Raw genomic sequence first — 72,089 nt, 5'->3', positions numbered from 1 at the left:
CCTTTATCAGTAAAGGGGACTCTGGTTAAGGTATGATTGCTACCCAAATTTTCCCAGCAATTTGATTTCTTGCTTCAGAATCTGCAGTATGTTGTATCTCTGTTGTTTGCGCATGTGCTGTTATCTATGTATGTGCATTGTGCTCTCTCTCTCTCGCATTGCAATGTGAACCATACCGATGATACAAAGTATTTGTACTTTTGTATTTTCTACCCTTGTATGAGAAGGGCGTATTAAATTATCCAGAGAAACTCTTCTTTTCTGGTAACATATGTGTAGATTGTTTAATCTGATTTTCCAAATCTGGACTTTGTATTTGGACTTTGAACTGAACTGTTCTAATCTATAACAGAAATTGAAACAAAGAGTAGAAGCTGCAAAGGAAGTTAATAGGAAAATTGGGAATAGGCAATTTTTGTACTTTCTTGGAGCATATTATTCCATTTACCTATGGACTGCAGCAGTAACTCTATGAATAAAGCAATAGTTAATTCCAAATTTAATAGACTTCGAAACATAAACAAGCAGCATACTGCTGTATTCAACCAAGCATTTTACTTCAAAATGTTAATGTATGCAGTATTTATGCAGGGAAATAAATAAGCTCCTGCATGACGAGAAATTCTGGAGAGCAAGCCAAATAGAAATTAGTCAAGGAATATACCAGTTAGAAAATACCAGGATCCTAATAAACAACCCAAAAATATTTCATGGTGGGAGGCAGAAGCACTGTGAATAGATGTTTATATTTTGACATAGAAACAGACATACTTTTTTGCATTCATAAATATTTCATTGTCTTCCACAATACACTACATTAAAAGAACTAAGTTAATGAGGTTTGACAGGGGAGTACACTTATCAACTGAGACATGAATAAGTGAAAAGCTATTTCCTTTTGAAAATAACCATCAAAATATTTTTTTCACAAGTGCAGAGTATAAAGATATTTTTAATCAAGAGTTATTCACATGCAGTTTGTTCCCAAGGTGACATTTAATTTTGCATTTGGATTTGTTTTAGTCTCTTTCATTGTGTGGTTACCAGATGACATTTAACAAAGGAGCATTTCCAGAGACTGCAATGTAACAAAAAGGTATTTGCTGTATCTGTTTGTGCACCACATCATTTAATTGTTTATTTTCTAAGTCTTGTAATACAGCAAGATGCCTTGAAGTAAATAATTCAATGAAGTCTGGAGATGGTTTGAAAAGGTGTGAAAATATGATATACTCTGAGGCAGGGGTTCCCAGCCTGGGGACTATGACCCCTCTTTTAATGGTAGGGCTCCTTGGCACAAAAAAGGTTGGGAACCTCTGCTCCAAGGCATTTCTGATTTGCTATCCCCATGCTTTTAATAGATTTTGCTATATATAAGATGATTTATTAGTTGGATGTTGATTTGCACTGAGATATACTTATGTTCAGCAGTTCCATTATTTGGTACAGAAATTACCTAATAAAGTAGCAACTGGGTGTACTGTATTTCTGTATGTTCCTGGTCTTCTACTGCTGTAGCACATGCACTGTTGTACATTTAAAGATGTATTTCTACACACAACTATTGTAATGCATAGTGTTAATGTCACCTTCCAGCCTGGCCGTTCTCTGGCCTCTCTCATCGGCAAGGCCATTTCACCCACAGAACTGCTGCTCGCTCGCTGGATGTTTTTTTTGCGTTACACACCATTCTCTGTAAACTCTAGAGACTGCTATGTGTGAAAATCCCAGGATATCAGCAGTTTCTGAGATACTCAAACCACCCTGTCTGGCACCAACAATTATTTCATGGCCAAAGTCTTGTAGATCACATTGCTTCCCCATTCTGATGTCTGGTCTGAACAACAACTAAACCACTTCACCATGTCTGCATGTTTTTGTGCATTGAGTTGCTGCCACATGATTGACTAGATATTTGCAATGATGTGCACCTAATAGAGTGGCCACTAGGTGAATTTTCCACATATAATCCTGGGCCGAAGGGCCTTGTACTGTGCTGTAGTGTTCTATGTTTATTATAATTTACACTTTGTTACTTTGGTGAAGGTCATAAAGGGAATTGTGAAGGGAAAATACATTGCCAATTTTACTTATTTTTGGACCTTGCCTACAGAAAGCATTGGAGGGGTCAGCTGAAAGATATTCCCAAAAGCTAATAGTTCAGTTCAGAATTTATTCTTTCATCAGAATCTGCTATTTTCCATGTTATATCCCTTTTCAATGAAGAGCCATTTCTTGAACACTGATTTTTTGAGGACTCATAAGTGTAAAATCAATTAATCAATTGCCATTTATTCATCATTCATTTTAAAGTGATAGCAAATGTGATGATGCTGTATGTATGTACTGAGACTGCATCCATTCCTGCAGGAGCAGGACACACAAGAAGTCACTGCTGCCAACTGATTATCATGATTTCGGTGACTGCCTTGTATAAGCAATGCTGCTTATTACCTTTGTGCAGTTTTGGGAATGACTAGCACTAGTTTAGATTATAAAACAGCTACTCTGTATCTCTTAAAGACCCAGTGCTTCATGACTGCAATTAGTGGCTGCAGCAATTTGTGCAAAGAAGTAGTAGAAAGGGGAAAAAAAAGTCCTTTATAAATTCCCAAAGCAGTGTTGATGAGATGAACTGAGGAGGAGGGAGAGACATGCTGGAGGTACTGCAGGCATATACTGAAGTGGCCACAGTACCATTTGGTGAATATAAAGGATGGCAGATCTAAGGAGCTGAATATAGTGATGGAAAATGATTGTTGGACACACACATAAGCCACAATTAGCAAATTCTTCCACAGATGGCATATGTCATCAGTACAGCAAATATAATCCCACAGCTGATACACACTAATGTCCATTCAACCACATCAGCCAGATAAATTGCTTGACTCTCATTACATTTTGCTCTCCTTTTGCAGTGTTAGCGGAAACAAACCAATGTGGAATATAAATGACTTCCAGGTCATATTCTCCCAAGAGATAAAGAGTGCTGGCTATAAATGGAGATGCAAACGGGACAGAGACCACTGGGGATAATGGCATGTTTGTAACTAATCCTCCTCATTACCAGCTCGTTCAGGTTCCACATGCTCTTATGATTTGCTATCTGTCCCACTTATTTCTCCTTCACTTGAGCATCATTTAAAGGACTTTTCTTCTGACATCTAAACATTTCCCAATGGAGCTGCATAGTTGACTTCACCAGACCTAGCTTATATGAGCTTTTTCCCTCAAAGTCGAGCTCATTGCCATATGCACAAGTGCAATGAAAATCTTACCTGCAGCAGCTTCACAGGAGCATAGCATCAAATAAAGCAACAATCACAACAAAGCTCATACCCGAGAAAATCTGCTGTTGCTGGAAATCCAAAGCAACACACACAAAATGCTGGAGGAGCTCAGCAGGCCAGACAGCATCTATGGAAAAGAGTAAACAGTTGAATTTTCTGGTTCAAGACCCATCATGAAGGCTTTACTCTTTTCCATAGGTGCTCCCTGACCTGCTGAGTTCCTCCTGCAAGTTGTGTGTGTTGCTTCACAAGAAAGCTACCTGTCTGTAAAGTGTCAACTCTCTTCGGTCATTTCAGATAATGTGTATACGTTCAGATAATGAGGAACCCCCAATCTTTACAATGGATTTGAGCAACTAAACTCCAAGATGAAGCCACAGCATCCCTCCATCTGAAACATGCAGCATCAGCTCAGATGTGGACACATTACAGATTGTAGAATGCACTTAGAAGCTGAATCTATGAATGGTTAACCCATTTAACACAAGTGGCCTGCAGCCACATACGGTCTGGACAATATGCCCACACTGTGCTAGTTAAGATCGAGTCAGAGTTCTGCTGCAGAGGATTCAGAGGAGCCAATTGACTGAGCAATTTATTTGCTTTCTTTTTAAGCACACTATAATCCAAAAACACAAGACAATTTAACCTGCAGCAAATTCTTCTGCAATCATTTCTAGTGGAAAAATATTGATAATTGCAAAATTGAACCAGACAGTTTTGTCTGTTTTTCAGCCTAACATACCAAACAAGATATTTACTGTATCTGAGTGATTTATAATATACCTGCATTTGGCCCATATCGCTCTAGGTCTTTCCTGTCCATGTACTTGTCTGAATGTCTTAAATGATATATCTAATTCTACCACTTTCTTTGGCAACTCGCTCCAGCCTCGCTATGAAAAATATGCCCCTCAAGTTTCATTAACTCTTTCCTAGTTCATCTTAAGCACAGGTTTCCCTACCCTGGGAGAAAAAAAAAAGACAGCCACAAAATGCTGGAGGAACTCAGGCCATGCAGCATCTGTGAAAAAGAGTACAGTTGACTTTTCGGGCTAAGACAGGGTCTCGGGCTGAAACTGCAATTGTACCTTTTTTCCTCGATGCTGCTTGGCCTGCTGAGTTCCTCCAGCATTTTGTGTGTGTTACTGTGAGTATTCACCTTAGTTATGTCCTTCAAGGTTTTATATACCTGTGTAAGGTTATCCTTCATCCTCCTATGTCCTGGAAAAAGAAGTTCCTAACTATCCAATAGCCTTCCAGTCCTGGTAACACCTTTGTCAATCTTATTTGCACAATTTCCAGTTTAAGGGCATTCTTTGAACAGGTAGCTAATCAGAATTTCACACAATACTCAAGTTCAGGCTCACAAATACATTGTTCAGCTGTGAGATGACATTTCAACTCTTGTAGTTAATACTCTGACCAATGAAGGCAAGCATGTCAAACCGTTTCTTTGCCACCCAATCTACCTGTGTTTCCCTTTAGGGAAATATGTACTGTTTCTTGAACATGATGGCACTGGCAACACATGGCAAAGTTTTGCAGGCAGTTCACAAAACTACTAGATAGTCTACTAGCGATACTTCATCTGAACTATGCATTTTCGCCGCAATCTGCAGCCTGTAATTTTCCATTAAGCAACACTCTTTTGATTTTACGACCTCCTGAAGGATTCAGAAAATTAGACTGTCAGGAACGCTGGTACAGTGCTGATGCACCATCAATAACTCTCGGAGATGGGAGGCAAAAGATAGGTTTTTATTAGCTGCAAATGTGACCACGACATCTTGGAGACTGAGGGAGGAGCAGTGCCTCCAATCGCCTTTATACAGGGGTCTGTGGGAGGAGCCACAGGAGCAGTCAGCGGGGGACGTGGCCAGACAGGTATACACATAGTTTACCACAAGTGCCTTAAACTGGATGAAGATCGGCCATCACCTAACGTGAGGGCGCCAGGGTGGACTACAAGCCAAATTAAAGCATTGAGGCCTGAGAACAGTGCTCAGGTCCACTCTTTATGACAGCCAACATCCCTCACCTGAGTCTGTCCTGCTTACCTGTGTTTGACCTGTGTACCTCTCTTCTTTCTACTAACATTGGGTGGGATATGCATTTTTGTGTTCCATATCACAAGGTTTTGGAATAAATGTTGGCCTACAATGATTGGATCCTGCACCAGTTGGGATGGCTTCTCTAGCCTTGCCTCAGCACTGAACTGTCTCTGCAGCCCGTGGACTCACTTTCCGGGACTCTGAAACACATGTTCTCAGTATTGTTCGTTTTCTTTATAGTAATTGCATGATTTGTCCTCATTAGTATTCTTGGTGTTGGTTGGTCTTTGTTATGTGTGTTTTTTCTTGGATTCTATTGTATTTCTTCATTTTCCCATAGGTGCTTGCAAAAAAAAATTGAAGTTGTATATAGTATATTGTATATACTTTGGTAATAAATTTTCTTTGTGCCTTTGTTCTATGTTTCCTCAGCATGAATTAATCAGTCTGATGGCCTGTTGGAAGAAGCTATCCTGTAGCCTGTTGGCCCTGGCTGACTGGGGTCCCCAATGATCCTTTGGACCCTTTTACACCCCTGTCTTTGTAAATGCCCTGAATAGTGGGAAGTTCACATCTACAGATGCGCTGGGCTGTCCACACCACTCTCTGCAGAGTCCTGCAATTGAGGGAAGTATATTTCCTATACCAGGCAGTGATGCAGCCAGTCAGGATACTCTGAATTGTGCCCTTAAAGAAAGTTCTTAGGATTTGGGGACCCATACCAAACTTCTTCAACTGTCTGAGGTGAAAGAGGTGCTGTTGTGTCTTTTTCACCACACAGCCGGTATGTACAAACCACATGAGATTCTCGGTGATGTGTATGCCAAGGTACTTAAAGCTGCTTTAGCCATTAGCCATCTGCAGTCTTCTGGTACCTCACCAATGTCTAATGATGACACATATATAACCATATAACAATTACAGCACAGAAACAGGCCATCTCGGCCCTTCTAGTCCGTGCTGAACGCTTACTCTCACCTAGTCCCACCGACCTGCACTCAGCCCATAACCCTCCATTCCTTTCCTGTCCATATACCTATTCAATTTTACTTTAAATGACAATACCGAACCTGCCTGTACCACTTCTACTGGAAGCTCATTCCACACAGCTACCACTCTCTGAGTAAAGAAGTTCCCCTTCATGTTACCCCTAAACTTTTGCCCCTTAACTCTCAACTCACGTCCTCTTGTTTGAATCTCCCCTACTCTTAATGGAAAAAGCCTATCCACGTCAACTCTATCTATCCCCTTCATAAATTTAAATACCTCCATCAAGTCCCCCTTCAACCTTCTACGCGCCAAAGAATGAAGACCTAACTTGTTCAATCTTTCTCTGTAACTTAGGTGCTGAGACCCAGGTAACATTCTAGTAAATCTCCTCTGTACTCTCTCTATTTTGTTGACATCTTTCCTGTAATTTGATGACCAGAACTGTACACAATACTCCAAATTTGTCCTCACCAATGCCTTGTACAATTTTAACATTACATCCCAACTCCTATACTCAATGCTCTGATTTATAAAGGCCAGCATACCAAAAGCTTTCTTCACCACTCTATCCACATGAGATTCCATCTTCAGGGAACTATGTACCATTACTCCTAGATCACTCTGTTCTACTGCATTCCTCAGTGCCCTACCATTTACCATGTATGTCCTATTTTGATTAGTCCCACCAAAATGTGGCACCTCACACTTATCAGCATTAAACTCCATCTGCCATCTTTCAGCCCACTCTTCAAACTGGCCTAAATCTCTTAGCAAGCTTTGAAACCCTACTTCATTATCCATAACGCCACCTATCTTAGTATCATCTGCATACTTGCTATTCCAATTTACCACCCCATCATCCAGATCATTAATGTATATGACAAATAACATTGGACCCAGTACAGATCTCTAAGGGACACCACTAGTCACCGGCCTCCAACCTGACAAACAGTTATCCACCACTACTCTCTGGCATCTCCCATCCAGCCAATGTTGAATCCATTTTACAAATTCATTATTAATACCTAATGATTGAATATTGTTATAGATATATCTATACCAGGGTCCCAGCAATTTCTTTGCCAGCTTCCCACAATGTCTAAAGATATGCTTAGAAAGGCTCAGGGATTATCCACCTTTATGTACTTTAAGGACATCAGCACCTCCTCTGTTGTAATATACCGGTAGGTTCTTACATTTTGCCATGAAACTATTCTAGTTCTGGTTCTTATGTCTGTCATCTGGGGTAACATAGAAACATAAAAACCTACAGCACAATACAGACCCTTAAGCCCACAATGTTTTGCCGAACATGTGCTTACTTTAGAAGTTACTTTAGGTTACCCATAGCCCTCTATTTTTCTAAGCTCCATGTACTTATACAGGAGTCTCTTAAAAGTCTCTATCGTATCGTATCAATAGGATTGGGCCAAGCCAGCATGGATTTACCAAGGGTAAATCATGCTTGATGAATCTGTTGGAGTTTTTCGAGGATGTAACCAGGAAGTTAGACGGGGGAGATCCATTGGATGTAGTGTACTTCGATCTTCAGAAGGCATTTGATAAGGTCCCACATAGAAGACTGGTGGGTAAAATCAAAGCTCAGGGCATGGGGGGAAGGCATTGACATGGATTGAAAACTGGTTGGCAGATAGAAAGCAAAGGGTAGCGGTGAATGGGTGTTTCTCGGAATGGCAGGTGGTGACTAGTGGGGTGCCACAGGGCTCGGTATTGGGACCACAGCTGCTTACCATTTACGTTAGCGATTTGGATGAAGGCATAGAAAATAACATCAGCAAATTTGCTGATGATACTAAGCTGGGTGGCAGTGTGACATGTGATGAGGATGTTAGGAGAATTCAGGGTGACTTGGATAGGCTGGGTGAGTGGGCAGATACTTGGCAGATGGCGTTTAATGTGAATAAGTGTGAGGTTATCCACTTTGGGAGTAAGAACAGGAAGGCAGATTATTATCTGAACGGTGTAGAGTTGGGTAAGGGAGAAATACAAAGAGATCTAGGAGTCCTTGTTCATCAGTCACTGAAGGTGAATGAGCAAGTGCAGCAGGCAGTGAAGAAGTCTAATGGAATGTTGGCCTTTATTACAAAGGGAATTGAGTACAAGAGCAAGGAAATCCTCTTGCATTTGTACAGAGCCCTGGTGAGACCACACCTGGAGTATTGTGTACAGTTTTGGTCTCCAGGGTTAAGGAAGGACATCCTGGCTGTAGAGGAAGTGCAGCGTAGATTCACAAGGTTAATTCCTGGGATGTCTGGACTGTCTTACGCAGAGAGGTTAGAGAGACTGAGCTTGTACATGCTGGAATTAAGGAGATTGAGAGGGGATCTGATTGAAACATATAAGATTATTAAGGGATTGGACAAGATAGAGGCAGGAAATATGTTCCAGATGCTGGGAGAGTCCAGTACCAGAGGGCATGGTTTGAGAATAAGGGGTAGGTCATTTAGGACAGAGTTAAGGAAAAACTTCTTCTCCCAGAGAGTTGTGGGGGTCTGGAATGCACTGCCTCGGAAGGTAGTGGAGGCCAATTCTCTGGATGCTTTCAAGAAGGAGCTAGATAGGTATGTTATGGATAGGGGAATCAAGGGATATGGGGACAAGGCAGGAACCGGGTATTGACAGTAATTGATCAGCCATGATCTCAAAATGGCGATGCAGGCTCGAAGGGCTGAATGGTCTACTTCTGCACCTATTGTCTATTGTCTATTGTATCCACCTCCACCACTGCTGCTGTCAGCCCATTCCATGCACTCATCACTCTCTGTGTAAAAAACTTACCCCTGACATCTCCTCTGTACCTACTTCTAAGCACCTTAAAACTGTGCACTCTCGTGTTAGCCATTTCAGCCCTGGGGAAAGGTCTCTACTATCCACACGATCAATACCTCTCATCATCTTATACACCGTTATCAGTTCACCTCTCATCCTCTGTCGTTCCAAGGAGAAATGTCCATGGTAACTCAATCCATTTTCATAAGGCATGCTCGCCAATTCAGACAACATCCTTGTTAATCTCCTCTGCATCCTTTCTATAGTTTCCACATCCTTCCTGGAGTGAGGTGACTAGAAATGGGCACAGTACAAGTTGGTCTAACCAGGGTCCTATATAGCTGTAACATTACCTCTCGGCTCTTGAACTCAATCTCATGGTTGATGAAGGCCAATACATCGTATGCCTTCTTAACTGTACAGTCAACCTGCGCAGCAGCTTTGCGTGTCATATGGACTCGGACCCCAAGATCCTTCTGATCCTCCACACTGCCAGGAGCCTTACCAATAATACTATATTCATTAATACTATATTTGACCTAACAAAATTAATCACCTCACACTTACCTGGGTTGAGCTCCATCTGTCACTTCTCAGCCCAATTTTGCATCCTGTCGATGTCCTGCTGTAACCTCTGACAGCTCTCCACACTATCCACAACTCCCCCAAGTTCTCTGTCATCAGCAAATTTACTAACCCATCCCTCCACTTCCTTCTCCAAGTCATTTATAAAAACCACTAAGAGTAGGGGTTCCAGAACAGACCCCTGAGGCATACAACACACACAAAATGCTGGTAGAACACAGCAGGCTAGGCAGCATCACTGACAAAGGGTCTCGGCCCGAAACGTCGACAGCGCTTCTTCCTATAGATGCTGCCTAGCCTGCTGTGTTCTACCAGCATTTTGTGTGTGTTGTTGTTTGAATTTCCAGCATCTGCAGATCTCCTCGTGTTTCCCCTGAGGCATACACTGGTCACCAACTTCCATACAGAATATGACCCATCTACAACCACTCTGCCTTCTGTGTGAAAGCCAGTTTTTGATCCACAAAGCAATGTCCCCTCTTGCTCTTCACATACTTGTAGAATATTGTTGTTTAAACTTTCCCTTTGACAAGCCCTGTAAACAAATGCCTAATGTTTGCTGCTATTCTGTAACTAGCCTGTTCCCAGTGAAACTCCCTAAACATATTTCACTCATATAATTTGCTCTTTCTCTGTGCTGCCTAAATCCAAGGTCATACTTTGATACCCTCCATTTCATCATGCTTGCACTCCTCTTCTCTCTGCACGATTTCACTCAGGCTTCTCCTACCCTTCTACTCTTCCTGCATGCCATCTAGATCTTTAGGTGATGGAAAATTGGGAGTCTGTCCTCAAAGCAAAGGCAAAACAGAAAACAAGTGCATGTATCATCTGCAAGCTGAACGGCTTGTGATGAAGTAGGATATCACTTGAGAATCAATGACTGAAAATGAATGTGTTAATGGACATGTGTTGCAGATTTCATTTAGCTTCTGCCTAAAAAATGGTTCCAACAATGTTCTATTGGACAATGATTCTAATTTTGGATAAGGCAAAAATGCACCCCCCACCACCATTTGCTTCTTCACACAATGGACCCAGCCTCTCTGATGCACAAATCCTCTCTCGCAACATACTGTACATGTTAGTAATGAAAATTTCATGGGACCTTCAATAAATGTTGAAGCTCTCTACCTCCAGCCTGCTGCACCTTTCCTCCATGGACAGTGTCTTCTGTCCAGTTATCATGGAGTGTATGTAATAATGGATGATGCCTTGCTTTGATTGTTGCACAGCAAAACGTTGGCAATTGCTCTGAATTTAGAGAGATTCTGTTGGGAGCAAAGATGGGATGGGATGGAATTTGGTTTCTGGCACAGGGCTATTGAATAAACACTTTCTGTTCCTGTCAATTCCAAAATAATGTTAGTTAAAGGAAGCAGCCTTAAGGAAATCTTATTCGGCTGTCAGATGTGTAATCAGGTAAATACTGTATAGCTTTAAACAATCATTAGGCCCCACATGTTTGCATGCATGAATCCTGCATCCAGTGGAAAAGCTTTTATCAGTGTTGTAGCTGCATGCACCTGGAGCAAAATGAGTTGCTATCTGCCACCTATCCAACTGAACCCTTGGTGTATAAAATAGGCACAGGACTATCGATTGTCTCGACCAATTACAACACATAATCATCTTATTCAATAGATCACCATCTCGATGGTAAGAAAGTGCTGGAGCTATGATGGAAATCCGTACACAACTTTTTGGATAGCTGTTTCTAGCCATGTTTTTAACAGCAATGACAAGAAAGGCTTCTAATCAATTTGGAATTTGATTCAAAAAGAAAACAGGAACTTTTTAAGCTCGGTTATGGGGAATAATATGGTACTTAAGTGTACTTCATTCTTAATCGCTCTAACAGGTGATTATTCTCAGCCAAACAGGTGGTTTATTTCACACAACATTTAAATCTTTTTTGCCTCTATTTCCTTCCAAACTCTTTGAATTCTCTTCAATTCCTTTACAGCTTAACTGCAACTTATTAACCACTTTGCGGATGATCAATACATTTATAGTGTACCTCATTTTGTACTTTTGCATTGCCTCTGGAAAAGAAAATGATTAATTCAGTTTAAAATGTTTTTTAACCTGTGACAATTTCTGCTGATTTTCACTGTTCAAAATATAGCTTTTCTGCATGTTTTCATTGGTCAGAAACTTTCAAACAGTAAGTTATGGTAAACTCTGTGAGTTATGTTAGAATTCAACGAAGTTAAATGTACATACAAGTTGACAAACATAGCAAATCACCTCTGCTAAAGATAATAGCTTCGGTATCATTAATGAACTCTGAATTCCTTTTTCTAATATTGACATAGGTTCCATGTAGAAAGCTGTATTGCCACCTTATCAAAATATTAAGTTACATAAATGTAGTAAAGATTTTTTATTTCTTTATTGTGATATTGTCCTTAATTTCATTGGCCACTGGAAAGTTCAAGAATTTTTGGCAAAAAAATCATAATTTTTATCGATAGCTATTGATAACTATTTATTTTTGATTCATTGTTGTAATAACTTCCTAGTGAAACTAAGGAAGGGCCAAGGTGGAAACTGTGGATCCACCGGAAAAGATAGCTTGGGCAGGAATGATTGAACCATGCAAACATATTTGCACAGCAACAGTAAAATGGAACTTGACAAACTACGTTCAGAAGAATCTGGATAATGGAAAGTGTCACTCTTTGGAGCTATCTCTCAAGAGCAAATAAAATACAGACTGTAAACCAAGGGAATAAAGAAGGACAACCAGTTATGTGGTGTACCAATGATATGCAGTTGGACATGGGGGAAGTAAGCATGTGGTGCTGTGAAAGGGCTATTTGAAAGCTGTACAGTGCTCAGGGAATATCCGGTGAGGAGTGGGCGTACACGAGAGGGGAATCTCAAGTTTATATTTGTTATGCCAAGTCACAGAACCACAAACCATTCATTCTTAAGCGCCACAGTTAAACTTGAATGGTAACGCGGCAAGGTTGCTCCATTCAGGAATCGATTACTGCGGGTCTCCATGTTATCACAAGAGCGCTAACAGTGCGGTGAGGGGTTGATGGATACTGGGGATACAAGGTTAGTATTGGAAGCTACAGGTGACAGGGCTACTCCAGTACCAGGCTACAGACAGGTGCAGGTAGCCTTTAACCTGACTGCTTTATGTCTTCCCAGTTTTTGCAGGTCAGTATGAATCACCTTTTCCAGCATTTACTCTATAGGCAAGTTAGTTAGAGTGAGTTTAGGACAGAAAGGCAGAGAAGGAAAAGGGGTTTAATAGAGTTGTTAGAAGCAGGATATTCAGACGGAGTCTCCACACTCAATATTTTAGATATATCAGAAATAAATACCATAAGACATAAGGTATTGGAGCAGAATTAGGCCATTTTGGCCATCAAGTCTGCTCTGCCATTTCATCATGTCTGATCCATTTCTCAGTCCCATTCTCCTACCTTCTCCCTGTATCTCTTCATGTCTTGACCAATCAAGAATCTATCAAGCTCTGTATTAAGCATACATTAAGACTTGTCCTCCTCAGCTGCCTGCAACAAATTCCACTGGTTCACCACTCTCTGTCTAAAGAAATTCTTCCTCATCTCCATTCTAAAAGGAGGCTCTTCTGTTCTGAGGCTGTGTCCACTGATCTTAGACTCACCCACCATTGGAAACATCCTCTCCACATCCACTCTATCAAGACCTTTCATCATTTGATACATTTCAATGAGGTTACCCCTCATTTTCTGAATTCCAGTGAATACAGGGTCAGAGCCATCAAACATTCTACATATGACAAACTCAGTTCTAGAATCATCTTTGTGCTCCAAGTGAGGCCTCACCAGTACTTTATAAAGTATCAACATTACATCCTTGCTTTTATATTGTAGTACTCTTGAAACAAATGCCTAAATTGAAGGGGATTATAAAACAAAGTTATGGGGACGTGGGACAACTTAGTAGAACAGGGAATCATGGGGCAGGTGGAGTTGGAAATAATCCAGTTATTGCAGCCATTAAAGGATATAAATGTCAAGATTATTGACAGAGTGAACAATGACACTCAACATCATAATAAAAATACTGTTGCTACAACATATGCTGTCTTGCTTTCGTCTGGAGTCGGAACAAGCATTCTGCAGTTAGCAGGCCACAGTGTCTCAGAATAGAGATCAGACAACCAGCTGAAAGAATGGGTGGGCAAAAGTGCCCCTGAGTGTCACAATTGAGATCTCACTCAGACTAATCATCTCACTGCGAAAATGAGAGGAGGGCAGCCTACCACATTTCCTTACATGGTGACAATCAAGGCCTATTCTCTTAAGACAGTGCATCATGTCAAAAAATATCATGCGGGAACATGAATATCACAAAGCAACCTCCCAGCCTACACATTCGAGCTCCACAAGTCCAAGACGGGAGTGGATTTGATGTAACATCACCAGAAGAGTTTGTACAAAGAAACTGACAGAATGTGGTTTTGCTCGACTGTCTCCTGTCCATATTGCCAGTTAATAACAAAACCTCCCTGTAGTTTACTTTGGTGAACTACATCTACAACAGCAAGGGCATATTACAAATATTACAAGGAGCAATTGCAAAGCAACCTGACTGGCTATAATGTGGCAGGTTGCTATCGATGCAATGCTCCTCAGACAGGATGAAGAGATCATTACTCCCCAATGCAATTCGGCTTTACAATTCAACCGCCAGGGGTAAGATATGTTAAAGTGCCGGGGTTAGGACTGAGCTTAAGTTACCATTCAATGTATTTTAGTAAACTATTTAAGAACTTTTTAAAAGCTATTTATTAATGCTTTTTTTGAGAGGGTGATTTTAGATGCATATCATATTTATACTGCGTTAAGTATTGTATGTAATTAGTTTTGACACAATAAGTGTATGGAACATTGGAAAAATGTTGAATTTCCCCATGGGGATAAATAAAGTATCTATCTATCTATCTATCTATCTATCTATCTATCTAATAGTGACAACTCAACTGAATCAATGATTGTGGGGCAGAACATGCCTGAGCCAGCTGCCGAAAGGACGTGTTAGACCATTTTTTGGTTTTAGCACATTTAGCAGATAACTTTGGCCGCCAGTGTTCAGATCTGAATATGAATTGTGGATTTGATTTTAATGCAGCTCTGAACAACAGGTTCACAGACCAGGCAGACCAGGAAATGGGCACCTAGCTGACTGTCTGCATATGCTTGAGTCCAATCCACATCTGTTGTGTGGATACGACAGTGATTAATACTTGTTTTGGGTGTGATGGTGGGAAGATTGTAAATATGGATTTGTTTGCATCATGCTGAATTTCTTTGATCTTTAGCATATAAAACATGTGTAGTGCTGGGCAACAGCAGACCTTTCCACCGAACACATCTCCATATGATGCCTGCTGTACCTTGTTTTGCCCAATAAAGATGCTGCTTCATGTCTACCAGTACTTTTCTGTGGTGTCTTCGTTCACGTAAAAACAGGATGCTGGAGCTTGAGCTTACCATTTATAGTAGTGTCACAGACAAATAAATGTAGCCACAGAACTACCACAATTTCTTCCTGATTCAGAAAAGATCACCTGAGAGGATAAGGAAGTCATTAAGAAATGGAATGCACTATCAAAAAGGAAAACAGATCATGAGAATGGAGCAATGGTTGCGGTATAGAACCTTTCCTTTTGGGACAGTATTTGGAATTGTGCTTTGTATGTACAAATCCACCCCTGTTTTCAAATTATCTTGTGTATTATCGTTGTTCTGTAACTGATTGTTTTAGTGATTGTTATTATTTTATTGTGTGTACTATAATAGCTAGCTGGTGGTGTAGTGGCATCCACACTGGACTTTGAGGTGAGTGGTCCTGGGTTCGAATCCGGCCAGCTCCTTGCATGTGTTCTATTCGTGATCAGCTGAACATCGAGCTGGCAACTGGACCTCGTAGAAGAAAAGTGAAAAATGCTAATGAAACAGCAAGGTTTCCGCCAAATGCATCACAAGGTGCAGAAAGGGACAACAAGTACAATGACAGATAAAGTGCTGGTGTTAGGGAGATTGTCATTTAGTAGGCTAAACAAGGGTACTAATCTTTAGGCCTTATTGGCCATTTTAGAGGGAAGGGCCGAGAAGGAGGACTATTGTGGGGGAAAGAATAGCAAGGGCTAGTAGATAGCAAATAGGGATGAGGTTGTGCTAACGTGGTAACAAGGAACTGTAGAGAAAGCCTAGAATAGAGATATGGATTGCATTACTGATAATGTCTAAGGTTCAGGAACTTCATTATTTATGTTATAGCATGTACCATTTCATTAATTATGTTATAGAATGCACCCAGTGTCGTTATAGAAAATTGGATTTACTGCAGGATCTGTGGGCAATCATTTTACTCTGCAAACAGGACCATCTCTGTTACTTATTAAGTCTTCCTGTAGCCACCATTCTGTTATCAAAATGTAGTTCTATTGGTAATTTCATCAACTGAAAATGTAAAAGCTCTACCAAATTCATATTCAGGTAGATCAGCTTTGACTGGTCTCATGGTGTATAATTGTAGACTACTTGCATCACGCAGGAATTTGGAGAAACAAGAAATTAACTTTTATTAAATATAAGTGTTTAATTGTGTAACAGTCCTGATGCTTTTCAACAGTCCAACTATGTTAAAAATGTTTTGTTTGTGATTTTCATTCGTACTCAGTGTCTTAGGCTTCTCGAATAAGTGTCCAGGAAAAATCAGCCAACATTGATGGAATTCAGTTGTCCTGATACCGTTTCTCCATGACCGAAGTGTGTCGGTGAAATCTTTCACCATGCTCCTTACTGACAACACCAAAAGTTGCCGGGAAGAATTCTAAATGGGAATGCAGAAAATGAATCTTTAGTAACATATTGCACTTCATGGTTTCGTATGCTTGAAGCATGTTGTTGTCAACCAGTCGCATGTAATTTTGTGCTCAGTAGTTGCCTAGAAGATTTTCAACAATGTGATTTTCTCCAGTCCCATTAGAAGTTCTTCAAATTGCCTGTCCAGAATAAATGCCTTCCTTAATCTTGGCATCAGCTATTTCAACTTGAATTATGAATTGAAATAACAAATATAATCAATTAAAGAAAATGGTGTGTGATAGGGAAATTTCATGGTGATTTTCATGATCAATAGCCCAAAATCCATAAGATACACCCAAAGGTATAAAGGAAGCAAAATCTTTGTTGTTCACTCTAATTAGTGATAGAATAAAGGAACATTAGCAGGATCTATATCATGGGATGCCAAATCAGATTCCCAAGGAATGGGACTAAATTGTTTGAAAATGTATGATGGGATTCATAACATTCTTGTTGAACCATTCTTATTTCCTGTGGAAGGAAGGTTGATGTTATCCTTTATATGTTTGAATGTGTAGTTCTGTTTTGACAGCTTCAAGACTGTACTGTGGTGTAAATTCCTCTTGCATATAGAACTGGGATGTGAATTCTGAGGTTTATTGATCATACTTGCTCACTCCTGGAAAATCTGTGATATTGCAAAATGTAAATTTAGTTAAATCATTTCTGCTGGTTGAAGAATGCTATTTAAAAAAGTGGAGCAAGATCTATTGAGGGGAAAGTTGTGAGAAAGGAAATATATGGAGGGTGATAGAAATTCTAAAGTCCCTCTTCAAATTGAGGCAAGATAAATTATTAATATTAAGATTCAAAGATGCATGTCGACTAAAGTATTAAGTGGTATGGGGATAAGCTGATGGATCAAAGTCAAAGCCAGAGGGAATTTATTATCAAAGTACATATATGTCACCATGACATTTCACCTTGAAATCATTTTCTTGCAGGTATTTGCCAGAAAATAAAGAAATACAATAGGGTTTATGAAAAATGATGCATAACTAAAACTGGCCAATATCTGATGTGCAAATTTGTGCCAATAATACACATAAATAATTAAATAATACAAATAACACAAGTTTTGGAGCCCTTGAAAGTGAATTTATAGGTTGTGGAGTCAGCTCAGTGTTGGGATGAGTGAATATATGCACACTGGTTCAGGAGACTGACTGTTGAACTGTTCCTGGATCTGGTGGTGTGGGATTTAAACTTTCTGTACCTCCTGACGACTGTAGCAGTGAGAAGATGGAAGTGTACGGCTAAGTAGACATAATTGCATTGTATGCCAGAAAAGGCAGGAGGGGTTAAGTAGAATGCTCCTCTTCATGTGTTTACTGGTGTGGACAATTATAGTGTAGTTTATATGGATGACCATTCTGATTCTGCCGTGTAAGCATGGACCACTGCAGCCATAGATTTTAAAATATGAATGGCACACACTCAGAGCACAGTTAACAAATTAGCAGGCTGGCTTTAACATGCAAAGTCAATTAGATCTGGCATGTATAAAGTTCTTAATTGAAATGATTCAATGTCAGGGCTTCACTATTCCAGTGCTGCTAATTAATTTGAAATTGGAGCACATTGGTGAATTGCCACTTAAGCTATGTCTTCATTGCCAACTATAACATAATATCCATTAAATCTGATCTTGAAATCTGCTATTATCATGTCCATGCTACTATAAAAATCATAATTAAAGGTCAATTGTTTTATACCTATTCTAAAATTTCATTGCATATTGAAAGAAAAATAAAACATGTTTCATATAAATAACAACATTCTCAACCTTGATATCCCAAAACACTTAACCCAATATTCCAAACTACTTCTGCAGGAAAGTTGCTGGAAGAGAAGATACACAAGTTCTTCAATTTATGAGTATTTGCTATACTGTTGACCCTTTGGGATGATATCAATTTATGAATGCAATTTTCCTATAACAAATGCACTACAGCCTGCCCACAGGAATACACTATGATGAAATATAATAATGCATATTTTCCTATCTTTCTGAATTATTGAATTTAACTTATTTTCAAAAGAGTACAATGTTCAAAGAACATTTTTATCTAAGTACGTATGTGGTTTATGACTCTAAGATCCGTCTTCCTGCAGGCAGCCACAAAACAAGGAAGCACCATAAAACCCATTCAAAGAAATATCAAACATCCAAATTGCATAAACAACAAAAACTTTGTGATTAACACACAGAGTATTAAACATCAAACCGCAGAGTCCTTGAAACAGTCTAGGTATGTTCATTGTATTTCAGTTTGGTTCACTTCAGCACGGTGACATTTGTTAACTGCAAGCCACGAATAGAGTCTGTCCCAATCAAAATTGCACAAAATAGCAGTAAAAAAATATGTACCCAGAAACCAGAAGCACATATAACATGAACTGCAGAGTCCTTTAAATATGAGTCCAATCCACATACAGTTGATCAAGCCTTGTCCAAGATCCAGGACTCCTGCACTGAACTCTGGCAGCAGTGAGCAAGAGGCAGAGAGGGAAACTAGTCAAACACGGAAGATGGCGCTGAACACTGCTTGCTTCCCACTCTCATCCTCATTGGTTTCAAACTTGTTCAAAGCTTTAATTGGTGAGATGGGTGAATAATGGAGAGGTTTGCACTCTACCATTAGGCCACTATTCTCAACTTTGCCCTCAACTACACCAAATTCCCTTGGAGTCAGCAAGTATGCCAGGTCGCTTAGTTAGCTCAAAAACATACTATCAAAATGTAAATTACAGGCTCCAACTGTGCACAGATTGGTACAATGAGAAAAACAAGTATTTTCATGAACTGTCTACAGGATGTCATTGTTAGTTGCATTGGTCACTGGTGCTGCCTTGCAAGAATGAACCATATGTATGAACCCTAAGAATGTAACCCTGTCTTAAATTAAGCAATATTGCAATCTGAAACACAATAAACAATTGTGCACAATAAGATAATAAAATAACTAGATAACCTATCATTGAAAAGGGATAATTACTATCCATAATTCTGGGAGCAAGTTTTCTGCTCTTCTTTGAAGTGGTGACATAACACTCCGGGCTCCACTTCTCCCAATGTCACCATCCAAACCCAGGTCTCTCAAGCTCCACCATCACCTCTTGTGTCCTCGAAGTCTCCATCTTTCTCACACCCTACCTTCCCAGTAACCTCCAACCAATTCCTCTCCTCTGGTACCTACTCTCTCTCCCCCCTCCCCATTTGATCCCTGTTCTAATGTTTGCTGTGTTTTCACCATTCACTCTGATGTTCCCCTCTCTGAGGTGGAAATTTCTGTGTTCAACAAGGGCTTTATCTTTGTTCCCCCTTCCCCACATCCCAGTGATTTCTGCACCTGCCATAATGCCAAGTTCTTCCGTCATTGTCCCTGTCTCCAAGCCCACTTCTTTAGCAAGAATTCGGCATGTCGTATTGATGCCCCCTTTTTCCCGTCTCCAACCACCCTCCTCCTCATAGACACCCTGTTCTAGTTCTCTGACTGCTCTAAAACTTTTTATCTCAAATTGCCAATGAGACATCAACAGTCTTGACTTTAGCACTCTTCTGTTCTCCTTGAACCTTACCCCTGAATGCACTGTCCTCCACTCTCTCTTAAACTTACCATCAAACCCATAGTCAAAGGAGCTGCTGCTGTCATGTGGCGGACTGAGGTCTACCTTAGTGACGCCAGCCAGCAACTCTCAAACACATCGTTATACCTACCTCTTGAAGAGGACCTCACTCTGGGCCATGAAAACGGTCTCCGACAGCTTTACTGACTTTAACAACTCCGGAAATCACTTATTCACTGACTCCAAACTCATACCGGTAGTTCCTTTACTCAGCACAGTTTGATTCTATCTCTTACTCAAGGTCCACAAACCTAAATGTCCTTGTACACCCATTGTTTCTCTCTACTACAGCCCCAACGAACATGTACCCTCATACCTCGACTCCATTCTATCCCCGGTGGTTCAGCACCATCCAACCTACATCGGTGACAAACCTCATGCTCTCAATCTCTTCACTAACATTCAATTCCCTGGCATTGACCACCTCATTTTCACGGTGGATATTCAGAACCAATACACTTCTATCCCCCTTCAGGAAGGCTTTAAAGATCTCCACTTCATTCTCAATAAAAGATCCACTCAGTCTCCTCAAACACCACCTTCATACATCTGGTAGAATTGGTCCTTACCATCTTTTTTCCTTTGGCTCCTCCCACTTTCTCCAGAATCAAGGGGTAGCCATAGGCACCTGCTTGGGCCCCAGCTAAGCCTGTCTTTCTGTTGGCTACATAGAACAGTTCATGTTCCAAGCCTTCCCTGGTAATGCGCCCCAACTTCCTCCACTACATTGACAACTGCACTAGTGCTGCTTTATCAACCCCATCCTTACATTTATCAATGTAGTCAAGGATAAAGGATTTATCTTGCTTTATCAACTTTGCCTCTAACTTCCACCCCATCCTTACATTCACTTGGTCCATTTCCAATACCTCCTTCCCCTTTCTTGATCTCTCATCTCCATCTCTGGAGACAATCAGTGAACTGTTATCTTTCATAAACCTACTAATTCCCAGGATTGATGAAGGGTCTTGGCCCATAATGTTGACTGTACTCTTTTCCATGGATGTTGCCTGGCCTGCTGAGCTCCCCCAGAATTTTGTATGTGCACCTTGCATTTCTAGCATCTGCAGATATTCTCTTGTCTGTGATTGGCCCAGTATACCCAAGTTACCTTGCCTATAACTATTCTCACCCTGTCTCCTGTAAAAATGCTATTCCCTTTGTTCAGTTCCTTCATCTCTACTGCATTTGTCCCCAGTATGCAGTTTTCCTTTTCAGAACATCAGAGATGCCTTTCTTTTTGAAGAATCGGGTTTCCCTTCCTCCATTGACACTGCCATATCTCCTCCATTTCCCAAACATCTGTGCTCACCCCATCTTGCTGCCACGTTAACAGCAATAGAGTTCCTCTTGTCCTTACCCACCACCCCATGAGCCTCAGCATCCAACACAGCACTCTCTGCAAATTCTGCCAATCTCCAAAGAGACCTTACAACCAAATCTTTCTTTACCTCACCACACACTCCATTTCCCACCAGGATTATTCCATCCATGACTTCCTTGACCATTCATCGCTCCTCACTGATCTCCCTTCTAGCACTTAGCAGGCAGGCAAAGTGACCTAACCATTAACCTCCTCCCTCTCCTCCACTCAGGGCCCCAAACACTCTTTCCAGGTGAGGCAACACTTCACCTGCAAGTTTTCTGAGGTAATTCACTGTACACCCAATGCATCTCTCATCATATTGGCAATAACTGTCATAAGTACTGTGGCCACTTCATTGAGCATCTCCACTCCATTTGCCAAAAATGGAACTTCCCAGAGTCCAAACATTTTAATTTTGATTCCCAGACAGAACATAGATGCAAAGGCTCATGAAAATTCACTAACACAATCTGGCAACAAACAGGTGAAAACACAGGACTGAAATACACTGAGCAATAAACAGAGAGGCAGATGATAGGTGGAGCACAATGAGATACAGGTGGCAGCAATACAGGTAATAATGAGAAACAGATGAGAGACGGAGTACTCAGTAATACAGGGGCCGGAGTACAGCAGGAGCACATGGCAATACAAAAACCACAAACTGACAGCTAGGAGGAAACATACAAAAAGACAGAGTTCAACTGGAGGTACTAACAATCTGGAACCTCTCAGAAATGGCATATTCTTCACTCCATTATGATAATACACCAGTTCCCTAAGGGCCATGTGAACTAATCTGCATGATATTATACTAATCCTCCCTAGTATCAATTACTTGCTAACATAACACTGAGATATCTTTTAGCAAGTTAAGAGTATTTTAATCCCATATCTTTTTCTTTATTTCTCCCATAAAATATTGTACACACCCATCAAACATTCATGTTAACATGCTTTAGTTTTTTTTGTGGGAAGAAACTCTCGAGTTCCCACCAAGGATAGGTGCAGCTTCACCTTTAGGAAATTTCGAGAATGATTAACCCTAACATCATTCTGCCCCACACTGCTTGAACCTTCCACTCCATTTCTTTGTATCCTCAGTTTCACGAAAATAACGCTGTAGAGAACTTAAGTCCTGTGCTGCTTTCATTGGATCCACAAAAGAAATGTGTGCCGTGAGAGGAATAAGATGCTACTGGAGGAGTGGTCTAGGTAGGTTTTGTTTCTATGTCACCTCGAAAAAGGATGATCAACCCTGCCCATTTCATACTTCTCCTCCCTGGAACAGCTCAGTAATGGGACAAGTGAAGCTGAATGAAGTAGTCCCCAATGGTTCAAGAGACTGATGTTGGAGTGATAATTACTGTTCTTGAAGCTGGTAGTGTGAGTCCTGAGGCTCCTGTACCTTCTCCCTGATGGCAGCAGTGGGAAGAGAATGGGTGAGGATTCAAGATTCTGCAGAGCTTGGAATCTGGAGTGACAACCAATTTGCTGGAGGAACTTCGTGGGCTGAGTGGCATTTGTAGAAGGAAAGGAATTGTCATTTTCAGTTTAAAACACTCCATCAGTCCTTAGTAACAATCAGAATGCCAATGTCATTGCAAGGTGCTGTTTCCTTGTTTAAAAACTGATCATGGATTTCAGAGGCCTCTGCCTCTGCAGAAGACCAACCTGATGATCTGGACATAATAAGAAACCGATTAGAGCGCAGCATGAATTGTGGTTTTGAGACCATGGCCACCACACTGCCTCAGGGCTTTCAGCATCTAATAGCTGACATGATATTTGAAATGCCACTGATCAGTTGGACACAGCTCCAGTGTAGTTCATCACTTTTCATCGCCATTTTTAAGACGGTCTAAAATATTTTGTTGCTAATTCAAAATTGAACAATTGTCATCCCCACAAAGCATAACATTAATGTTCGCCAGAAAAACTACTATAAATCTTGGATTGATATGTGAATGGCTTGAATGGAGGTTTATATTTCTTTTAGGTTACAGTTTGAATGCTACTCAATATTACTATATTTTACTGCATATATTTTACTGTGTATATTTTACTGCACTGAGGGCAATGGGTCATATTTATTCATAACCATACAGTATATTCAGAAAATTCAATTGGTATACATCTTGCTTTACAGTCATTGTGTCATCAAACGATCACATACTCTTACAAAGCACAAATTCACTCCTAATTCCTCTTTAAGTAATATGCCCATCAAGTGGTTGAGTGACAGTTACACAGGGCTGACCCCCTTATGTCCAGAGGCAATAGGGCCTTGTCTGTGGTCCTCCCACATTATTTTCATGAAATGTGATATCTCAGGGAGGATGTTCCCAATGGCTGAGGGGTCCTGCGCCAAGGATCACAGCCTTGTGAATTGGGTTTTACCTGCTGGAACCAGGATCGGGAGAAATGTGTTCACCTAGAAAGTGATGATCTTAAGGAATTCATTTCCTAGAAGGCAATCAAATTTATTCAAGCATCAGATAGATAGGTTTCTAAATGCTAAAGAGATCACACAAAATGGGGAGAAACTGGAAAGGGATTACTGAAGTGGATAATTAGCCTCAATCACAATGAATGGTGGGACAACTTTGAAGGGCTGAATGGCGACTTCCTACTCTATTTCCCATGATTCCATGAAGCAGAAAGTTGAAAGTTCAATCCCCACTTCACTGTTTTGAAAAAATGATCCTGCCTGGCACCTTAGTACCTTGGGAAGTGGTGAACTCTCGATGAAATGTTAAACCAACTGTGCCCCATTTATCCTCTCAGATGAACCTAAAAAAATACCACTCCATGATTCAAATGAGAGCATTAATCCTCAATGTCTCTGCTGAATCTTTATCCTCAATCACCTTCCAGAACAGATTATCTAGTCATTTTCACAGGGCTGTCTAAGGTATACTGTTGTATGTAAATTGGCTGCTGTGTTTCCTTCATTACACCAGTGAGTGCATTTCAAAAATTTTTAATTGACTGCAAAGTGATTTAGAATGCCTTAGGTCATGGATGATGCTATATAAAATACAAACCTCTTTTTTCTCATTTTTCTTATACCCTACTATGCATCTAATGACTATAGAAATAATATTTTATGATACATTATGTATTTAAATGCATGGAATCACTCAGAAATATCTAGGAGGGTGGTTCAGCTCTGTACCATTTCAAAATCAGTGAGTTTATTGATAATTAATTACCAACGACTCTCATTGGGTGATTAAATTGCAGAACTTGAGAGATAATTGTAATTTTACTCTGGACTTGATCCCCAATTTTCTTCTTGGGTAGAGAGCTGGATATCACTTCTCATATTAAAGATGATAGATCTAACACACATAAAGTCATCAAATTAACTTCACATAATATCAGATCCAAATGAAAAGATTAAATCAATTGTATTTCATGGGAAATGAAGTCTAAAGAGTTGATATGGGAGGATCTATTAACTACTGGAGGTATAATGAGTGATTGGGGCTTTTCTGCACTTACTCCAGAGGTGTCCAATAACCCATCCTTTTTGATCAGTAATACTTGACAAAATTTGAAAACTATGTAATGTCATTACTTAACAATGTACTACTGCTAATATGTAGTAATTCATCCATAATTTGTTATTATGAGCTTGTGTTAAGAGCACTTCTGCTCTCTGGATAATAGCTGGTGCATTTGTTCTTGTTTCGATGCTCCTTAAAGTTGATTTCATTTGTTGGAAAGAAACCAAAAAAAAATCTGTCACTTATCAGTCACAAGCACTAACCTATATTTTCTTTCCTGTCCTTTCAATAGAATAAGGCAGATTTTGCCATGTGAAATTACTGTTTTTTTAACAGAGGCCTGGTTACAGAAGTATTGGGTGGAGAATCCCAATGTTGGAGTAAACATTATGAAAATTATTTCCTAATAATTAGCCAACACACATCACCCTGTGCTTCCTTCATCATTCACAAAAAACTGTTAACTGTCATTAATCTGATATGATATATGTATTTGAAAACATGCTGGTTGTTAATTTGTCTGTCATTTAAATGAGCTGAGTTTTCAAGAGCAGAAGGAATGTCTTTGCATGCCTGCAAGAAAATGAATCTCTGAGTAGTATATGGTGGCATTTATAATAATTTTAGTACTTTGATAATAAATTTACTTTGAATTTTGAACTTTGGATGGGTAAAAATGCAACAATATCTAGATGGTAGATTCAATTTTTCTATCTTTAATACAATTTATAATAAATGTTGTAGTTACTGCAGACACATATGACTTTGATGTCATGCTCTCTCAGATCTTCTGGACAATTGGAGGTTAACACACATTTCTTTCACTTTTTTTAAAAGAGGTAGTACAGTTAAATACAAGAGATTCTGCAAATGCTGGAAACGTAAGGTAAGACACACAAAATGCCAGATAGAGCAAATCAACAGGTCAGGCAGCATCTATCCAAATGAATAAAGGGTCAACATTTCAGGCTGAGACTCTTCACAGGGACTCAGAAATATCCAGAAAACACAGCTGAAAAATAAGCTTTCTTAAAAACAAAGCATGATTGAATGTACTGCAGGAAACAAGGACCTGCTGATCTGAAATGAAGTATGGAAACTAGGGCCCTGATGTGAAAGAGCAAGCATGGTAATAAGGACCTAGTGAACTCAATGCTTAACCATTAGGTTTTCAACATAATTGGATGCTAGATTGTTGGAAATTTGTTGTACTCTCATTCAGTGAAAACATGACAGATTAGTGGTCTTTCAGAGTAATCATTGAAGTGTTATCTCTGCTTCTCAAGTTTTACTCACTTCTTCCACCATTCATTACTTAATTTGCAAAATTTCAGCTTAACAGTTGAAGCAGTTTTTGAGTCAATTTCAAGTCAACTCTTTCAGTGTTGTTTTCATCCTTTTCTTTCACGGGAACTGTGTTCAAGTTTCCTTATGTGATTTCTGCATATGTTCAGTGGTGTTAGCAGTTAATGTAAACACATTCAACTTTATCTGCCAGACATAGCTTCCACTTCCAGAGTTCACTATTTGCTAAATCTGAAGCAGAACCCGAAGGAATACAAATAATATGCTCTTGTTGCTCAGGTCAGCTGTGGAACTTTTTGCTACACTTTTGCCTTTGTTTCTGAATGCTTTGTTCGCATGTCCCACTTGAGATTTGAACAGTGTATTGTATTCAGTATTTCAGAAATATTTGAGTAACATTGTAAGCATATTGTTTAAATAAGCATTCTTTGTTTGTTTACATAATATATTTTGGGTTATATGTAAGAAGTACATGCATGACATATGTCATTACGCCACTATGTCATATGTGAGCGCAACACTAAAAAAAAGGGAAGGAGATAAGTAGACAAGTATCCCAGCTTCTGTGTTTTTCTTTCAATTAGTTTCTGGAGTTACAAAACTTAACAGTGGCGATGAGGAGGTTTAAAAATGAACCCATGATGACTACCTACCTGTTGAAGTACAGCAATTTTTTTTCTGAGGGGAAGAGAGACTTATAAGTTTAAAAAAAGGCAGAAAATGAATGAAATTAACAAGCAATGAGCACAGCCATGGTCATTAAACAGCGAGTGCCAGGTAATAATAATGATGATGATGATGATGATGATGATGATGATGATGATGATGATGATAATAATAATAATAATAATAATAATAACAATAATAAGTGAATAAAGCAGAAATGGCAGGCTGCATTGGAAAGATAGATGAGGCAGTAAATTGGATTAGACATTGGCTCAATGGGAGAAGCTAAATAGTGGTAGTGGAGAATTGCTTCTCTGAGTGAAGGCCCGTAACTAGTGGTGTGCCACAGGGATCAGTGCTGGGTCCATTGTTATTTGTCATCTATATCAATGATTTGGATGATAATGTGGTAAATTGGATCAGCAAATTTGCTGATGATACAGAGATTGGAGATGTAGTGGACAATGAGGAAGGTTTTCCAAGCTTGCAGAGGTATCTGGACCAGCTGGAAAAATGGGCTGAACAATGGCAGATGGAGTTTAATACAGACAAGTGTGAGGTATTGCACTTTGGAAGGACAAACCAAGGTAGAACATACAAGGTAAATGGTAGGGGACTGAGGAGTTCAGTAGAACAGCGGGATCTAGGAATACAGATACAAAATTCCCTAAAAGTGGTGTCACAGGTAAATAGGGTAGTAAAGAAAGCTTTTGGTACATTGGCCTTTAAAAATCAAAGTACTGAGTATAAGAGTTGCAATGTTATGATGAGGTTGTATAAGGCATTGGTGAGACCAAATTCAGAGTATTGTGTGCAGTTTTGGTCACCAAATTACAGGAAGGATATTAATAAGGTTGAAAGAGTGCAAACAGGTTTACAAGGATGTTGCCAGGACTTGAGAAACTGAGTTACAGAGAAAGGTTGAATAGGTTAGGACTTTATTCCCTGGAGCGTAAAAGAATGAGGGAAGACTTGATAAAGGTATATAAAATTATGATGGGTATAGATAGAGAGAATGCAAGCAGGCTTTTTCCACTGAGGCTACAGGTGAAATAAACCAGAGGACATGGATTAAGGGTGAAGGGGGAAATGTTTAAAGGGAACATTGAGGGAAGACTTCTTCACACGGAAAGTGGTGGGAGTGTTCAATGAGCTGCCAGATGAAGTGGTAAATGTGGGCTCACTTTTAACATTGAAGAAAAACTTGGACAGGTACATGGGTGAGAGGTGTATGGAGGGATATATTCCAGGTGCAGGTCAGTGGGACTAGGCAGAAAAATGGTTTGGCACAGCTTAGAAGGGCCAAAAGGCCTGTTTCTGTGCTGTAATGTTCTATGGTTCTAAGGCGTTTCATTGCACAACGGATAACTGGATGATGTTTATTGAATAAATTGAGAACTATTTTGAAGCAAATGAAATAGTGATGAAAAATGCGGGCCAGTGTTGCTGAGTGCAATAGGTGGAAAAAACATGCAGTTTGCTTAGAAGTTTAACTGCCCCAACCAAACCAGCTGAAGTGAGTTTTGCTGCTATCATGAATGTAATGCAGGAACATTCAGAACTGAAAACATTGCTGTTTGCAGAACACTTTACATGTCATAAGAAGAATGAAAAGGAAGAGGAATCCGTTACAGCTAATGTAGCTGAACTGAAGAAACTATCAATTGAAAAAATAGAAGGACGTTTGAGTTCATTGATGAGCTTAATGATGCATTGAGAAATCACTTAGTTGTGGAATCTTACTAAAAACATTCCACAATTCAACGGAATTACAACTCACATTTATAGGGGCAATTAAAATCACTGTATCAATGGAAACAGTAGCTAGAGCTGCAACTGAGTTGCTGTCAGGAATGCAAGTGAACATAAACAAAGTTGAGATGTTTATATAGAAGCCTGCCTGCTGAGCAAATTTTGTTACGATAGTGGCAGGTGCTCACACACAACAGACCACTGCAGGTTTAAAAGTAAAACTTGCCAAAAATACAACAAGTAGGATATTTACATGAGTGTGTTGGGCAGACAAAAATAAATGAACTGCACAGGGAAGAGCAAAAGATAAAAAGTCAAGTTGCAGTTTAAAATGAGCACTAATGTGCAAGCTGTTAGTGAAAAGTCGGATAATGTTGAGAATGACTCTGCCTTGGGATTGACAGTGTGAAAACTAACAAGAGACAAGCAATATGGCTTACAACAGAAGTGTATAGAATTGGACACTGGCTCAACTGTTTCAGTTCAAATACAAAATGATTTTAAACAGCATTTCAAAGATTCTGAATTTGAGCCTGTAGATACCCAACTTATAACAACTTATACCAGAGAAAAGATATTTCCTGTGGGAATGACATTCATAACAGTGAAATACAATAACCAACAAGACACGTTGGGCTTTTATGTGTTTAAGAACAAGAGGGCCAGCATTGTGGGGTCTTGATTGACTTGGACACTACAACTTGATTGGCGATCCGTCCACCATTTGCATGCCACATCCTGTGCAACAGAGTCAATTTAAAGCAAATTAAGAAAGATAATGGATGATGCCACAATAGTGATCAAAGGTGGCATTAGGAATTTTAAACATATCACGGGTAAAATGGTGTTAGATGAAAATGCAACAGCCAAGATTTACAACACCCGTCCGGTATGAATTCTTTAAACTAAGCATCAATACTTTGTTCACACTATTGACCTACAAGGATTAATAGACAATAGACAATAGGTGCAGAAGTAGACCATTCGGCCCTTTGAGCCTGCACCGCCATTTTGAGATCATGGCTGATCACACAGATGTGTTGAGAAAAATCAAGCATTGGTGAATACCCCAAGGACAAAGGCATGTCACATTTGTGGTCCTCTTTTAGGATTTGTCAATTACTATAACAACTCCCTGCAAAACATGGCTACCATGTTTTGTGCCTTGAACTCATTACTACAAGTCAGGAAGAAATGTCATGGACAAGGCAGGTGAGGTGTTTTGCCTGCGATGCCTTGCTTTCTGATATAGTGATGTCACATGTTATGAGTGATGGAACTGAGGGCCCCATAGTCATTGCATCACATTCCTTTACTGCTGCAGAGAAAAATTACGCGCAGGTTGACAGAGACGCCTTGAGTCTGGCTTGCAGTGTAAAATGTTTCAACCAGCACCTGTACAGGAGAGAGGTTCCCCTCATTACTGATCATCAACCGCTGGTGTTCATTTTCATTCTACAGGAGGCTGTTCCACTAAAAGCTGCAGCACAAGTGCAGGGAAGTGCTCTATTTCTTCACAGACACAGTTACTAAGTTAAATTCAAGAGGACATGAAAATCATGATGGATTATTGTGTTTACCCTTGGAAAATACCTGAAAATTTACAAAAGAGGACACTCCTCTTAACGTATTCTCCCTAATGCAGATTGAAAGTCTCCCTTTTACAGCAACCCAAAATGCCTGGAATGTGTAGTAGAAATTGATTCCCCCTTTTTTCCAGTACTGGGATGAACTTGCCCTTGATGGGGTTGCCTTATGTGAGGATTGAGAGTTGTTGTACCATTCAAGCTGAGAGCTATAGTGTAGGAGGAGATATATGCTGGTCATTTAGGTGCATGCAAAATGCAAGCATTGACTCAAAACTTCATCTGGTGGCCTGGGATAATCAGCAGATCAAGCAGCTTGCCATGCACTGTTCTGGATGCAACACATCCAGAAGTTGACAAGAACAGTGCCTGTCCATCCCTAGGAATGACCTGATTTTCCCTGGCGGATGATTCATGTGCGCTTTGTCAGATCATTTATGAGTACATAATTTCTTGTTAGTGATGCAGACAGCTACAAGATAGCCAGAGGTGATCCCTCCACCCTCCACTACAGCCTTACACTGTTGATGTTTTGAGAAGCCTCTTCTCATAGATTGCTGTTCCAGATACTTAGTCAGTGAGAGTGGACCACAGTTTGTTGCAGAACAGTTTCAGTCATTCCTGAAAATGAATGGAATAAGACATATTACAGCTACAATGGTTTAGCAGAAAGGTTTGTCCAGAGTCGGAGGATGAGAGGAGACTTGATAGAGGTGTGCAAGGTAATGATTGATCGATTGGATAGTCAGAGGCTTTTCCCCAGGGCTGAAATGGCTAGCATGAGAGGGTGTAGTTTTAAGGTGCTTGGAAGTAGGTACAGAGGAGATGTCAGGGTAAGTTTTTACACAAAGAGTGGTGAGGGCATGGAATGGGCTGCCGGCGGTGGTGGTGGAGGTGGAAACTATAGTGTCTTTTAAGAGACTCCTGGATGGCTAGATGGAGCTTAGAAAAATAGTGGGCTGTGGGTAAAGTCTAGGTAGTTCTAAGGTAGGGACATGTTTGGCACAGCTTTGTGGGCCAAAGGGCCTGTATTGTGCTGTATGTTTTCTATGTTTCTAAAGAACTCACTGCATACAATGTCAGCAGGACATGCTACAATGAATCAGAAGCTTGTAAACTTCCTCTTTGCATATTGCCCTCCATAACCAAAAACCAACAATGAGTTATGCTGTTCCCAGATCATCCCTTGAGTTCAAGTTTGGATCTCCTCAAACCCAATCTCAGAAGGAGTATGCAGGGCAAACAGCTGAGACAAATTGAGGCTCCTAAAACAAGAAGGTTGGATGTTTCACTCTTGAGCAAGCAGTCCTGGCAGGGCACTACAGAGATGATCAGAAGTGGTTACTTGGAAAGATTACTTGGACCACTCTCCTACACTGTGGAGATTGCATCTGCTTCTGATGTCATCTGGAGATGACATATCGATCAGCTGAGGAGAGCAGAGTCAATTGTTAGAGAAGAAAGTTGACCAGAGTTGACAGAAACACTTTCTGTGGTCCTACAGTCAACTCTTACAACCACCACGGAGGAGGCCCCAGAAGCTGAGATTGTTTCACAGACACATCTCACCTACCAAGCAGAGTGACTCCCTCCCCTCTGTCACAAAAGACATTATCCCACTGGAGTAAGAAATCCTCCAGAGTGATTAAATCTTTTGGCCGGAATGGGACAATTTAAAATGTATTATTCTGTGGATATTTATATAACAGTTGTATTATATGGAATAATGTGTATACAGTCGGCCCTCCTTATCCGCGAGTTCGCATGCGCGAATTCAACCAACCACGAATCGAGTAAACCTGGAAGTGCTCTTCCAGCATTGTTGTTCGAGCATGTACAGACTTTTTTTTCTTGTTATTATTCCCTAAACAATGAAGTATAACAACTATTTTACATAGCATTTACATTGTATTAGGTATTTTAAGTAATCTAGAGATGATTTAAAGTGTACTGGAGAATGTGTGTGGGTTATCGTGGATTGGAATCGAAAAACTCGGAAGTTCTCTTAATAGGTAAGTTGGAACAGGTACATCCGGTATTACTTAGCGTCTGTCAGTCAAAAGTTTTTCTTAGTATATAGTATATATTTCACCGTTCTATGCATATAAAACATTTAAGAACGTACGTTTCAGTGCTCGGAAGCGATCTGTCACTGGATCAAACGGAAGTTCTCAAGTTTGATCCAGTGACAGATCGCTTCCGAGCGCACTCTCCATCCCTGCCTGGTTGATGTGGAAGATTGAAAACCCAAAACCCCCAAACCCAATAATTAAACCACTGCGTTGCTTAGAAATAATTGTAGCTTTCATCGCGGTAGGGCCTTTCTCACTTTATCCTTTAAAATTGTTCCGATTGTTGACCGACTGTAGCCTAACACTTTTCCAATAACCGATGGCATTTCACCTCTTTCCCATCGCTTTATTATTTCCACTTTATTTTCAATCGTGATCGTGATTATTTTCGTGAACAGAAACACTGCAGATTCAGAGCTCCAGCGCTGGGTCCTAATGTCTACCGCACTGAAACCGGTTAAATAAGGTCTGGGGTTCTGCTGGGTCCTAAAGTCCACCATGTTGCGACAGGTTGAATAAGGGACTTGAGTGTCTGCATTTTTTGGTATCTGCGTTGGGTCCTGGAACCAATCCCTCACGGATAAGGACTGTATATGATGATTAGAGAGCAATATGTTACTACTAGAGCTGAGATGCTTTCTATATTGAGTTGGAGTTTATATCTAAGCAAGGGGGAGTGGTGTATTCAATATTTCAGTAATATTTGTGTAATATTGTAAATATATTGTTTGATTATACATTATTTGTTTGTTTACATAATTTCTTATGGGTTATATGTAAGAAATACATGAATGACATCCATCATGATGTCTCCTAGTCTTATGTGAGCACTTCACTAAAAAACTAAGTAGACAAGTATCCCTGTGGCTTTCTTTTGATTAGTTTCTGGAGTCACACAACAAATAAACAGGAACAGGAAGCAGCCCACTTAAAATAGGAAAATGTCCCAAGCTGCTTCAGAGGAGAGCTGTCCAACAAATTTAGCACCAAACTGGAGTAGAGTAGGGCAAATGACTAAAAGCTTGGAGAATGTTTTGGATTAAATGTTGAAGCAGGAAGGTTTAAGTAATGAAACTCAGAACTCATAATCTCATGGGCTCAACATGTTTAGCAGTGTAATGTGTGGCTCCTTGTCAAAAGCCTTCTGAATATCCAAGTATACAATATTTACTGACTCTCCTTTGTTTACCTTGCCTGATATTTTCTCAAAGATTTGTCATCAAGATTTCCCCTTAAGGAATCCATGCTGACTTTGGCCTATTTTTATTATATGCCTCCAAGTACCCCAAAACCTCATCCTTAATAATTGATTCCACCATCAAACCAAACACGGAAGTCAGGCTAACTGGATTTTAATTTCATTGCTTCCTCTGCCCTTTTCTTAAAGAGTGGAGTGACATTTGCAATATTCCAGTCTATTGGAACCATTCCAGAATCTAATGATTCTCCAAAGATCATAGCTAATGCCTGCACAGACTCTTCAGCTACTTCTTTCAGAACCCTGATGCATATTCCATGTGGTCCCGGTGCCTTATCTACCTTCAGACCTATCAGCTTGTCAAGTACCTTGGCCTTAGAACTACATTCACTTCTGCCCCCTGACGGTCTTGAATTTGTGACATAATGCTAGTGTCTTCCACACTGAAGTTAGTTAAGCCCCTTGACACTACTGGCACGTAGGCCACTGGCAGCAGCTCACCAGAGTCCTCTGTCCTGGGTCAGTCTTTGAAGCTGTCCCCAGGTGTAGCCCACCTTCTTGATGTCAGCTTGAAGATCATGTTGCCAGGTATTCTGTGGCCACTCTCTCTTCCACTTTCTCTGGTGATTCCTAGATGGTAGCAGGGTGATTATGTGGACCTGTGGCTTTCAACTTGCTAACTCATATATCTTCAAGGCCAAGATCCTTCCTCAACCTCTTGGTCTTTTCAACCTCTGTCGACATTTCTTTATCTCTAGATTTTTACAGGATCTACATTCTAGATATAAAGTCTAGAATAATGATGAGGTGTTTTTAACCTCTGTGGACATTTCTTTAGCTCTAGATTTTTACAGGATCTAGATTCTAGATCTAGAATCTAGAATATTTATTGTGGGATATATTTATCCTGCACCTTCTGATATTCTCCCAGAAACTCCAGCTTCTGTTCTTCGGTCATCCATGTTGGTGTCCCCTTCCAATCAACTTTGGTCAACTCCTTTCTTATGCCGTTGTAATTCCCTTTACTCCACTGTAATGCTGATACATCTGATTTTGCTTCTCCCTCCCAAGCTGCCAGTGATTTATCTATCATATAGGTGATTTAGGGATCATAAGTGACTTTAACTTTCCACATATTGACCGGGACTCACATACTGTTAAAGGCCTGGATGGCATCTCTAATTAAGCTACAAGATCATTTACCTTATTCTGTCATACAGCGTGCATTCCAAAATAACTTCTTCAGTCCTGTTTTCATCATCCATTTCAATTTTGCCTGCAGATCACACATCAACTCATTCCACTGATGCAATTTTGACCTTCCATCTGTCTATCTTTCTTCTGAGTCTCACTACACACTGGATCTACTTGTAAACGATTTGCCCCATTCTCAGCCTTAACACTCCATTTCCCATTAACCTGCCACATTAGTTTAAACCCTCCTCAAAAGCTCTAGTAAAGTTGTCTACAAGGATGTTCGTCCCCCTCGAGTTCAGGGGTAACTCATATTTTTTTGTACAGCTCACATATTGTTGAGAAGATATCCCAATGTTCCAGAAAGCTGAAACCCTGCCCACTGCCTCAGTCACTTAACCATACATTCATCTGCCAAATCATCCTTTTCTTGGCATGTGGCACAGACAGGAATTCAGAAATTATTGCCCTTCAAGTCCTGCTTTCCACCTAACTTCCTATCTTCACTCTTCAGGACCTTCTCCTTTTTCCCACATATGTTGCTGGGATCAATATATATCGTGACATCTGGCTATTCATGGCCCTCCTGTTTCAGACCGAAATGTCACCTGGACTTTTTTCCGTAGATGCTGCCTGGCCTGCTGAGTTCCTCCTGCATTTTGTGTGTGTTGCTCGGATTTCCAGCATCTGCAGACTTTCTCTTGTTTGTGACAACATACAGGTGTCTCTTTCATGTTTACAGAATTTCCTGTCTGCTTCTCTAAATATAGAATCCTCTGAGAAAGTAAGGAGGCATGGGATCCAAGGGGACATTGCTTTGTGGATCGAGAACTGGCTTCCCCTCAGAAGGAAAAGACTGGTTGTAGACGGGTCATATTCTGCATGGAGGTCGGTGACCAGTGGAATGCCTCAGGGACCCTTACTCTTTGTGATTTTTGTAAGTGATCTGGATGAGGAAGTGGAAGGATGGGTTAGTTTGTTTGCTGATGACACAAAGGTTGGAGGTGTTGTTGATAGTGTGGAGGGCTGTCAGAGGTTACAGCGGGTCATTGATAGGATGCAAAACTGGGCTGAGAAGTGGCAGATGGAGTTCAACCCAGATAAGTGTAAAGTGGTTCATTTTGGTAGGTCAAATATGATGGCAGAATATAGTATTAATGGTAGACTCTTGGCAGTGTGGAGGATCAGCGGGATCTTGGGGTCCAAGTCCATAGGACACTCAAAGCAGCTGAGCAGGTTGACTCTGTGATTAAGAAGGTGTATGGTGTATTGGCCTTCATCAATCGTGGAATTGAATTTAGGAGCCAAGAGGAAATGTTGCAGCTATATAGGTCCCTGATCAGACCCCACTTGGAGTACTGTGCTCAGTTCTGGTCGCCTCACTACAGGAAGGATGTGGAAGCCATAGAAATAGTGCAGAGGAGATTTACAATGATGTTGCCAAGATTGGGGAGCATGCCTTATGAGAACAGGTTGAATGAACTCGGGCTTTTCTCCTTGGAGCGAAGGAGGATGAGAGGTGACGTGATAGAGTTGTACCAGATGATGTGAGGCATTGATCGTGTGGATAGTCACAGGCTTTTTCCCAGTGTTGAAATGGTTGCCGCAAAAGGACACAGGTTTAAGCTGCTGGGGAGTAAATACAGAGGAAATGTCAGGGGTAAGTTTTTTACTCAGAAAGAGGTGAGTGCATGGAATGAGCTGCCGGCAATGGTGGTGGAGGCGGATACGATAGGGTCCTTTAAAAGCTTTTAGATAGGTACATGGAGCTTAGTAAAATAGAGAGCTATAGGTAAGCCTAGTAATTTCTAAGGTAAGGACATGTTCAGCACGACTTTGAGGGCCAAAGGGCCTGTATTGCGCTGTAGGTTTTCTATGTTTCTACGTTTCTATCATTAATCCACCTATTCTCCCTCCCTTTCATTCTGAGTCATGGAGCCAGACTCAGTGCCAGAGTCTCGGTCACTGTGGCTTTTACCTTGTAAGTTGACCCCCCACCCCAGCAGTATCCAAAAGCAGAATACTTATTATCGTGTGAAATGTCCTCAGGGGATGGATGTAACTTTTTTTGTGGCAGCGTTCTTTGCAGTGGTGAGTGAGCTGAGCTGGTGCCTGTACATTCAATATTCTTTAGCTTATGAAGATTAAAATGAGTGGGGAGAGCCTGAAGAGAATTGCAATAATCCAGCCTAGAGATAATGAAGAATATCGACAGCATTTGTGATGATGCAGGGATGAAGTTAATTGATGTATTGGTTGATATAGGCAGTTTTAGTAATTAGGTACATTTGAGTATTAAAGCTAAACTTAGTCAACATGAATCTATGGCTGCAAACAGCTTGGTTAGATTTCAGACTGTCAGAGTGAATTGCTGGCTGAAAAAATGCAGTGCAAAATGAAGACAATATCTATGGACCTCAGATATTCAGTTGGAGAACATTTCGCCTGATCCCCTACTCCATGTTGGACAAGCAGTCTTTCAATTTAGAGATAGTAGCGAATTCAGTGGAAGTACTGGTGAAGGGACCTAGGTGTTGTTTCCTTACACGAGGAGAATATGGGTAAAGCATACAGTGACTTTGCTCTGAAGCTGCATTTAGCTAAGAAATCTGAGAAAACAACCAAAGATTCTTGGTGAATACCTACACAAAAAGGGGACAGGAATGGCACTGCAGTAAAATGTGAGCAGACAATGTGTAAATATCAATTCACAAACTCCTGTCTGTCTTCATGGCAAAAATGGCCTAAAGTTTGGCTTTTGTTTTCCTTCTTGGAAATGTATGAATTGTAAATGGCTGAAATGCAAGTGAATTGTTTTCCTAGATTTGAGAGCTCTCCAACATCAGAATGAGATTGACACTGGATCTAATGCAGGGTTAGAGATGGCCTCATGTTGTGCAGAAAGCGACAATACCATGCAAACCTGCTGACAATTGCTCTGATCATGACAAAAAAATGGAGACTAGTGAGTCTAGCAATGAGAAATGAGGTTTATCATGCTTTACTATTACTTCCATCCCTATATTCCATTCCTTGGCCACACCTATGTCATTAAATTTAATAACTCATTTCAAGTTATCACACATTCTTTTGGGCTAAATGAGTTGACACCAGCTGCTCTTGCCAGCTCTGAGACCTGAACAAGGAGCTTTAAATCTCCAAAGTTTCTCAAATATGCCTCAATTCTCTTCAAGGGCATGAACATTACAGCCCTTGGTGCAATAGTGTAATTCTGTTGGGGGCAGGGACTTAATTTTATGTCACAGCATTCAGTAAAACTTTCAGATATTATGGACAGCTAAGAATGCAAGAAAATAAAATCCTTTAATCCTACAAATTAAGATGAAAGAAATCTTGTTGATTATCGACACCAGCAAGGGATTACAAAACTATGTATGATTTAACACCACTTCTATTTTCCCAGGGTTATCAGTGGTTCAACACCCACTGTTTACAGCACAGCATTTTAATGGCTTTGTGCATCAGTGAACCTAATATGTATTGCACATCTGTTCCAAAGTCAGGAGTGATCCCTTGTTATCACTTTGCTTTGCTGGTCAGCTACACTTAAATAATATTAATTAGGCCCCCAACACTTTCAGTTGAAGGCTTTCCATTTGGGATTAGCCTCAAGGGATTAATTAAATATTTGTATCTGATTATTTTCCTCTCTGACAGAATACTGATACTTTAAACATCCTTTATACTTTACTAAGGTGGCATACCTGTAACTGAGAATTCTCCACTTGGGAAATCAGGGGAGTGGAAACTCTTTACTCTCTATTAGGGAACATATGTACACCAAACACTTGATTCAGTGCTACAGAAAGTAACTTAATTACCACCCTGTAAACAATGGGGTAATGATTACTAAGAAACAATAACCCAGGGCTTTTTGTTTTCAGTTTTTCAAAAATGGACCTTGACTTGCAATATCTTATGTGCCAATTTATTCCAGTGTTTTCATTTTCAGAATGTTCCCTATTCAGTTATCTCTAGTCTGATATGTGCTTGAGTCTGCTTTGAGAAACTAATTTTCTTTGACTGAATCAATGTTCAAAACTACCCGATTCCTTAATTTCATGTTATAGTGCAATTAGCAATTTCATCCATTGTCACATTTACAATTACTTGTTATTGACCTCTTAGGAGTTTGTTTCCATGTTTCCATTGGTAACTGAAGTGTTCTATTCATTAAATGTCTGCATGTAACAGTGGCTGAAAGAGCTTCATTAATTGACTGCACATTGTTAGATTTTCTGAAGCAAGAAAAGTTGAGAATTTTTTTTCTACCTGGACTTACTGGGTGGATAACTTCACTCATCTCAATAATGAACTGACTCCACAAACAATGACTGAACTTTCAAGGACTCTAACTCATGTGTTGTCAGCTTTATTTATCTATCTACTTATAATTATAATTATGTATTTATACACACACACATACACAAACATATATATATATATATATATATATATATATATATATATATATACATATTTTCTTCTTTTGCATATTAGTTGTTCAGTCTTAGTAGTATAGATGTTCATAGATTTCATTATATTGCTTAGTTCTACTGCGGATGGCTGCACGAAAATAAATCTTTAGCTAGTATATGGCAACGTGTATGTACTTAGATAGATAATAAATTTGAAACATAGAAACATAGAAAACCTACAGCACATTACAGGTCCTTCGGCCCACAAAGTTGTGCCGAACATGTCCCTACCTTAGAAATTACTAGGCTTACCCATAGCCCTCTATTTTTCTACGTTCCATGTACCTATCCAAAAGTCTCTTAAAAGACCCTATTGTATCTGCCTCCACCACTGTTGCTGGCAACCCATTCTACGCACTCATCACTCTCTGAGTAAAAAACTTACCCCTGACATCTCCCCTGTACCTACTCCCTAGCAGTTTAAACCTGTGTCCTCTTGTAGCAACCATTTCGGCCCTGGGAAATAGCCTTTGACTATCCACATGATCAATGCCTCTCATCATCTTATACACCATACGCCTGCTTAAACACAGAGTCAACCTGTACAGTTGCCTTGAGCGTCCTATGGACTCAGACCCCAAGATCCCTCTGATCCTCCACACTGCCAGGAGTCTTACCATTAATACTATAATCTGCGATCATATTTGACTTACTAAAATGAACCACCTCACACTTATCTGGGTTGAACTCCTTCTTCCACTTCTCAGCCCAGTTTTGCATCCTATCAATGTCCCAGTCTAACCTTTCATAGCCCTCCATACTATCCACAACACCTCCAACCTTTGTGTCATCAGCAAACTTACTAACCTATTCCTCTACTTCCTCATCCAGGTCATTTATTAAAATCATGAAGAGTAAGGGTCCCAGAACAGATCCCTGTGGCACTCCACTGGCCATCGACCTCCATGCAGAATATGACCCGTCTACAACCACTCTTTTTCTTCTGTGGGCAAGTCAGTTCTGGATCCAGAAGCAATGTCCCCTTGGATCCCATGCCTTCTTTCTTTCTCAATAAGCCTTGCATGGGGTATCTTATCAAATGCCCTGCTGAAATCCATATACACTAAATCTACTGCTCTTCCTTCATCAATGTGTTTAGTCACATCCTCAAAAAATTCAATCAGGTTCGTAAGGCACGACCTACCCTTGACAAAGCCATGCTGACTATTCCTAATCATATTATACCTCTCCAAATGTTCATAAATCCTGCCTCTCAGGATATTTTCCATTAACTTACAAACCACTGAGGTAAGACTCATTGATCTATAATTTCTTGGGCTATCTCTACTCCCTTTCTTGAATAAAGGAACAACATCTGCAATCCTCCAGTCCTCTGGAACTCTTCCATCCCCATTAATGATGCAAAGATCATCACCAGAGGCTCAGAAATCTCTTCCCTCGCCTCCCACAGTAGCCTGGGGTACATCTCATCCAGCCCCGGTGACTTATCCAACTTGATGCTTTCCAAAAGCTGAAGCACATCCTCTTTCTTAATATCTACATGTTCAAGCTTTTCAGTCTGTTGCAAGTCATCACTATAATCACCAAGATGCTTTTCCATGGTGAATACTGAAGTCTTCATTAAGTACCTCTGCTATTTCCTCCAGTTCCATACATACTTTCCCACTGTCACACTTGATAGGTCCTATCCTTTCACGTCTTACCCTCTTGCTCTTCACATGCTTGTAGAATGCCTTGGGATTTTCCTTAGTCCTGCCCACCAAGGCCTTCTCATGGCCCCTTCTGGCTCTCCTAATTTTCTTCTTAAGCTCCTTCTTAATAGCCTTATAATCTTCTAGATCTCTAACATTACCTAGCTCTCTGAATGAACCTTTTGTAAGCTTTTCTTTCCTTCTTAACTAGATTTGTTACAGCCTTTGTACACCATGGTTCCTGTACCCTACCTAAATTTCCTTGGCTCAATGGAACGTACCTATGCAGAACCCCACTCAAATATCCCCTGAACATTTGCCACATTTTTTCTGTGCTTTTCCCTGAAAATATTTGTTTCCAATTTAAGCTTCCAAGTTCTTGCATGATAGCCTCATAATTTCCCTTACTCCAATTAAACACTTTTCTAACTTGTCTGTTCCTATCTCCCTCCAATGGTATTGTAAAGGAGATAGAATTATGATCACTATCTCCAAAACACTCTCCCACTGAGAGATCTGACACCTGACCGGGTTCATTTCCCAATACCAGATCAAGTACAGCCTCTTCTCTTGTAGGCTTATCTACATACTGTGTCAGGAAACCTTCCTGAACACACCTAACAAACTCTACCCCATCTAAACCCCTTGCTCTAGGGAGATGCCAATCGATATTTGGGAAATTAAAATCTCCCATCACAACAGCTGTTATTATTACACCTTACCAGGATCTGTTTCCCTATCTGCTCCTGAATATCCTTGTTACTATTGGGTGGCCTATAAAAAACACCCAGTGAAGTTATTAACCTCTTCCTGTTCCTAACCTCCATCCACAGAGACTCCGTAGACAATCCCTGCATGTCTTCCACCTTTTCTGCAGCCGTGACACTATCTCTGATCAACAGTGCCATGCCCCCACCTCTTTTGCCTCCCTCCCTGTCCTTTCTGAAACATCTAAAACCCGGCACTTGAAGTAACCATTCCTGTCCCTGAGCTATCAAAGTCTTTGTAATGGCCACCACATCATAGCTCCAAGAACTGATCCATGCTCTAAGCTCATCCACTTTGTTCACAATACTCCTTGCATTAAAATTGACACATTTCAAACCGTGGCTCTGAGTGTGTCCCTTCTCTATCACCTGCCTATCCTCCCTCATACACTGTCTCCAAGCTTTCTCTATTTGTGAGCCAACCTCCTCTTCCCTAGTCTCTTCAACTTGGTTCCCACCCCCCAACAATTCTAGTTGAAACACTCCCCAGTAGCCTTAGCAAACCACCCTGCCAGGAAATTGGTCCCCCTGGGATTCAAATGCAACCCATCCTTTCTGTGCAGGTCACACCTATCCCAAAAGAAGTCCCAATGATCCAGAAATCTGAATCCCTGCCCCCTGCTCCAATTCCTCAGCCACGTATTTATCTTCCACCTCATTCTATTCCTATTCTTACTATCGTGTGGCACAGGCAGTAATCCCGAGATTACTACCTTTGCAGTCCTGCTTCTCAACTTCCTTCCTAACTTCCTGTAGTCCGTTTTTAGGACCTCTTCCCTTTTCCTACCTATGTCATTGGTACCAATATGTACCATGACCTCTGGCTGTTCTCCGTCCTACTGCAGGGTATCTTTGACATGATCTAAAACTTCCTGGACCCTGGCACCTGGGAGGTAAACTACCAACCGAGTTTCTTTCCCGTGTCCACAGAATCACCTGTCTGGCCCCCTAACTATAGAGTCCCCTATCAGTAATGCCTTCCCCTTCCTTTCCTTACCCTTTTGAGCCACAGGGACAGACTTTGCGCCACTGTTGCTTCCCCGAAGAAGGCTGTCCCCCCCAATAGTGCTCAAACAGGAGTACTTATTGTCAAGGGGTACAGCCACAGAGGTACTCTCTATTACCAGATTCTTCTTCTTCCCCCTCCTGACTGTGATCCACTTGTCTGTCTCCCGTAGCCCCGGTGTGACCACCTGCCTATAACTCCTTTCTATCGCCTCCTCGCTCTTGAGTAGTAAAAAAACACCTTCGCTCCAGAAATCAGAACTTTGAACTTTCTCCCTACCACCATACATGACATAAGGGAAATACTATTGCAAGAAATATGCTTCAAAATGCTGTAGCAGAATAAAACAGCACTAGTTTGCAACTCATTCCCAGATGTAAAGGTACCACTGTTCTGGAGTAACAGAGGTAGAATGGACGCTTTTAAAAATGATTTCAATGGCACAGATTTTTGTTGGAGGGATTGAACACTTGGTCCTTACAATGTGATGCATTTAGCTCCACTAATTGTAGGTGAATTTCCAAGCAACATGAACTCAGATTCCTGAGCTGGTCGCATTTCACCTGATGCACTCTGTTATCTGTTCATACGAAAAGCTGACAGAACAAGTCTCTGGAAACACGCTTTTGCTATCCACACTGCGCAGTAACCCCTTTTCGTATGCACTCAGATCAAGGTAAAGGATAACACAATGATGAAGATAACTGTGTGTGTGTGTGTGTGTGTGTGTGTGTGTGTGTGTGTGTGTGTGTGTGTGTGTGTGTGTGTGTGTGTGTGTGTGTGTGTGTGTGTGTGTGTGTGTGTGTGTGTGTGTGTGTGTGTGTGTGTAACCTCCTCTTGTCAGAGCAATGCCCCTCTATGCCCCGTCTAATGCCTGTTAATAGCAGTAGGAGCTTGCTGACGTGAAACAACAGTAGATTTGTACAGAATTAACTGGCAATCTGAAGAGTACAAACAAATGAGAGAAACCAAAAAAAAAACCCATTGAAATCAGTGTTGAAAGACAAATAGAATCTTCAGTTACAAGTTTGGTGATCAAAGCATTGAGTTGCCCTCAGAGGAAACACGATTATGAATTTCTTGGCTGCAGTTCAAAAACGGAGGAACCATGCATTCATTCTGTTCATTTTAATGAACTGGCATGGTACCGTTTCCTCTTATTTCCTGACTTCGGTCATTTACTTTTTGTACTTGATAGTGCTTGTCCTCGATCTGATGCTCTGCTTCTGCATAACCCCAGCAACTGATGAATTGTGGGTTCAAAACCAAGGCTCATTTGCTTGACCTGCCAAACAGCAATTATGAGAGTAATTGTTTGAGATGCATATAATTGGGATGGGTTGTTTGTCCAGCCAACGGGAATAACTGCCAGTACTTCACATTTTCTTTTCAGATGGCAATGGGATCTGTAGAGTTATTTGCCACTCATCAGACTAATTAGAACAGTTTACAACAAAGGTTATGTTCCAAGGCAGAGGAATTAGAAGGAAATGCAGTCTCCTGTGACCAACCAGAGAACTTAAAGGTGTTGTTGGATCACAGGACAACATTATCTAAAAGAGCAATACGTGAGAATTGGGAAAAGTTCAGGAAGCAGCACAGAAGGACATTGTTAAGAAAAGGGAAAATAGAATATCATAGCTCTCCAGACAAATGGCCTGTGAGAATATCTGTTGATACATAAAAAAGAAAATAATAAAGATTTACAAAGATCTGTGTGAGCTCTATACAGACTGAGAGCATAGAAGAGATTTTACTATTTAAGAAAGAGATAACAAGCAAATAGAGTTTTAAAAAATCAGTTATTGAATACATCACAGAAATTCTGCAAAGTAGAATATATTTTATTATATAATGATAAATATAATTTTTGTAATGATTATATATTTATAGAACAAAAATATAAAGTGAACGACAAGTTGAAAGAAATTAAGGATATAAAAACAAAATGTTGGAACAACACAATGGGTCTTGCAGCATCTCTAAAGGGAAACACCACGATTTGTGAGGGGACCAAAGCTGCACCATCATGGCAATGGTGGGTTGGTCACAGGACTTTCTGCAGCACCGATGTTCGTTCTGTGGTGCAGAACACACTGCAGGGTCTACCTGCCAAGTTCAGTCAGGAGATGATCAGGGTTACAGTTGGCAAGATGTTATACCTGCAGATACAAGGTGAGAGGTGAGTACACTTAGTCAGATGGTCTGGCTTGACCAGATAACCCCATTGCCAATCCCAAGAAAAAAAAAAGATTTTTATAATAAAAGTAGATTATAAACCATAATACTATCACCCTGATTGGATTGTAATGTACTATACATACTTTTGACAGTTCTTTAATGATCACTACCACTGGGAAGAAAAAAGATGACAACAACTTCCATGTAGTATTCACAGAATCACAGTAGTAATAATTGAATTATTATTGTCACATGTACTGAGATACAAGGGATGCCATCCTGACAAATCATTCCAAACAGTGGGCAACACAATAGCCTAATTGTCAGCATAACACTATTACAGTGCCAGCGACCTGAATTCAATTGTAAGGAGTTTGTATGTTCTCCCCATGACTGTGTGGGTTTCCTCCGGGTACTCTTGTTTCCACCCATATTTCAAAGATATACAGGTCAGTAGGTTCATTGGGCACAAGGGTGTAATGGTCAGTGGCGACTCATTGGGCCAGAGGGTCCTGCGCCTGGATCTCTTCAAATAGAGAGTTAGTAATCAGGGGAATTTCCATATGATAACTCCAGATGTCAAATAGCTTTGGCTACCATCTGTATCTATAAATAAATAATTAAACAGAAACATAAGTGCATTGAGGCAGTACAAATTCATCTTAGTTAACCACAGCTGAGGACTTTGTTGATGCAGTCTACAGAAGAATGTGATGTTTAGTTCATTGGCAAACTGAGTGGAGAATCGACCTTGCAATATCAATGAACCTGGGGAAATTCAGCATCAGCCATGCACAAGGCCCAGAGTTCATTCTTTCTATTGTGAGATTTCTGAGCAACTCCAATAACAAACTTGTGTACAAAAATAAACTTTTGCAAATAACAGCTTTTGCCATTCCAGCATAAGCACAATCCACCCAACCTTTGCTTACATCACCAGAAGCCAGATACCACACCCAGGTGTACCATCTTTCCAAGTTGTTAAGATTTTGGAATGCTGAATAGCCCTAACATCTGAAAGTTGAGAAGAATACACATTGCAGTGGTGGTTGTCTGTCATATCTGATGATGACAGGAAATCTCTACGGGAGAGATTTTAAAGTGGAAAACTCATTGTACAGGTTCAGTTCCACTATCTTGTTCTTGGAAGTCCAGCTCCAGTGGTACAAATATTCACCATAACTGGGGTCTTCCTTGTTTGCAGTGGTCATAACTTCTTCTGTGCCTCATCATGCCTCTTGCCCTCTACACAATATTGCAGAACTGCCTTCCTAGCCGTTGGAGCTCAATTAGATCTCATCTACCCAGTTTGCCAGAGTTAACTTTAAATGCTGGGACAAACATGTCTCTATTTCATCAGGGTATGAGACTGCCAGCTACCCTCACCTGCCTTCTGAAGTAGTGTACAGGGGTGTGGCCGCAGTCGCACGCTTGGAGCCACAGGTGAGAGCTAAGTGTACAGGGGACCAAACGGGGAGTGAGCTGCCCCAGAACGGACACAACAAGCTCCTTCACCACAGGTGCTATCCCTCTGACACCCCAGAGGGACACCCTACACACCCCTTCAACAATGAAATAAGCTGTAATAAAAAAAATCAATTAATGAAAATAATGAAATAAAATCGTGCCTAGAAGCTCTTTAAGTATAGAAATAAAATACAGATAATTAAAGAAAAAATGGTATGCTTTGCTTTATTCTTACTTTTCTTTATCATAGCTGTGCAGTATCCATGGAAATAAATCAGCTTGTGGATCCTGTTTATGGACATAAACCTTACTGTCTGCCTGTAACACTTTATTCAGCATTCTATTATTATTTTCCTTTACTACCTCAATTCACTGTTGCAATGAAATGGTCTGGATAATGAATATTTATGGATGGGATGTAGTAATCAATGGCTCTATGACTTATTCAAAACAGGATTTTCACTGACAATAATAAACCAATTTACCAATTAATTTGTGGATGTTGAGAGAGCAGTATCTCTCTTTGTTGGGTGACAATGATGAACTCGATTGCATCCTCCATCCTTGCGAAACTGTCTCCACATTTCCGCTCCTACTCTCTTGGAACCTTTCCGGTAGAGAGTTAGGGACCAGGGCAATTTCCATATCAAAACTCCAGCCGTGAAGGAGCTTTGACAATGAAGCTTTGTGCACGTGGAGATTACATTTTGAATTGGTGGATATACTGTGATAAATGATTTGACACTTCAGTGAATTTTAAAAGCAGACTATTTTTAAAATATGTTTATTGCTATCTGTAGTGTATTTAATATTTCTGTAATATTGTAAATATATTGTTTGATTAAGCATTATTGGTCATTTAAACAATTCAATATGTGTTATATATAAAAACATGCAAATTGCATACGACATGACACTTATGGGACATGTGTGTGCCTTGCTTAAAGTAACCACAAAGTAAGACTTGCATCTATTGGCTCTCTTGTCTTCCCTTGAATTAGTTTAATATTTTGAAGTTACAAACCATAACAGTGGCAATGAGGATGAGTGTGAACAAAATTGCAACATCTGAACAGAAACCGGCCCGGCTGAACAAATAGAGTTACAGTTGTGGCAGGGGCTCACATACACCAGGTCAATGCAAGTTTAAAGTTTAAAGGTGAAACTTACTGAAAATCAACAAAGTAGGGCACACACAAATAGCATGTCAAGAATACAAAAATAAATGGACTGCTGACGGAAGAGAAAAAGCCAAAAAGTCAAGCTGCAGTTTCAAAAAGAGCACTAATCTGCATGCTGATGAAGAAAAATGTGGTATTGATGAGTGTAACCGGGTTCAGACATGGCCCAGTTGCGGAGTGAGAGACACTGAAGCTGGTCGATAGTTCACAGACTTTAATGCGAACAATGTTAAAGGGAAAAGAAAACAATAAACGCTGGGCCAGACAGAGCCATTGACTAAAACACTCAAATGGAAATGAAGCCAACACTGCAGCTGAGAAGAACAACTAAGAATAAAATGAATACTGCTAGTCTTCAGAGTCAGTTGACTTGACACTCCAATTTCTCAGGCAATGCAGAAAGCAAAGCATAGCTATGTCCTGGGTTCAAGTCTCGACAAATACTACGATGGAATGAATGGAGTTAAATATGATCACAATGAAACAATAATTAGTTGACATGTTCAGAGTCATGAGCATAATTGTCGAATCTGCTGCACTGCCGAATCTGTGGCTGTGACAGAAGAGAGTGTCACAGGACTGGCTAGTCATGAGATTTATAATGTGAAAACTAACATGAGACAAGCAATGTGGCTTACACTAGAAGTGAATGGCAAATTAATTAAAATGGAATTGGACGCTGGCTCAGCTGTTTCAGCAGTTCCACAAAATGAGTTTGAATGGCATTTCAAAGATATTGAACTGAAGCCTGCAGATATCCAGCTAAGGTCTTATACTGAAGAAAAGGTAATTCCTGTGGGAATGACATCCATAACAATGGAATACAACAACCAACAAGCCACATTGAGCTTGTATGTGGTGAAAACAGGAGGGGCAGCATTGTGAGGGTGTGATTGGCTGAAGCAACAATAATTTGCTTGGCGGTCCATCCAACATTTCCATACCACATCCCATGTAATAGAGTCAACTGAAAGCAAATTAAGAAAGGTACTCATGATGCCACAACTGTATCCATGTTGAACTCCATAAACCATTTTCCAAACAGAAGGCAAACAGGTGTTGCTGCCAACTTCTGTGCCTCTGTTTGGAAACCATATTGGATGAAGGAAGGACCATGCTGCTCAGAGGAGTCATAAGGTTGATGAAACCAGTGGTCTAACTACAACAGTTTTTGTAGGCAACTTATGAGAAAGCTTCTGATATGTTAATCAAGTGAAATGCAGTTGGAAGAGAGTTCAGGGAGCTACAAGAAAGTTGCAAGCATCTGGCTTTTGTGAGTACAAAGAAATAGAATCTACTCTGTGTGTTCATTTTCATTAAGGTTATTGCATGAACTTCAGGTTGGAGACAAAAAGCTGCTTGTAAAAGTGGATGCAAAGACCAACGCCAATCTGGAGGAATGGAAGGCCAAAAATAAAGGAGTCAATAGAGATACGAAAACAGAGGATGTTATGGATGAGGAGATCAAAAGGAGAAAGCAGATTGTGAAGGAAGCAATAGAAGGATTCACAAGAGAATACTCCAGTGAACTCAGGGCACCCTCCCAAGATCAAGATAAATAAACTAGAAGAGAAAGGAAAGAGAAGAAAGGTGCCCTGAGCTGTCAAAACCAAATCTTGCAGTCCTAGAGTCAACTCTTACAATCACCATAGAGGAGGCCCCAGAATCTGAGATCGTTTTCACAGTCAAGAGTTTCACCTGCTAAGCAGAGTGATCTCCTTGTCAGGAAAGATGTTAAAACACAATTTACCACAACAATTAAACACTTAGAGCTGAATGGGACATTTTAAAATTTACCATGATGTGGAAGTCTGTATATAGCAGTTGTAATATATAGAAAAATGTATATATAATTGAGATGCATTCTATATTGAATTGGAGTTTACAGCTATGCAGGTGGAAGTGTTGTGTATTTAATATACCAGTAATATTGTAAATATATTGTTTGATTAAGCATTCTTGTTCATTTAAATAATTCACTAAGGGTTATATGTAAAAATACGTGAAGTACATATGTCATGACAGTATCACGAGTTATGTGGGCACCTTACTTAAAGTAAACTTGAACTAAGTCTTGCATCTCTCAGCTTCCTTGTCTTGCTTTGAATTAGTTTAATGTTTTAAAGTTAGAAAATGCAACCCTATCCATATACCATAAAAAAATTTCAAAGGTTTCAAAGGTATATTTAACATCAGAGAAATGTATACAATATACATCCTGAAAAGCTTTTTCATTGGAACCATTCACAAAAACAGAGGAATGCTCCAAAGAATGAATGACAGTTAAATGTTAGAACCCCAAAGTCCCCCCCAGCTTCCCTCCCTCCCGTGCATAAGTGGCAGCAAGCAACAATCCCTCCCTTCTCCCACCAGCAAAAAAATGCATTGGCACCCAGCAACAAGCATTCAAGTGTGCAGCAAAAGCAACAGCAAAGACACAGACTTGCAGCTCACCCAGTATTCAACATACTACAGGCTCTCTCTCTCTCTCTCCCTAATTAGGGAGAAAGAGGTGTCTCCATTTCACAGCAAGAGGGGAGACATAACAAACAACTTGCTGGTTTACAACGTTAAAAGTTCTCAGGTCTCTGGGCATACAGCCAAAGGTCTTACAGCTCCCACAACACACTGGTCTTTTGGGATGCCAACCTTTGATCCACCTGTCTCCAGAGCCCTGAGATCCTAGGCCTCCAAATGTGAGTCAAACTCTCAGGCCTCACCCTTGGCATATCAGATAATGGCCAGTCGTGAAACCCTGAGAGCAGGTCCCATTCCAAACAAAGAACCGGAGTCAGCCGAACTCCAGGTCAGGATCTTCAATAGAACCCTGAAAGGGAAAAATAGAGATATTAAAGATAAAAATAGAGCTGTTTCTGAAGATGTAAGCAAAGGAGTTGCTGTTTAGCACCATTTAAAATATCCCTTCAAGCCCACAAATTATCACAATAACCCTTCAAGAGAACTCATCTATCAGGCAACAGGGCTACTTCTGTAAGCAAAGAGCATTGAAAGAGATGCTTAAAATAAACAATTGCAAGAGATTAAAGCAAGTCAGTTTGTGCTGTGATTTTGTCCATGGTTATTTGAGGAATATCAGACTAATAGCACCAAAATCAACCAAGCATGAAAACCTTCACAAAACACCCAAAGCAGACTATTGTGCAATTATTAGGAGAGAGAGCATCTTGCCGGACTGATCTTCTGGCAGCGTTGATTAGTGATGCACAATTATACTCAGAAGACAAAAAATTTATTTCAATTTTAAAAATTAATTCATGACATTTTGAGATAAGTATAACAATGGAACTGCTAAATGCATTTAAAAATCCAGCTGGTTTAATATCCTTCAAGAAAGGAAATCAGCTATCCTACTAGTTGGTCTGCTGGTAGCAGAAGTTCCAGACCATTATGATTGACTCCTGACCATCCTTCACATAGCAAAGGAAACAGGATTAATAGTGGTTCAAAGACATGCGGCCATGAGGATAAATGCCAATCTTGCTCTTAGTATTTCTTTTGAGCTAAATAACCCAAGCAAGCCTAAGAACTGAATTGAAGATTTCCTTTATTTAGAGCAATTTTTAGCTATTTCAGGTTGGATCCAATTTGAAAGTTGAGTTGTGCAAAATAGAGCATGAGCAGACATTAGTGCATATGCAATTGTAATCTGCCTGCAAATATGATGATAATACATTTTATTATTTTAGTTCCAAGTACATTCTGTTGAATGCATGCATGGTATATTCTTTGTATTTTCAGAGTTCTCTATTTCAATCCTCTTCTTGGTTGTGAAGTGTTACATTGGCTTATTAAGAATTCAGTGTGAAAAATTGGGAGGTGGATTTTGTTGTTCAATTTTCTGATGTGTGAAGTGTTTCTTTTTATTAAATTTAACTTGGATCATTGAAATAGCAGCAGTGAACTTATAGTCAGATTCACAAAAACCTAAGGTAATTAGTACTTTTTTTACTTCTTACAGGTAAAACATAAATCTCACCATTAAATAGTGATTATATTCATGTTACTTCAAAATAATTTCCAGTAAAAATGTGAGTAAAATATTAACATTACATATATAAACAGGATTGCCCATTATATTAAGGTGAAAGTGGTCATAAATTTAGCTAAGAGTCACAGAGCAGACTCTTCTAATGAATAGTTATTTTATAGAGAAATATGCCACTGTGCAGTAATCATTAAAACAACCATTTTTCGTGATAGATGTTAATTTTTAAGTCTGCTGACAGCCCAAACATTCAATATATACAAGCAATGAAGCAACAGTAAGTACTTTTAGGAAGTAAAGTAAACAAATAAAATTTGATAGTGAGATTTTGGTAGGAGGAATAAAGAGCAATGATACAAATTGTAGATTAAATGATTATGGTTCACATACGCATATCCTTGAGGGTTTTGTATGTTTGTAATTTTCTTCAAATTTAGGTAATCTGCTTTATTTATAGAGATGAAGGTCAGAATAGCAGAGAAGTCATAGTAACCATTATTGCTCACACCTTAGGTCTCAGTATAAGTATTGCACAGCATTTAGAGAAATTAAGGATGCTCCCTTTAGAGCTGAGAAGCTTAGAGGCTTTCCTTGATCATCTATAATCAATCCAGGGATCTAATTGAATAAATATAGGGTTAGGTGGGTTGATGAACTGAAGGTACAGACTAATGATAATTGGCAAAAGAACCAAACTGATGACAGAAGGTTGATCTTGACCAACAAGGTTTAAAGTGCAGATAATGAAACCAACAATAACTTTCAAATGAGAATTGAAATCATAAAGTTTGTAGAGCAATGACTCTAGAGAGAGAGGGAAGGAAAGAGGAATTGATCATGTCTTTCAGAGAGTCAGCAAAGGTTGGCTCACTGTTCTGTAATGCTGTAAAGCTCTACGATTATAAGCTCATGGTGCGTGAGTATTTTTAAAACTGCACTTTTTTGTTAAGTTACATTTATTGGTTGAGCGGTTCAAAGACAAAATAAAATATTATTTTATGCCTATTGAATCTGTTTATTTAAGATGCATGAATTTTAGATTGTGATGCATTTTGATGGTCAGTAACTGATGCATGTACCACTCTTACATCTATTACTTTTGTTAATATCTTAGAATGAAACTGGTTCTGTGGTTGGAGTTCTTGTTTTCATCCACAACAACAAACCATCTCAACAGGTTCTTTTGGAGGGGTGAGCTTAGTGAGAGAAATTAATGACATTTTGGGTTCAAATCTTACAACAGTTCTTTTTCACGACCTATTTCCCTTTTTACAAATATTGAATTTTCACTGAAGTGAAAATAATTGAAATGGTTGTTTTAAAAGAATTTTAATGCCATCCATGTCAAGAAATGTAGAGGAAGCTTGACCCTAAAGCAGAGCAGTGAAGATGATTCAGCAGTGAACAATAACTTCATAGTGGACCATAAAATAACAGGCCACAATGGGGCCACAAAACAAGAGAGAAACAAAACTAAACACAGCAGACAGCAAGAAGAGTGAAAGCTAGGAGCAGCTGGTTCAATGACTGTGGATAAATACTGGGGTTAAATAGGCTGCAGGTGATGAGTCTGGAATGAGCTGTAGGTGAATTTTGTTAGTTGGGTGGCGACGAGGAGTTGTCAGTAGGCCTGTCAGGACTCTTTCCACAGCTGGCCCCTGATGGCACAGTACAATCCAAATGGGCATGATGAACTCATTGATAAGCAATGGGTCCCAGGTGTGACTTGACAGCACCCAAGACGTCTACTCTGGGCTGTACCATTCTTAGTTGATCAAGTATTGTACCCCATCCATGGTGATGTCAGTCCATCAACTGGTGAACTGTATAAACTGGATCACATTCCATCATCCTAGGTTCCAGAAGTGCAAGCTCAGGTAGGTTGAGTGGTCCATAGACAACAGGTTTGAGGCAGGATACATGCAAGTTGGGTGTGATCCTGAGGGCTCATGACAGCTGGAGACAATCCGTGACTAGATTGATATGATGGGTGATCTTGAAGGGACCAATGAATTGGGGTGAGAGTTTCTAGGAGTCGGTGAGCAGGGGCAGTTCTCAGGTGGAGAGCTACACATGTTCCCTAGGCTGGAGTGATCTGGCTAAGCCTTGAAAGTGTTGGCTTGGTGGCAGTAGGCACAGCTGGCAGCTAGGATGGCACTCCATGACCTCCTCCAAGCATTCCGGCATCTATGAACCAAGGCCCCGGTGGACGGAACCTTGGCCACGGGCATATACATGTGGTTGTTAGGTGTTGTCAGTCAAAGCATCCACCTTTGTGTTCTTGAAACTGGGTCGTAGGAGATGGTAATTGAATTTCAGTTTATTGTCATTTAGAAACCACAAATGCAATGCAGTTAAAAAATGAGACAACGTTCCTCCAGAATGATATCACAAAAGCACATGACAAAACAGACTACACCAGAAAATCCACATAATGTTTGGCAATCCCCAATCCAGTGTCCGGAGAGGCTGCTGCGTATCAATATTGTGCTACCATCTTAGCGTGTTCCCCGGAAAGGAGCTCCAAATCCACCAGACAAAACAAGACTACCCAGACACACCAAATCAGGAGACCAACTCTCCCACCCAACAAACCAAAAACTAAAGCTACAAAACCTACACAAAACTACATAGTTACATATAGTTATAGTTAACATATGGTTACAACAGTGCAGACAAACCATAATTGATAAAAAAAACAGACCATGGACACAGTAAAAAATAGTCCAAAGATGTTAAAAGACTATAAGTTCAAAAGAAACCACCACACAGTTTCCACAAGTCCTCAGGGTCCCGATAGACTCATCATCCCAGGCAGGTGACAGAAGAGAATAACCCCGCTATGGACTTCCAAGCTGCCGCTGGACTCAGCCTCACAGGCGCAGCACACAATGAAAGCTCCATCAGACCCAGCCTCGCAGACACAGCACACAGTGAAAGCACCCCGAACGCAGCGGACTCGGAGTCCGTCGAACCTTCGTGCCTCCGACCATCCCCTCCGGCACAGCCTCTTCAAGCACCATCCTCTCCCGAGCACATTAAGATGCCCCTGCCAACGGCCACCTGCAACACGACCCCGAGGACTGGGGGCCTGTTCTTCTCAGCAGGGACCTGGACCTCACAACAGCAGCAGCAATGAAGAAGGCCTTCCTGGAGATTTCCAGATGTTCCTCTGTGCTCCCACGTCCGTTTTTCATCAGATTGGGATTGTGCATGGTACCCCGCTTAACAAATAACAGATATCAACTCCGGAGAGACTGCTGCAAGCTGCGTCGCGCCGCCATCTTGGAAGTAAAGTTGCTTGTTCAAAGAATAGAGCCCAGTGAGCCTGACATGAGTTGAGTTGGGTGTGGGGTCTGGTGTATGGATATAAGGTTTTGCTGGTCAATCCAGATTAGAAAGGGCTTGGTGTCTCCTATCAGCTAATGTCTCCAATCCTCCAATGCCCATTTAATTGTGAGCAGTTCCCTGTCTCCAACTCTGTGACAGCGCTGTGTAGGGTTGAACTTACATGAGAAAAAGGTACAAGGGGTTGTCTTCCCATCCATGGAGACGATGACCCCAGTGCCCATATTAAATGCGACCATCTCTACCACAAAGGAGTTCAGATAGCAGAGAAAGTGAGTGATACTGAAATGTCTCTTGAGCTCCTCAAAACTTGGCCCACAGCAAGAAACCAGGTTCTCCGTGATGCAGATAACTTGATGTGGGAGCTGAGAGGAGCAGTGATTTGGTTGTAGATTCAGATGAAACAGCGTTAGGAGTTAATGTCCAAAATGTGCTGTAGCCTTTTGATGGGGTGTGGTTGGAACCATTCAAAGACAGCATACACACTCTCTAAATCAGTGGTTAAGCATTGAGGAGAAAGGATGTAACCCAGCAAGGAGATGACTGGAGTGTGGAAGTGGCATTTTTCTAATTTGCACTGCAGTTGGTTTTTGAGGAGATGCTGTAGGACAGATTTGGTCTTGGGGGTTCTTGGAGAAGGTGACAGTATCGTCGAAGTAGATGAACACATACCTGTGTTGCATATCTCAAAGGATCTCGTTAGTCAAGGCTTGGAAAACTGTTGGACTGTTGTTGCTGTTAAGTAGCTCGCCGAGCTGGCTTGTTAGTTGGCAGACATTTCAACACTCCAGTCCAACCAAAGTTGGAATTGTTCATTCTTTACATTTTTTTTGATGATCACAAGACAGTGCTACCCTCCAATGTTTGCTCTGTGAAAGAATAAGCTGAACCAGTTCATCTCCATTAATTTACAGGCTATGCCACTCAGAGGCATGGGCTGTTATGACTATGTGCTTTCTGCTATCATTAACATATGTGCTGTGTGCTGTTAGTAACGTGCTTGGTAACTTGGTCTCAGAGGAACAGTGTTTCATTTGGTTACGCTCATGTACGGTTGGTGGTAAACTAAACTTGAACTTGAAGTTAGGTGTCTTATCTAAGAAAGGATGTGCTGACGTTGGAGAGGGTTCAAAGGAGTTTCATGAAAATGATCCTGGGATTGAAAGGCTTATTTTATGTGGAGTGTTTGATGGCACTGGGCTTCTACTCACTGGAATTCAGAAGATTGAAGAAGGCCTCAGTGGATGTGGAAAATATGTTTCTTATGATCAAAAAGTATAAGACGACAGAGCCTCAGAGTAGAGTGACATCTATTTAGAATGGAGATGAGGAGGAATTTCTTTAGCCAGAGAGTGGTGAATCTGTGGAATTTGTTGTTACAGCTGGATGTGAAAGCCAAGTCATTGTGTTTATTTACTGCAGAGGTTGATAGATTCTTGATTGGATACAGGGAGAAAGCATGAAATTGGGGCTGACAGGGAAAACGTATCAGCCATGATGAAATGGCAGAGCAGACTTGGTGGACCAACTGACCTAATGCTACTCCTATATCTTACGGTCTTATAATATTAATGAAGATTTTGTTGAGTCCACGGTAGTCAGTGTAGGGTCAGAGGAGGTCAATCATATGGCCTTGTGTTCTGTGAGACAGAAAGGTTCTGAAGATGATGATTAAGTCATGATGTTCCTGTGCGAGTTTGGTGAGGTTTGGAGTTTCCTCCATCTCCATGGGTTTATGGGGTGAAGTTAACTGAGGTTACACACAGGTGGTCTGGCAGTTGGATGCCCAATTCACCAGTGTGTGGATGACCAAACGAGGGTCATGAGTGGAGAGCCAAGGGTAACCCATAATGAGAGGGGTGTTGGGAAGTAGATCAGGAGGAATTGGATCAACTCAAAGTGCTCTCTGACGCTCATGTGTACAGGCCAGGTACATGCTCTGACCATCACAATCCCCAAGGGACTCCTGCCAATGGCAGAAGGGTGAAGAATAGTTTCTGTGTGAGGTCCAAGCTGCACACACAGAGTCTGATCCAGAAAGTTGTCTGCTGCGCTGGAATTCACCAGAGCCCCCCGTGCGTGTAGGGCTGATGGAGTGGGGGAGAGGACAGTGAGGAGAGGTAGGCTGTCATGCAGGAATGAGAGACTGGCAAAAGTTGGCCAAATAGGAGGCCCCTTGTCTCTACCTGGAGGCACCATTTTCATGAAAGCAGTGGGAATTCGTTGTTTTGGTGGTCGGCTAATTTGCACTATGGGCACAAGTTGTTTCTCCACCAATGTTCGTGCACTTAGGGGTTTAAGAAAAGCTCTCCCTATTGTCTAGATTTTGGAGGCATTGAAGATGATTTGGAGGGTCGGTCCATAAGATGCCTGTCGATTCAGAGAGCCAGACTGTTGAGGCTTTCCAGGTCAATGGGCGTCCCCTGGGTAGACACCTCATCTTTCAAGTGCTCCGAGAAGTTGTGATTAGCTGAGATAATTACAACTTGATTAGAGATCCATCCACCATTTTCATGCTTTATCCCCTGCAACAGAGTCAACTAAAAGTGAATTAAGAAATCTACCTGATGATGCCATAGCCACGTTCAAGGATGGCATTGGAAAATCAAATATGTCAAGGGTAAAGTAGTGAAAAATGAAAATATCACATCCAAGTTTTACAAATCCTGTTTGGTTCTTTATAGCATCTGTGATAAAGTAACTAATCTGTTTTTTTTAATATGCAGTATTTCTGTTTTTGCACATTTTTGAAAATCTATTCAATATACATAATTGATTTACTTGTTTATTATTAATTTTTAAAATTTTATTTATTATTGTTATTTTTTTTCCTCTAGATTATATATTGCATTGAACTGCTGCTAAGTTAATAAATTTCATGTTATCAGAATAATAAACCTTATTCTGATTCTACTAGATTGCATAGTGACTAAAGGAATTCTTTCCAAGCTGGGATGGAGTCCATGGTCAAGGCTGCTGATTATAGTAGCCAATGTGAATGGGTCTGTCAGGACCAGCAGTGATTTTAAGAAGACCGTCAACTCAGTATTGAAAGTAGATCAATACCCTTTGCCCAGGATAGAGGATATCTTTGAAAACCTTTCTGGAAGGAAACACTTCAGCAAAATGGACTTAGATGACGCCCGCCTACCGATGTAAATGGAAGAAGAATCCAAAGAGTTTCCCACCAGAAACACACACAAGGGCTTTATTCCTATAACGGGCTTCTTTTTGGAGTAGTATCTGCACCTGCACTCTGGCAGAAAGCTGCCCAGGCACTGTGTTACCTGGATGACATTATTGTTACCAGCGAGCAAGGAAACAAACATCACTAAAATCTCAAGTCAGTGTTAAAAATATTAGAACATAATGGGCTCAGAGCATGACACAGCAAGTGTGAATGCTTTCAACCAAGCATCACTTACTGTGGTCACGCCACTGACACACAAGTATTTACACAATTGTGCTGAGAAAATGTAAACAATGGTGGATGCCCCAAGGCCAAAGGACATAACACAGTTGCAGTCCTTTTTAGAATTTGTCAGTTACTATAACAGGTTCTTGCCAAACCTGGATACTGTGCTCCACCCCTTGAATTCATTACTATAGAGGGGGTAGAAATAGCAATAGACAAAGCAGTGTGAGGTGGCTTTCCAAAAGGCAAAGTGTCAAACACTGTACTCACACATCATGATCCACATTGTCCAGTGAAGCTTGTTTGTGACACTTTACCTATGGTATAGGTGCAGTCATGTCATATGTTATGAGTGACAGAAGTGAACACACCATAGTCTTTGCAACACATTCTCTTACCTCCGCACAGAAAAATTATGCACAAATTGACAGAGAGGCCTTGAGTCTGGTTTGGAGTGTAAAAGATTTCAACGAGTACCTGTATAGGGAGAGCGTTCAGTCCCATTATTGATTGTCAGCCACTAGAGTCCATTTTCAATCCACAGAAGGGTGTTTCCCTAACTGCAGCAGCACAAATGCAGAGATGGTCTTATTTGGAAGACACAATTACAAGATCAAATTTAAGAATACAACTAATAATAGAAACTCTGATGTATTGTACTGTTTGCACTTCAATAGGAAAATACCTGAAATATTTACAAACAAGGACACTCCTACTAGATTCTTCTCCCCAGTGCAAGTTGAAAGTCTCCCTATTATGGCAAAGGGAAGCCAGAAAATAGCCCACACTGTTTCAGGTCTACATTGCCACACAAAGTGGCTGGAATGTGCAGCAGAAATTCCAGTTCCTCCATTTTTATCAGAGCCGGGATGAACTTCCCTTTGACAATGGTTGCCTTATGTGGGGATTGAGACTTGTAACAACCAAGATGAGAATTCAAGCATTGAAGGAGCTACTTGCCAATCATCTAAGCATGGTGAAGATGAAAGCATCAGCTTGAGGCTTTGTCTGGTGACCTGGGGTAGATCAGCACATTGAGCAGCTTGCCGTTCCCTTTTCTGACGACAGGATCAGTGCCTCTCCATCTCTGGGAATGTCCGGCTTTGCCCTAGTGGAGTCAATTGTTAGAGAGGAAAGATGTCTAGAGCTGTCAGGACCATTTCAGAGTCAGCTCCTACAACAACCTCAGAGGAAATCCCAGAACCTGAGACTGATTATCAGCTACTCATCTCACCTGCTAAGCAAATTGACCCTCTCTTGTCAGGAAAGGCTTTATTCCACAAGAATAAGAAATCCTTCACAGCGATTACACCTTTAGACCAGAATGGGACAATTTAAAATTTACTGTGCTGTGGGTGTCTCTATTGTAGGTGAACTCTTTAGTATACTGTATAAATAAGATGACTCAAGAATAATATATAATGTATTTGAGTTGAGATGCATTCTATATTGAGTAAGAGTTTATAGCTAAGCAGGGTGCAGTGTAATGTATTTAATATTTCAGTAACATTTGAATAACATTATAAATATATTGCTTGATTGAGCATTCTTTTTTACATAATCCATTATGTGTTATATGTAAGAAGCATGTGAATGGCATATGTTACTGCGCTACCATGTCATACCTGAGTGCCTCACTACAAGAAGAAACAAAATAGACACGTTATGCCCAGCTCCTGTGTTTTTCTTTTGATTAATTTCTGGAGTTACAAAACATAACATTGTTGATTATAAAACAATGAGAATGAGATTCTGAATGGAGAGGGCAGGATGTCTTATGAGGAAAGGTTAGCTAGGCCTGAATTGTGAAAGCTGTCTTGATTGAAACAGACAAGTTCCTGAGGGGTTTTGATAAGTTTGATGAGGATAGGAAGATTTTTCTTGCATGAAGATCTGGAGCTGTCTTGAAAAAGAAAAGGGGTCACTCATTGAAGATAGATGAGGTAGTTCTTTTTCCTCATAGAAGGGCATAGGTCTTTATAGCTTTCTTCCTCAAAGGGCAGGAAAAGCAGTCATTCAATAGTTTTCAGGTAGATGTACATATATCTTGATAAGCAAGGGATGAAAGATAACCAGTGTAAGGCAGGAACACAGAGTTGATGCTGTTATTTAATAATAGGGCAGATCTGAAGGGTTGTGTGACCTATTCCTTAGCTATTTCGAACTATTTCATTCAGTCAATTATGAAGATCATCGCAAAGAAAATTAACCAATTACTCTCTTTTACAAGGTATTTCACAATTATATTATCATAGATTTCAAAAGTATAGTAGCATAATTTCAAAATTATATTGACATTATATAATAGAAAATTCCAACAGTGTGGCAAGAAAGGCTATGCGCATAGGAGCATTTCCATTACTGTGCAGTTGCACACCCATGCAGCTTAGAGTGAACAGTGGTCATGATCCAATTAAAATATTAATTGTAAAAATTAAGAATAAATGTATCAAAATTGGAATCAGGAATAGAGAGGTAGTGATCATGGATTCACTGACAGAGAAGATGTCCATGGGCATAGAATAGATATAAAGTAGATGTTAAATGGGCATAGAAGATCATTTCAAGTTCCAAGTTGCTTTTTAAAGAAATTCTTTCATTAGCTTGCAGATGCAATGGAAAATAGAAGCTATTAGCTATAATAAGATTTGGCTAGAATATCACACTGGTAACTGGGAAGTCAGATTATTGTAAACACAAGAATAAAGCTTTTGTTTATGCCATCTGATCATTTTACCAGACTCCTCTCAATACTTGGCTTTTATTCTTTCCCAAATCTGTGTGACACATAAGGGTCTGCACTGTGCTGTACAGAATATATGTTATATACTATATGACAGAAATTCAAGCTTTGGACCACATCTGAGAGTTTATTTTAGTAATGTAAAGACCATTGTTTGTAGAATCTCAGATGGAGGCGAGAGGGCATACAGGAACAAGATATACCAACTAGTGGAGTGGTGGCACAGCAACAATCTTGCACTCACCGTCAGTAAGACAAAAGAGCCGATTGTGGACTTTAGGAAGGGTAAGATGAAGGAACAGATGCCAATCCTCATAGAGGGATCAGAAGTGGAGAGGGTGAGCATTTTCAAGTTCCTGGGTGTCAAGATCTCTGAGGACCTAACTTGGTCCCAACATATCAATGCAGCTATAGGGAAGGCAAGACAGCAACTATACTTCATTAGGAGTTTGAAGAGTTTTGGTATGTCAACAAAAGCACTCAAAAACTTCTATGAATTTACCATGGAGAGCGTTTTGACAGGCTGCGTCACTGTCTGATATGGTGGGGGCGGGGAGGTGGGTGGCTAGTGCACAGGACCGAAGGAAACTGCAGAGGGTCATAAATTTAGTCAGCTCCATCTTGGGTACTAGCGTACAAAGTACCCAGGACATTTTCAAGAAGCGCTGTCTCAGAAAGGCAGCATCCATTATTAAGGACCCCCAGCACTCAGGGCATGCCCATCAGGTACAGTTAAGTCAGAAGTTTACATACACCTTAGCCAAATACATTTAAACTCAGTTTTTCACAATTCCTGACATTTAATCCTAGAAAACGTTCCCTGTCTTAGGTCAGTTAGGATCATTACTTTATTTTAAGAATGTGAAATGTCATAATAATAGTAGAGAGAATGATTTATTTCAACTTTTACTTCTTTCATCACATTCCCAGTGGGTTAGAAGTTTACATACACTTTGTTAGTATTTTGTAGCATTGCCTTTAAATTGTTTAACTTGGGTCAAATGTTTTGGGTAGCCTTCCATAAGCTTCTCACAATAAGTTGCTGGAATTTTGTTCCATTCCTCCAGACAGAACTGGTGTAAATGAGTCAGATTTGTAGGCCTCCTTGCTCGCACACGCTTTTTCAGTTCTGCCCACAAATTTTCTATCGGATTGAGGTCAGGGCTTTGTGATGGCCACTCCAATACCTTGACTTTGTTGTCCTTAAGCAATTTTGCCACAACTTTGGAGTTATGATTGGGGTCATTGTCCATCTGGAAGACCCATTTGTGACTGAGCTTTAACTTCCTGGCTGATGTCCTGAGATGTTGCTTCAATATATCCACATAACTTTCCTTCCTCATGATGCCATCTATTTTGTGAAGTGCACCAGTCCCTCCTGCAGCAAAGCACCCCCACAACATGATGTTGTCCCCATGCTCCACAATTGGGATGGTGTTCTTAGGCTTGCAAGCCTCCCCCTTTTTCCTCCAAACATAATGATGGTCATTGTGGCCAAACAGTTCAATTTTTGTTTCATCAGACCAGAGGACATTTCTCCAAAAAGTAAGATCTTTGTCCCCATGTGCACCTGCAAACTGCAGTCTGGCTTTTTTATGGCTGTTTTGGAGCAGTGGCGTCTTCCTTGTTGAGCAGCCTTTCAGGTTATATCGATATAGGACTTATTTTACTGTGGATATAGATATTTGTCTACCTTTTACCTCCAGCATCTTCACAACGTCCTTTGCTGTTGTTCTGGGATTGATTTGCACTTTTCGCACCTAAGTACGTTCATCTCTAGGAGACAGAATGCGTCTCCTTCCTGAGGGGTATGACAACTGCATGGTCGCATGGTGTTCATACTTGCGTACTATTGTTTGTACAGATGAATGTGGTACCTTCAGGCGTTTGGAAATTGCTCCCAAATGAACCAGACTTGTGGAGGCCCACATTCTTTTTTCTGAGGTCTTGGCTGATTTTTTAAAATTTTGTTTGTAAACTTCTGACCCATTGGAATTGTGATATAGTCAATTAAAAGTGAAATAATCTGTCTGTAAACAATTGTTGGAAAAATTACTCGTGTCATGCACAAAGTAGATGTCCTCAGTGTCTTGCCAAAACTGTAGTTTGCTAATGAGAAATCAGTGGAGTGGTTAATCAATGAGTTTTACTGACTTCAGCCTAAGTGTATGTACACTTCTGACTTCAACTGTAGGAGGTACAGAAGCCTGAAGGCACACAGTCAGCGATTCAGGAACAGCTTCTTCCCCTCTGCCATCCGATTCCTAAATGGATATTGAACCCATGAACACTACCTCACTTCTTAAAAATATATTATTTCTGTTTTTGCATGATTTTTAATCTATTCAATGTGTGTATGCAGTACTATAATTGATTTATTATTTATTATAATTTTTTCTTCTATAATATGTATTGCATTGAACTGTTGCTGCCAAGTTAACAAAGTTCGTGACACATGCTGGTAATAATAAACCTGATTCTGATCTCCAAAGATGAAGCCAGTATGGATGCTCAATGTAAAGTCTCTCTTCCACCTTTTTTTAGAAAGAGCAAAGCTTTCTACTTGATGCCTTGACCTAGTATCATGCCAGAGAGTGTGACTTTTTAAGACCGAACTGATAGAGTGCACACTAGATGTTTCAGGGAAAATAAACAACAGAATAAAATAGGTTCAGAGTTTAAATACAGAAGGAGATTAACGAGGTGAGATGAGGTAATGCAAATGAAAGAGGAAGTAATGAACACAAGAAACATGTTAACAATCGCCAGTCAGAAACATATTGCCCTTTAATAATGTTTGTTCAGAATTCTGAAAGGAACAAATGTTGTTGATAGGTACTGTAGTTTATATTATCCACTGTAATATATTTTGCTAAGATACAGTCAATGGTACTTGATAACATGCTGGATAGTAGAATGTGCTGCTTAATTGCATAGCAACACAGGAGTAGGTACAATTGTGTCTGTAGAAATGGCATTTGGAAATGACATGTCTATAGTTCTGTTAATCGCACACAGGAGCAGTGCTGTGCTTACTGCGCTCTGACTTTGCCCTGAATCTTTCATCTTGTATCCCAGTTGTATGTTTTGTACCATTATCTTACCAGCATCATTTTGGAATACATGTCAGCTATAATCTCAGGATTACGTACTGTGTGTTCATTTTTAGTGCCATTTAATATCTGTTTAGTCTATTTGAATATTTGTCTGTAAAACAATAATTTGTGTTAAGTATCAACAAATCTGAATGCAAATACGCACTTGCTAACATGCCAGAAAATCAAAGACTGCCAGACATGTAGTCAAATGCAGAGGTCTTTGCTATTATGTGTTGTGATGTTATTTTAAAAAAAGCAGGGGAAAATAAATAAAAAACACAAAATGCTGGCAGAACTCAGCAGGCCAGACAGCATCTATGGGAGGAGGTAATAACGATGTTTCGGGCCGAAGCCCTTCATCAGGAGTGAAGTAACATGGGATGGTCGAGGGGGGATAAGAAGTGGGGGGAGGGATAAAGTAGAGAGCTGGGAAGTGATAGGCTGGAGGGAAATGGGCTAGGGGGAAGGTGGAGAATTATGGGAAGTAAAAGAGAAAGAAAGGCAGGGCTGGGGGGAGAGATTATAGTGAGGGGGGAAAAAGAGAGAGAAGGAGAACCAGACTAAAATAATAGATAGGGATGGGGGTAAGGGTAGGGGAGGGGTATCAACGGAGGTCAGTGAGTTGGATGTTCATGCCGAGAGGAAGGAGGCTACCTAGGCGGGAGATAAGGTATTGCTCCATCGACCTGCGTGTGGCCTCTACCTAGGCCGGAGATAAGGTATTGCTCCATCTACCTAGGCGGGAAAATAAATAAGTTTTTAAAAAAAATATTTTGTTTTAAATGTTTTATATTATACATCCTATGCACTTACAGTTGGAAAATATATAATTTTGTTTTTATTATTTTGAAAAATCCTCTCAGCTTTGACAGCAACCAAAGCCAGCACAAAGCTGAACTTTCCCATTCAGCCATTGGGCGTCTATGTTTCTGAATTCACAAACAGTTCAGGTCAGTTAGATAGATGGGATAAGTTTCAGCACACATTAACTACTGCAGGTAGCAATTCTGGGCTGCTAGCCTGTGCATAGAAAATAATACTCATGGAGTCACAAAGCTATATAGCAAGGAACTGGCCTTTTGGCAAAACTCATCTATGTGGACAAAATGCTAGTCCTGTTTGTCTAAACATTTCCTATGTATCTGTCCAAATTCCATTTAAATATTTTAAGTATATTGGCCTTTACCTCTTCCTCTGGTAGGTCATTCCATATACCCATTGCCTTCTGTATTAAAAAACATTGCTTCTTAGATACTTTGAAAAGATGTCAGTCCATGGCCATCCTCAGGGTGGAGGAGCAACACCTTGTATTCTGTTTGGGTGGCCTCCAACCATATGGCATAAATATCAATTTCTCCTTCCGGTAAAAAAAATCACTCCCCCTCCCCTCTTCTTCTATTCCCTACTTTGGCCTCTTCCTGCCCGCCTATCCTCTCCCCCTGGATCCCCTCTTCTTTCTTTTTCACTTGTGGTCTCCTCTCCCTTCCTATCAGATTCTCTCCAGCTCTTTACCTTTCCTATGCACCTGGCTTCCCCTATCACCTTCCAGTTATCCTCCTTCCCCTCCCCCCTACATTTTTATTCTGGCATTTTCCCCTTCCTTTCCAGTTCTGAAGAAAGGTCTCGGCCTGAAATTTGACTACACCCTATCCTCATTATATGCGGGGGATACGTTCCTCGCAGTTAATGCATAGTATGGAAAACTCATAATGTGAATAATTATTTAAATGGATAAAATGGGGATGCGTTCTGAAGGGCTTCTTAAATATGTTTTACCTGTAATTTATTCACATTTTCATACCAATACGACACAAAAGCAGTACCACAAGGCAACATTCATTTTATATTTCATCAATTTAAGGTAATATTCAATGTAATAAATCATAGAAAGTTAACTTACTAGACCCTTAAGAGTACGGGGGTTTAGTGAATGGTAAACCAAGAGAGGCTTCATCTTACAGTCTCCTTCAGCATTGGAACACATAAGCAAAGTCAACCTATCCTTTACTGTCTTGAAACCTGACGCAGTCTTTCCATCCTTACTTATGTAAGTGCATTTCGGCATATGCTTCCAAAAAAGCCCGATCTCGTCTGCATTAAACATCTGCTTTGGTGTGATGCCAAACTCAGCTATCATAGCCTGCAACTGTATAGGGTAGCGTTCAGCAGCTTCATGGTCAGCACTAGTTTGTTCACCACGCACAGCTAAGTTGTGAAGCCTGTGACGATTAACAAACTTAGAAAACCATCCCCTACTTGCATTAAAGCTAACAATATCACTTGACACTTCCTCACTAGCCTCTGAACAAAGGTGAACATAAATTTCCAAAGCTTTCACATGAAGGCGATTTGAACTGAGTGTTGCTTTTTTTCTTTGTTTTATGCTCAATGTACAAACTCAATATTTTCTCATTTTTTGTCATAATCGGGTTACGCACTTTGGTAGCAATCTTTGAAGACACTTATGATGAACCAATCACTGCACTTCTTATTTCCTCAGCATTTTTCTTTATGGTTCTGATCATGGACTCACCCAGGCAGAACCAGCGTCCCAGAGCTGTGTTACCTTCACCTGACGTGGCCCTGTTTATAATTTCCAACTTTTTAAAAAAGTGTTAAAGTGGTTCTCTGCCGCTTGGCTGAGGGCCCAGGACTTGACATAGGATGCTTAGGAAGCATAGTTAAATATTTCAAGCACAAAATCAATGCACCGTAGGTAATAACAACAAAAGTTTAAGAGTGCAAGATCGCACATCCACACGCTGCCAAAACCAATGCGAGACTGTCGGGAGTGAGACTGTGAGGCATGCACATGTGACTTGTATTGGCGGAAAAGTGGTGCTTTTCGTCCCAACAGCCTCGCATAACTGTAAGTTTTGGACGCATATAAGGAGAAGTTGTGAATTTGCATTGTCTGAAGATGCATACAACGAGGAGAGGGTGTATTTGTTTATTTCCATAGATGCTGTCAGACCTACAGTATTCTGTGTGTGTTGCTTTGGATTTACAGCATCTGCAGAATTTCTCATGTTTACTTTTAAAACTTTTCCCTTTCATCTCAAACTTATGCCCTCTAGTTTTAGATTCTCCAGTCATGAGAAAATTACTATTTACTCTTTCTATATTTGTCAGGATTTTATAAACCTCTGGAAGCGTATTGCCCCTCAGCCTTCTGCACTTCAGGGGAAATAGTCCTAACCTATCCAGAATCTCCTCATCCTCAAGCTCTCCAATGTCAGCATCACCCTTGCAAGGCCCAAAGGGATATTTTTCACATTGATATGAAAAATATTCTCTTTATTCTGAATGCTGATTGTGTTGATAATAGGTCTCAAATGTAATAATATTTCGTAAAAGCCGATGAAACATTCAGATTGAAAAGTTGTATTGTTAGTGTCTGCATTATTACTGAAGCTTTCTGCTGTGCAAGCTTTTACCAACAGTTTAATAACAGAGTTAGAGCTGACTCTTCCAAGAATGAAGAATGAAATTACTCCTATAAAGTTCGAGCTTCTGATGAGTGTACAAAATATCCATTGAAAGTGATAAAATTGTACGGTAGCATTATCTCATACCTTTGCATTTTTTTTCTAAATTAGCTGGTTTTCAAAGGGGAAACAGTTTTGTTTAATCTGCTGGCTTGTAAGTTTTTTGCATGCTCATGAAGGGTGCTTTGACCTCAGAAAGAGGGCAGAACTGGCAGTAACTGCATTACTTATGCTTATGTTCCAGCTTATTGTTAACAGATGCTGTTATCTTCTCCATTTTTAAATGTCCATTGTAATTTCCATCCATGTATTTAAAGTTGGGCTCTCCTGTAATAACCATTTCCTAGTAAGAGTCTTTTTACCAGCAACCAACAGTATATTCATTAAATATTTATCTCTTTTTGACCATTCTTGAGGTATATATCCAAGATATATGGTCTTACTCTCTAAGGGTATTTCACATTTAAAGATATCTTGTAGGGCATTGTGTATCCCCCTCCAATAGTTTTTGTTAACAGGGCAGTCCCAAAAAATATGATAATGATATGCATTTTGATTTCCACAATTTCTCGAGCAAACAGGGAGGTTACTATCATAATGGGATTTCTGAGAGGGTGTAATAAAATATCTTATCAAGTTTTTCCATCCAAACTCCCTCCATTTCTGTGAACTGGTACACTTCCATTGATATCACCATATTGTTGTCCATTCTTCCTCAGATATAATTATCCCTCCCTCCTTCTCCCATTTTGTTTTAATGTGTGAAGTCGAATATGTTTTAAGATTTGACATCCCCTTATACATACTTGAAATGATTCTACTACCATTATCTGAATTATATGCTTTTCTAAAGAGCTCTATCAAGCATGTATTTGCCTTGGTTACATTTTTAAGCGTCTTATTAACATATTGTTGCATCTGTAAATACCGATAAAAATCTTGTTTTTCTAATAAGTGTTTCTCTTTAAGCATTTCAAAACTGAACAGTGTTCCTTCTTTCATTATGTTGCAAAGAACTGTTATTCCTTTAGCTGTCCAGTCCTTAAATCTAGCATCCAATTTATTTGGTGTAAAATCCGAGTCATATGCACACCATTTAAGAATTGCAATATCTCCCTCTAGATTATATTCTTTTATAGTAGTTTTCCATATTTTAAGAGTCAATTTCACCCATGGGTTATCAATAGTATTTATGTACCTTTGCAGGTTGTTATCAGCCAAAATTGCTTGTATGGGGATGGGAAGTACCTGCTCCTCAATGTTTTTCCATTGAGCGTCATATGATGGGTTACACCAAAATATCGCAGCTCTCAACTGTGCTGCAAAATAATAATCTCTAAGAGAAGGTAGGCCCCATCCCCCCCTTTCCTTTGCTAATTGCAAAGTTTTGAGACAAATTCTAGGCCTTTTACCCTGCCAAATATACCTTGATAGCATCTTGTTCCATTCATTGAACTGATTTTGACTAATCTCTATTGGTAGGGTCTGAAAGTGATATAACAGTCTGGGCAGTATATTCATTTTAATAGACTCAATCCTTGAACTGCAATTGAAAAAAGGAATCAGGTTCCATCTTGCTACATCTTCCTTAATTTTTTTATATAAAGGCTGATAATTACATTCTGATAATTTTGCCAAATCTTTTGCCATAATGATGCCCAAATATTTGAAAGACTCTGTGTGCCATGCCCAGGGGTATCAACTTTCAATTTCTCTTGGTGGACTATAGTAATATGAAAATAATTGGGTTTTATCTATGTTGATCTTGTATCCTGATAATTGACCATATTGTGCTCTTATATTCTATGCCTTGGTTAATAAATGCATGCATTTCATATGCCTACTTCACCACCTACTTCAAGTTTCCTTGAACTTATACAGTGCAGTCCATCTGTTCCTTAATTCATTCCAGGCCCTGCCATTCATCATGTATTTTCTACTCTTAATTTTCAGATTAGATAACATCTGTCATTACTCAGCCATCTTACTAGAAGGTGCTCACCCACTTGTCTGTCAGATTGACTGCTTTCTCATGTTACTGACTGCATTGACTCTGAATTTGATCTCTTCCTGGGTATTCTGAACTATTTTGACCCAGAAAACTTGCTTCAATTCACTGATGTAGAGTTCAAGCCCTTTGTGCTGAGAGAGTGTCTGCATTTGATAAAAGTAGTTTGGAGTTTCAACTAACTTGCTTGCAAGCAACGTCATCACCAATTTTGTGTCATCAGGAAACTTATTAATCATACCTCATGCATTCATATCCAAATTAATATGTATATACCAAGCAGTAAGAGTCCTTGTAAGTGTACACGACTGACCAAGGCATCAATAAAAAGTATACAACATTAGAATACGTGCCAGGTCGACAATCTCTGAAGATAGTAATGGCTGGGGTCACCCGTGACTGCCCAACAGAAGGATATGGCAAACCAATTCTGTTGAAAAATTTGCCAAGAACAATCATGATCATGAAAAGACCATGATCGCCTATGTCATAAAGACACGACACGTAATGAATGAATGAACACCATGAGTTACAGGTTTTCAATCAGAGCATTGATGCAAATTATTGTGAATTGTATGGCTGGACTATGTCAATGAAATCAGGCTTTTCTGCACACCAGACACTCCCAGATATGAACATATTAGTTCACGTGTATACCATAACTGGGAAATAAAGAGTGGACATGAAGCTTCCAGTGTAAAGTGTTAGAAGAGGTAGGGTAGTAATGGAGAGTGGGTCTCTCAGCAAGATCTGCCAGGGCTGAGATGTGTGCATGGCCATTCTCAACAAAATCTGTCATGTACTGAAGTCACAAGTTCAATGTAAAGTAAAAATCACAGTGCTAATCATTTTAGTAATTAAGTTAATGAACCTAGCTACAACAGGCCAAAGTTGGAGATATCTGCAACATCATGCAGTTTGCCATCTGCTCCTGGATGAGGGAATTCACTGAAGCTCTCCGCTCAAAGAAACCAACTACATGTTATTCTCTTGCCAACAGGAGAAGTTAATATGTGAAGCTTGCAAGCTTCTCCATTGTAAAGTGTGCAATTTCTATTTGCACATTGTTTAGTAGGTGCTAAATACCAACTCTGGTCTAGAACAGAAACCGAACTAACCCTTCCTCTTATTATTAAACTGCTTTGTGACCATAATTTAATACATAATTTTCACATTGCCCAATGCCCACCATTTAAATAGAAGTCAGAATTAGTATCCCAAATAAAAATTATTTTTAATCATTTATAATTTAAATAATAATTCCATATTCCAGTCAAAGACAACTAATTGCATTTGGGCACAAACCAGAGAAAATCTGCAGATGCTGGAAATCCAAGCAACACACACAAAATGCTGGAGGAACTCAGGAGGCCAGGCAGCATCTGTGAAAAGAGTAAACACTCAATGTTTTGAGTCAAGACCCTTCAGCAGGACTGGAGAAAAAAGATAAGAGTTCACAGTAAGAAGATGGGGGGAGGGGAGGGGGAGACCACACTTTGGTTGGACCATTGTCTTCTCAGCTGATGCAATGAGGCCACATTCAGGTTGGAGGGGCAACACCTTATATTCCACCTGGGTAGCCTCCAACTTAATGGCAAGAACATCGATTTCTCAAACTTCCAGTAAGACCCACCCCTCTCTTTCGCTATTCCCCATTCCATTTCCCTCTCTCACCTTATCACTTCACCTAACCCTTCCCTTTTTTCCATGGCCTTCAGTCCTCTCCGATCAGGTTCACCATTCTCCAGCCCTTTATCACTTTCACCAATCAACTTTCCAGCTCCTTATTTCCTGCCTCCCCTCTTCCAGTTCCACTTATCACCTACTACCTTGTATTTCTTCCTCTTCCTTCCCCCCACCGTCTTACTCTGACCGCATCTTTTTTCTCCAGTCCTGATGAGGAGTCTCAGCCCAGAACATTGACTGTTTGCTCTTTCCCATGGATGCTGCCTGACCTGCAGAGTTCCGGCAGCATTTTGTGTGTGTTAATTGCATCTGAACATTTCTTATTCTTTGTGTCTTTGCTTGTCCTAGTACTCTGACATAGTGCTCTAAAGAGGCTTCAACATCTGCAGTTCAATGATCCTGCCTCATACAAATAGTCTTGAGCATCTCTGAGCCTAGAAAGACTAAGATAGAGATTGCTATATTCTGGCATAGGTTGCGGGGTCTATGTGCCAGGGCTGAGAGAATAACTCATGTTTTCCTCAATTAGAATGGTGGATTTGTACATCACGAGGCCCTAGTACTTCTTTAGGGCAAAACCAGCAAATCTAGGACTGTACTACTCCTCGCTGGTCCCACTGCTTATTGTAATCCATACCCAAGATGCCAGTCATCTGAGCTGGCATGGCTGTAG

This window comes from Hemitrygon akajei, chromosome 6, assembly GCF_048418815.1.
Source record: "Hemitrygon akajei chromosome 6, sHemAka1.3, whole genome shotgun sequence".
In the NCBI taxonomy this organism is placed as follows: domain Eukaryota; kingdom Metazoa; phylum Chordata; class Chondrichthyes; order Myliobatiformes; family Dasyatidae; genus Hemitrygon; species Hemitrygon akajei.
Note: the sequence above shows the minus strand (reverse complement) of the source record.